The sequence below is a fragment of the Salvelinus sp. IW2-2015 genome, unplaced genomic scaffold (assembly GCF_002910315.2).
Source record: "Salvelinus sp. IW2-2015 unplaced genomic scaffold, ASM291031v2 Un_scaffold1113, whole genome shotgun sequence".
Lineage (NCBI taxonomy): Eukaryota > Metazoa > Chordata > Actinopteri > Salmoniformes > Salmonidae > Salvelinus > Salvelinus sp. IW2-2015.
The window spans coordinates 119,856-190,635 of NW_019942732.1; the positions used below are offsets into that span (position 1 = coordinate 119,856).

At 42.6% G+C, this 70,780-nt stretch overlaps 1 protein-coding gene across 1 annotated transcript; it reads right to left on the minus strand.

Moving 5' to 3' along the window:
* Positions 1-6,201: 6,201 nt before the first annotated feature.
* Positions 6,202-34,563, minus strand: LOC112069752 (disks large-associated protein 4). The gene is made up of 10 exons (XM_024137120.2): positions 33,324-34,563; positions 32,774-33,015; positions 31,405-31,570; positions 29,184-29,400; positions 12,789-13,222; positions 12,567-12,658; positions 10,698-11,137; positions 9,801-9,892; positions 9,168-9,311; positions 6,202-9,053 (listed from the first exon to the last, which is right to left on the minus strand). The coding sequence occupies exons 1-10, from the start codon at positions 34,521-34,523 to the stop codon at positions 8,829-8,831; spliced, it is 3,252 nt and encodes a 1,083-aa protein (XP_023992888.1). The 5' UTR covers positions 34,524-34,563; the 3' UTR covers positions 6,202-8,828.
* Positions 34,564-70,780: the final 36,217 nt, after the last annotated feature.

The window sequence follows — 70,780 nt, forward strand, 5'->3', positions numbered from 1 at the left end:
TTCCTCCACTCGTTACCTGTATTAATGGCACCTGTTTGAACTTGTTATCAGTATAAAAGACACCTGTCCACAACCTCAACAGTCACACTCCAAACTCCACTTTGGCCAAGACCAAAGAGCTGTCAAAGGACACCAGAAACAAAATTGTAGACCTGCACCATGCTGGGAAGACTGAATCTGCAATAGTTAAGCAGCTTGGTTTGAAGAAATCAACTGTGGGAGCAATTATTAGGAAATGGAAGACATACAAGACCACTGATAATCTCCCTCGATCTGGGGCTCCACGCAAGATCTCACCCCGTGGGGTCAAAATGATCACAAGAACGGTGAGCAAAAATCCCAGAACCACACGGGGGGACCTAGTGAATGACCTGCAGAGAGCTGGGACCAAAGTAAAAAAGCCTACCATCAGTAACACACTATGCCGCCAGGGACTCAAATCCTGCAGTGCCAGACGTGTCCCCCTGCTTAAGCCAGTACATGTCCAGGCCCGTCTGAAGTTTGCTAGAGACCATTTGGATGATCCGAAGAAGATTGGAGAATGTCATATGGTCAGATGAAACCAAAATAGAACTTTTTGGTAAAAACTCAACTCGTCGTGTTTGGAGGACAAAGAATGCTGAGTTGCATCCAAAGAACACCATACCTACTGTGAAGCATGGGGGTGGAAACATCATGCTTTGGGGCTGTTTTTCTGCAAAGGGACCAGAACGACTGATCCGTGTAAAGGAAAGAATGAATGGCATTGAAGATGAAACATGGCTGGGTCTTTCAGCATGACAATGATCCCAAACACACCGCCCGGCAACGAAGGAGTGGCTTCGTAAGAAGCATTTCAAGGTCCTGGAGTGGCCTAGCCAGTCTCCAGATCTCAACCCCATAGAAAATCTTTGGAGGAGTTGAAAGTCCGTGTTGCCCAGAACAGCCCCAAAACATTACATTACATTTTAGTCATTTAGCAGACGCTCTTATCCAGAGCGACTTACAGTAGAGTGCATACATTTTATTACATTTTTACATACTGAGACAAGGATATCCCTACCGGCCAAGAGCAGACGCTCTTATCCAGAGCGACTTACAGTAGAGTGCATACATTTTATTACATTTTACTTTACTGAGACAAGGATATCCCTACCGGCCAAACCCTCCCTACCGGCGAAACCCTCCCTAACCGGACGACGCTATGCCAATTGTGCGTCGCCCCACGGATCTCCCGGTTGCGGCCGGCTGCGACAGAGCCTGGCGCAAACCCAGCCTGGGCGCGAACCCAGAGACTCTGGTGGCGCAGCTAGCACTGCGATGCAGTGCCCTAGACCACTGCGCCACCCGGGAAACTAAACATCACTGCTCTAGAGGAGATCTGCATGGAGGAATGGGCCAAAATACCAGCAACAGTGTGTGAAAACCTTGTGAAGACTTACAGAAAACGTTTGACCTCTGTCATTGCCAACAAAGGTATATAACAAAGTATTGAGAAACTTTTGTTTATTGACCAAATACTTATTTTCCACCATAATTTGCAAATAAATTCATAAAAAATCCTACAATGTGATTTTCTGGATTTTTTGTCTCATTTTGTCTGTCATAGTTGAAGTGTACCTATGATGAAAATTACAGGCCTCTCATCTTTTTAAGTGGGAGAACTTGCACAATTGGTGGCTGACTAAATACTTTTTTGCCCCACTGTATATAATTGATCAAATTTAGATTGTGTCAGTCATCTACACATACAGTTGAAGTCGGAAGTTTACACACCTTAGCCAAATACATTTAAACTCAGTTTTCACAATTCCTGACATTTAATCCTAGTAAAAAATTCCCTGTCTTAGGTCAGTTAGGATCAGAGGAGCCTCTTAAAGAAGAAGTTACAGGTCTGTGAGAGCCAGAAATCTTGCTTGTTTGTAGGTGACCAAATACTTATTTTCCACCATAATTTGCAAATAAATTCATTAAAAATCCTACAATGTGATTTTCTGGATMTRRTTTTCTCATTTTGTCTGTCATAGTTGAAYTGTACCTATGATGAAAATTACAGGCCTCTCTCATCTTTTTAAGTGGGAGAACTTGCACAATTGGTGGCTGACTAAATATTTTTTTGCCCCACTGTATTCAGGCTGTCGCACAACAAAATGTGGAAAAAGTCAAGGGGTGTGAATACTTTCTGATGGCCTTGTATTTCACCTCCACGTCATCAAATTTTCTAGGTCATTAAAAGCTCTAATTTGTGAACGTCTCTGTGGTCATATAGCTGTCATAGATGGTCCCTAATTTAGAGAATCTCTGATGCTATAAATGCTTTTGCGTTTACCAAAGGCAGTGTTTTTCGTAATTGCTGTCCAACCAATTTAAAAGTGCACATTCACTTCCATAACATTTTTTTCTAGGCTACCAGCATGTTAGATAAACATGCACAATAATACAGGATACCCTTACAACAATTCACTGCCGTTAAATGCAGTAAAACTGCAGTACAGTGAAATAATGGTTGTTTAATTAATAGTATCTGGTTGCTTGCTGTGTGTTGGCTTGTAATGGTAATCTTTTGTGTTAGCTAATTGCACTGTTTATTGTGCTGCAGATTGTTATTCTGTTGCACTGAATGCTGTTTTGGTGTTCTTTTATGACTAACTCATTTTGTTTTCACAATTGAGCAAATAACACATATGTCAATCTGTTTTATTTCAATCTCCTACTACAATCCACCAAGATATACAAAACCCTCTTTTTCATCGGTTTTATTTCCATCAATAATTTGTACAAAATTATATTTTCCCTTAAAGTGGCAATCATCAGTTGCTACATCCATTTTTGGACTTATAAATGAATGATATGTACCCATTGATTCTTGAAAAATATAACTTAGAAATGTCTCATGAAATTAGTTCAACTGTCTTTCCCCATCAGAACCCAAAATATAAGCTTGTCTCTAATGTTCGTAAACATAAAATGTAAACAAACACTATATAGCCTCAAAACATGGTTAAAACTATAATAATTTCATTCATAGATCTGTCTATGAATTTGAAAGAGGTTACATTTCTCCAGCCCCATTCCTCAGCTTTTTACCGAATTAGGGGTTGGGGCGACCGCTTTGTTATTGTTTCTACTGCTGATTGCCACTTTAAAGCAATTAACATATTGCATGCAGTAATTGTATTTTAATTTCAGTAGCTAAATAAGGAGGTAGGCATATCAGTTACAGCTAAAACTTTGATTTGAATCTGTGCTTCATGCGTAGCAATATGTCTCTGCCCACAGGCAGCCTGCTTGCTGAAGCACATCATCAACATTCCATATGGCAGTTGGGACAGAGTGCCCAGTAGGCTACACAACAACACAGCTGGAAAACAACTACAGTTTTATTGGTAGTCCCTGTTCCCTTGCATTCTTGTTTTACTTTTGTAAGTAAAACGGTGGTTTGTTGGGTAGAAGAACGTCAAGAAAATATTTGCTTGCTAGCTAACGTTAGCAAATTTAGCTGGCTAATTTAAGATAGCTAATGTTAGCTCTCTGGCTAATCCTAATTTTTACCTGTTGTAGCCGTTAGTTGTAGCTTGCTTGCTAACGTTTTGATATCTATTTAGTTAATGACAGTAAGTGTGTGAGATATGATCACAATAACTTTAGAAAACATTGTCATGCTAGCTGTGTGTGTGAATGTGTATATGTGTTCTGTGTGAGAGAGATGATCACAATGTAGAGAGAGAGAGAGAGATTTGGTGCATGTGACAAATACAATTGGATTTGATCGTTAACTTTTTTCCCCCAAGAGACATGCTATTCACTGCCCATGATTGCATGATCTTACACTCTTACAAAAAAGGTGCTATGTAGAACCTAAAAGGGTTAATTGGCTGTCCCCATAAGAGAACCCTTTTGGTTCCAGGTAGAACTCTTTTGGGTTCGATGTAGAATCAAAAAGGTCTCTTCTATGGGAACATCTGAAGAACTTTTTTGGAAAGCTTATTTCTAAGTATGTAGTGTAAGTAGATCCAATTGAAATAGCGTCGCTTCTAATAATATACGTTTGTAAAGCAAAGAAAATCCTATTTAATTATCATTTTTTCCCAGGTGCAAAACCCTTTTGTCCTGATTCAACAGGCACTTCCCTTGGTGAGTCATGTAAAGTTCCTACCATTTCTCTCTTGCTCATTCTACATGTCGGTCACTCAAACACGTGCGCCGTTGTAGAGAAGAGGAAGCGATTTGCCAATTACACCCATTTCTAACAATGTTTGTTACAGGAATGGTTATATGGCCTCTATTTAGAAATAAGCCTTAACGCCCTGTTTTATGTCACACATTCATTTATTCGTATATCTAAAATTGGTGTTGTGCGCTAACGTCATGTTGGAAAATGTTCTACTTAATTACTTGTTGTAGAAAGATGATGCCACCTTCAAGTGCTATCTGAGTTATCGGAAGCCCCTAGTTCCCAGTGGGAAATTTCATTCGATTGACCCTCCAAGTTAGAATTACAAGTGACAAAACTCTAAGAAAATGTTGTTACCCGAGTTGTCATTTCACCACTGACATTTTGCCTTTTCAACCAAAAGATTACAACAAATATTTTTTTAAATAAATACAACCTTAACAATATGGATAATGTAGCTATTCCGACCATATTCTTAAGGTTTATTGGTTGAAGAAATGTTCCTACTTCAAAAGCACTTGAACACAATCATGTGGGACTTACTACTTCCCAGTTTCCTATTTCCCACGAGTATGTGAAGCCGTATCAGAATCAACCAATAGGAAGCTCTACCAAATAACTTACGTTAAGTTTTGGGAGAATCTCAATTGCACACTCCTCGCGTCCTCTCTCCTTGTCTCCTTCTCAACACCTATTGGAGAAGGTCAGAGGGGAGGAACCTCTGGCTTTCGTATCCAATGGGGTTTGAGAAGGTGGCAAGGAGAAAGGACTCCAGGAGAATGCAATTGAGATTCTCGCTTTATCTCGGAGGTCCTGAATTTCCGACATGACTTGAACGCGGCATTGGTTTGTTTGTCTGAGGTCAATAGGCCTACCATCTAGATGTCAGTAGGGGGTGCTCTATGATACATTTTGCTTCTCTGCATTTACACACTGACAATTCATATCCACATATTTTAATGGTAATCACAATTCTTTATTCTTTCAAAAGAAACAACCCTCACAGTGTCTAACTAGTATACCATATGAACAACCCCTTATCAATAGAATAGAATGTGCTTGATTTGTAAATAATGACCAGTAGTATCTAAATGGTCCTCTTTATCTAATTTATTTATGTATGTTTCACTATTTGCATCTCTCAAAGAGGAGTTGGTTAATGGGGATAGTGTAATCACCAGTGACAAGTCTAAGGAGGTATAGCTACAGTCAGGTAAATGAGATTATAAGGTGCGTCTGTCCATAGAAAAGTTAATCTATGTAGAATAGATGATATAGTAGGGAATTTTGATAGTCTCCCATCATCACCCTGAAAGAGATTCAAGGGAAAATGTTATTGACGTTAAGGATACAATCAAGATCATCAGTTCTAACAATCCAAGCCAGATGACTGAAGAGTTTTGCATCGTCCATTCTCAACAGGATATATGCCATCAGGGGTTGGCCCTTCTGTGTCCATTATAGCCCTTTATATCTCAAGTATACAAACTACCTGACGATCCCTGATCAGGCCATGTTCTCTTGAAGTAGTGTGGGACTAAAGGGTTTGATCCTTCCAGGCTCCTGATTTGAAAGGAATCTAATCTAGAAACAAGATCTACATTCTGGAGCCTATGCTGTGCCAGTGCATTGCAAAGATCTGTCTTTAACACATTTCACTGTAACGATTAAAGATAGTTGATAAAATGAAATCTTAGTCTGATTTCCCTCCACTTATATCTTCAATCGATATGGTGAAATGTTAAAGATCTTTGCAATTGACTAAGACCAATTCACCAACCCTGAATGACACGAGACAGAATATAGCCATCTCCACCCCCTGACAGAAAACAGATTGTGATTGGTACTGTGATCTCAATAGGATCTTTGCATGACTCTGAGCTATGAGGATGGCCATTCAAAGAGATATGGTTCATGCATTTCGGGTATAACAAATAGCCAACTATTGTTGACGACAGCGATCATCTGTAATATTAACATCTGAGCTAATATTACATATAGAAATGAGTATAATAGAACAGTATAATGATGGTGACAAGGAAATGTACTGTAACAAAGGGATGTTTAATGATTTCTTTGGACAATGAAATGTACATGTCCGTAGTTTCCCAGTTCTAATTCTCTCTATTCTTTGACATTATGAGCTAAAAATACAAAACTGACTGTGGATCAGATCAGCACATTGGGGGCAGCCATGTGACAAAGGTGTTGACCATATTGGGGGGAGAGCCAGCTCTTCAAGGGGACAAGTAGTACTGAGATCCTGATTTTGCAGATGATCCATTTCTAAATTCCAAATCAATCCCTCACATAGGTTTATGCATAACGTCACATTACCTTTGATCAGAGGTTATTTGCTTCAGTTAGACTGGGTGGAATTTCTTGCACCATATTGCTTTATTTATTTTGATTTAACTAGGCAAGTCAGTTAAGAACAAATTCTTATTTACAATGACGGCCTACAACCTGTCCAATAGTTTCAGATCTACAGGAGTACCTTGGTTAGGGGCTTGATTTGGAATTCAGAGAATGAGTGGAACGTTAAGATTCATTTGTGAAAATTAACTTTCATGTTACGAGAAATGCAAAGCTGAAAGCTCATTTACATACATGTTATAGTCCTGCGATAGTGGGAATAAGCCTGTTTTTCAGTGATGCTGAAATGTTTCTCTTGAAAAGGCATTTAATTCCACACCATCTCAGTACAATGGTCAATCCTGTGCAGCACCATCAACTCTCCAAACCCAGAAAAATACCAATAACCATTGTGGCACAGGTCAAACATAAATTCATAACAGGTCACATGAAATGTCTCATACAAAATAAAATGCTTAAAAAGAATGTACCCTAGTCCCTGAATCTCCTCAATGTGCATTTTTCTGTATACAGGAATGAAATGTCAAGCTGCCAGACACTAATATGACTACAATAATTCAGCTGGAGCATAGTCTGAAACACGTCAACAAAACAGGAATAGTACTTGACTAGACACCAATACTTTGATTCACACCTTTTGAATGCACAGATGGGTGATACTTTTCATTCTTTTGGATCATTATTCATTTCAGACAGTTTGAGTTAAGGCTTTGACCAATCAAGTAGTGGTTATTAATGGGGTATGATGACCAAAGTGCTGTTATGGTTTTGACTGTTTGTGTTAAGTGACTGAGCGCTCACCCTGAGAAAACTCAGCCCAGTCAGAAAACAACCCCTAGTCTAAGAATTAGACTGGAGGAAGCAGTATCGTGGAAGCTCCTCACAGCACATTGCATGACTAGGTACACTCATTACATATCGTTTGGCTATTACCTATCGCTTCAGATCTGGGAAAAAATGAACATTTAGAGGCTAGGGGTTGTTTTTTTTGACTGGACATCAGAATCATTTTTACGTTGCCATCTCAAATGTCCCATTTTACTTACACTAGTTGTCTCCCGAAACCACTTGCAGAGCTCTGGCCTATGCAGGTGAAAATAAATCAGTCTTTGTAATCAGGGAAGACAGGGAGCTTATAGTCGATTCCCTTTCTGATTCAAATTGGAGCGATTCTGCCTGGAGTCCTTGTAAAGGAGGTTGAGTGGGAAACTGGGAATGTAATAGAGATACACATGGTCCCCTGCACCAAATAAGTAGCCAGAATAAACAGGGAAACAGAAGGGCGCTGACTTGATCTGGAGTAAGTTGGAGTGGAAGGTGCAGTCATCAAGTTATTTTCAATGTATTTTACATTCCTACTGTAGCACACATCAACTGGCCATAGTAATCTCTCTTCTTCCCTAAAAGGGCATATAAGACTTAAAACATGAGTCTGCACAGACACTGACAGACAGCACAGTGTGTGTTTGTGAGTGAGAGTTAATGATTGCATCATGTGCAAATATCATCATGACAGTACATGTACCTGTTCTATAAAAAAATAACTTAGTACTGAACACTGGACCTTGTCTAACAATCTGATAAAGAACATTTAAAAAAAAGACCCATCCTACTAATAACCAGAGTGTGAGATAGATCTAATGCTACGGTCTTCCTCTGGTCTTCTGACTGTGTTCTACCTCTGTACACGACAACCCCATCATCTCATATAGATTTAATTCCATACACAGTAAAGCCTACCGTCCACAACCAATGCAGTGGCAGCCTAATACAAAGTGAGAAGAGGAAGACTGTGTGTGGACCGGGAGTGAGTACACCTGTGTGTATCCTGAGTGTGGTGGTACGTAGCTCGTAAACGAGAGAGCCCAGCCCAGCTCGCAGACTCAGAAGCAGTGAGGGGGTGAGAAGAAAGTAAACTTCTGGGATACCAAGATTCTTCAGCTCACAAGGAATAAGGATGTCCTTTTATCCAAGATACTTGCACATTTAAGACAGTCTTGATATATTTTAGGAGAAAACAATACTTAATATAATATTAATAGTACTAAATGTCTGTTCAGGTCTCTGTCTCCATGGCAGCCAGGAAGGAAAAAGTTTTGCATTGTTCTGCATTTTTTGCGGTCCTGTGCTCTCCTCCTATCGGACGCTGCGCTGAAATTAGGGGACCGACCTCTCCGCACCTGGGTGTTTCTCTACTGTGTTTGAGGCTGTTCCTTCATGGGGAGCAAGGTGTGTGTGTGTTCACTGGTGTGTGTGTGTGTGTGGGGGGGGGGAGCAGGGTGCCAATTGTGGTACATTCTCAGAGGCGTGTCTGGGCCTCGGGGACGTAGATCTCAATGCTGTCTGAGCTTTCCGTGGCAGAGTTCTGTCGTACGGACGCCGCACGTTTAGCCGCCATCAGGCGTTTCCTGGCCTCCTGCCGCTGCTTGTCCACCGCTGAATCTATGCTCCGGTCCTTCCCAGGGCTCAGCTTGGGCTTGGATGTCTTCTTTGGCACAACGGGGGGTGCAGGCTTCTTCTCTTCCTGATGATGAGAGAGAGACTAGGATGAAGAGATGTTGCAAAGCAAACCCATTAAGAATATCTGTTAGGATGTAAACAGGGTCTATTGAGGTGATATGTGGTGTGATTCCAATACCTTCTTCTCCGGCAGCTGCCAGTTGTTTGCCTTGAGTTGCCAGAGCTCATCAAACTTGACACTGATGTCCTCCACAGAGAGCTGCAGTAGGTCCCAGAACCCTGCCAGGTCCTGAGCTGTGGGCTGAGGGTTGGCATTCACATCCTAACAGACAGCAAGAAGGACAGCGCAGGTTTAAAATGTGAAGGGCTGATTGGCTTGTCTAGACACAGTGACATTACATAACAGGAGGAGAAAAGTACCGCTTGTGTAGTGTGGCTAGATGGTATCTGTACTTTCCATAATTATTGTATGTGCGTATCATTTGTAAAAATATATATTTTGAGTACAAGGAAAATGGTATGGTGTCTTGCAAGCACATGTGGGCTAGGCACCAGTAGGTGTATGACAAATAAATAATATAAAATGAATCATAACATTATTCACTTTCAGGAAGATTTAGCACCAATGAGTCATTTGTTACAGAAATGGGTGTTGCCTCATTGCCTAGCAGAAAAATGCCTCCCTCTGGTATGCATGTATTTTGACACCAGGGGGAACTCTTAAAATCAACCTCTGCATGCCAAGACACTCAAAACAGCATATTGAAATGTGCCAGATCAACAGGGATTTTGAAGGGTTAGTGCCACTCACAAGGTTCTCGTCACAGAGTCCTCTGAACTGCTGGAACTTCTGGGCTATGAGGAGTTGGGCACTGCCCACTGCACTGCGGACTGTGCCCATCACTACACAGATAACAGCCAGTCAGCCATCACAACCTCAACAACATGCAGGTAGTTAAACATTATTCAAATGGGCAGACACCAATATTTAGTGAATTCATCTAGTTTGAGGATAATGAAAATGCTGTTAAAATGGTATGGTTATGTGACCTTCATTTGACATGAATCCGGGTCCTCAGCTACCATTTTCATTCCAGTGTGGAATTTACATTGCTAGTGACACACTTCATCCTTTTTTAAAGGACCTTATACACTGTTAAACTTCAGTCTTAACATTTGCATAATAAAGTAAGTCTATACAGTACAGGTCCAGTGAGAAAAGAGCTGATGAACAATCTGATGTGGGAGTCAATCGTGTTCATTACACAATCATTAAATCCCTGCAATACAGGTGGAGGAATATTATCTGTCTGCCTGAGACAGATCATAGGAAGATCAAAGAGATTAAATGTCTACAGTAGCTCTAGAATGCTGAAGGGAAGCTCCGATCCACTAGATAATGAGCAGCGTTAGCTGCTAACCATTAGCATGTCTTGCCCTGGCATCTCCAATCGCTAACAGCAGTTGATAAGGACTGTCTTGTCTTAGGGTTTCAGAGACGAGGACATATTTTCAATGCCAAATCCACTGATAGATTCTCTCTAATTTCCTTTAGTCAAATACTGCTATTGAACTGATTTGGTCTACTGTATACAGTGCGTATGATTGCCTGTCTCGTACTCTCCGAAAGCCCCTGTATTCCTATCAGAGTGAGTATAGTATGTCTCGTATACATTTAGCTAGAGTGAGTATGCTGTGTGTCTCGTACCCTCCTCTGAGATGTTCTTGTCTTTGGTCTCCTGCTCCATCTGTTGACACCAGCCTTCCATGCGTGCCGTCTCAGCCTGTAGAAGTTTGAGAAACCAGTTGCCGTCCCGGAGGCAGGTGCTGGGTGCGGCCGCATCTCCCTGGGCATTGCCGTTTCCACTCACCAAGCTAGGGTCCGGAGGGGGCAGGAAGGTGGGATCCAAGGTCGGGTCCAGGCTCTCTGGGAGGGAGGCGGATGCTCTAGCCGGGAAAGAGGGATGTTTAGGGGGCTGCCGCACCACCGCACACTCCTTACCGTTGGAAGCAGCGGGGTCGGGGTCTAGCAGCTGGCTGTTGCAGTGGACTGTACTGTTGTTTTCTGAGGTAGGGGCGTCTTGTTTAGAGTCTTGAGGCTCTGTCTCTGTCTCCTGTCTGGAAGCCATGCTGCTGGCCCGGCTGAGTCTGGACGGACACACACGGATTAGTATTGGTGCAGGTCGGAGATCATTCACTGTGGATGTAGAAAAGGTCGACCTTGGGGCCTGACGACCAACACATCACTGCGCCACCTCTGTCCGCACGGTGTTCCAGAGAATACTGGAACACCGAGGGCTTGATTCTACTAGATCTGTACTAGCCGACATTGGCATAGTGGTTGTTTTGCCGGTGTCTGAGGTGGAACTATATTTCTATGTAGCCTACACTTTCTGATTCTGAACTTCTTACTGGGCGTGGCTCCGTGACAATGATCACAAGAGCAGCTGCTTGTCAATTTGACAGCTCCAATGCAGTTACACCTCCGACAACGCCAGAACATCAGCCATGCAGGTGCCGGCTATCGCCTGTTAATGCTTGATGTCATTGAATCTAGGTCTCAGTCACACACGCACACAATTTAACAGGCTGTTCCTCTGTATCCCAAATAAATAGACCAGGGACAGTTATGAAGCCAATACCTAGGTCAGACTTCCTCTCCCAATGACAGGCATACACAGTAAGCCATCATTATGAAGTGGAGTTTGACTGACAGGTATAGGACATGAGGGGCGGCAGGTAGCCTAGTGGTTAGAGCGTTGGGCCAGTAACCGAAAGGTTGCTGGATCGAATCCCCGAGCGGACAAGGTAAAAATCTGTTGTTCTGCCCCTGAACAAGGCAGTTAACCCACTGTTCCCCGGTAGGCCGTCATTGTAAATATGAATTTGGTCTTAACTGACTTGCCTAGTTAAATAAATTAAATAAAAATGAGAGGAGCTGAAAGCACATTGCCCGTCTCTTTGCCTTTCCAGTAAATGCAGAAACGGCAAGACGTGCGAGAGATGGATGAGGGCAGAGAGAGAGTGATCGAGAGAAGACAAGAAAAGGCAGATGAATTACAGCTTTAAGGGATAGGGAGAAGAACAGCCAAGTCCAACCAATTACATTTATATGTAGTAGACACTCTTATCCAGAGCGATTATGGGGAATTACTCTGCACTAGGCTGTTTAAATGGCCAGTTCTTCACAGCCCTCTGCCTCCTCCACTGTGGCCAAAATAGGAAAAACAGGCCATCAATCAGAAAGAGAGACGCTACACTAATGCTGCCAGCGCTAGCTCGCTAAGTGACCTTGGCAACTGCCTGGAGAAAAGGGAGGGATGGCAGGAGGAAGGAATGGAGGAAACAGGGATTACAAAGGGTGTGGATGGATGGATAAGTAATGGCTGATACAGCAGGAGATGCAAACACAAATGTGTAGCGGCTAAATTTAGAGATTGTGCGGGAAATGTAACTGAAAAAAGTAAAGGTCTCCAATTTGAAAATGATAAATGACTATTACCTAAGTGGCTCTTAACAGCTGATTGAGATAATAGCTAAACAGCAACAATCTTGTGTTGATAAGGATTTGACTTACGGCCTGCCGTTCTCCACCTGCACTCCAATAGACTGGAACTTGGTCGAGGGAGGCGGTTGATCCTCTCTCTGGATTGGCTGAACGCAATCCACCTACAAGTCAACCATTACAATGAATGAGTCATTCTACACATCCTCTGTGTAGCAGCACATTACAGTAAGTCAGACATTCAAACTGAACACCCAGGTCTTGCCAATTTAGAAAATTGATTCCTGGGCTCACCTGGATGCCGATAGATGAGAGCTTCCTTTTGGTGGGAACAGGCTCTGGTAGGGTCAGGGACTGGTCTGGGGTGAGGCTGGAGCCTGGGTTTAGAGTGTCATTCTGGGGCTGGACCTGGGGCAAAGACTGGGTGGTGGAGGAGGGTGGTGGGTGGGAGTCCCTCGGGGCAGGGACAGGGGCGGCGACGGGGGCCGGGGGCTTTGAGCCCTTGGCCAGGCTGCCTGTACGCAGGCTGCAGAGGCTGCCGGAAGAGTTGCTGCTGCGTCCTGATTGGCTGTTGGCCTCGCTGCGGTAGTCCTGTTGGTCCAGGTATGTGTCCTGGGCCGACTCAGTGCTGCTCTGCACCGTCACAGAGATGTAGGGCTTGGAGGTGGTGCGCGGAGGGACCGGCGGGGGAGCCTTCTTACAGGAGCTGCTTACACACGTCGGCAGTGCTGGGAAGAGAGAAGGGACAGAAAGACCATTATGTGAAACCTGAACCAGGACAAAGCAGGAAGTTCCAGTAGCGCCAACTGAGCCACCACACCAGCTGCATGGAGCTGTAAAAGAAAGAAGTCCTGAGTAGAGGGTTATCGCTGAAGTCAAACCACTGCAAAAAGAGCAGCAAGCTCAAAAGGTTAAAAAAAGTCCACATTTTCCTAAACATATTTTCCTATGCCTAACACACCCACTCCTCCATGTTTCCTGTCATCCTGCTTTTTCAGTTCCATTGACATCCCTTACCTGCATAGCTAGCTACCAAATAATGTTAATTATCATGCGACTATAGACGGGGTGGTTGTTTAGCAACAAAACCGACAATTGCGCAACTATGGGGCAAAACAGACGGGGGTGGCTTAGGATTGTTGACTACTTGTAAACCATATTTTTTCTCAAAATGTTTATTGAAAACAAATACATTTGAACAATGAGAATTTAGGGCTGGGCGGTAAACTATTTTACTACACTGAACAAAAAGTAGAACGCAACATGTAACAATTTAAGATTTTACTGAAAAATCWGTCAATTGAAATAAATTCATTTGGCCTTAAATCTATGGATTTCACATTACTGCACAGGGGTGCAGCCATAGGTGGGCCTGTGAGGGCATAGGCCCACCCACTTGGGAGCAAAGCCCACCCACTGGGGAGCCAGGCCCAGCCAAATCAGAATGAGTTTTCCCCCCCACAGACAGAAACACTTCTCAGCACCACGCCCCCTCCTTCTGACGAGCCCACAGGTGAAGAAGCCGGATGTGGATGTCCAGGGATGGCATGGTTACGCGTGGTCTGCGGTTGTGAGGCCGGTTGGACGAATGGCCAAATTCTCTAAAATGACATTGGAGGTGGCCTATGGTACTGAATTGAATATTAGATTCTCTGGAAACCGTGCTGGTTGGTATTCCTAATTGCACACTCCCTCAAAGACCTGAGACATCTCTGGCATTGTGTTGCGTGATAAACCTTTCAGGGATGTAAACAAATTAGCTTTTTGTGTGAATGGAACATTTCTGGGATTTTTTATTTCAGCTCATGAAAGATGGGACCAACACTTTACATGTTGCGTTTATATTTTTGTTCGGTGTAAAAACACTGGTATTGATGCAAGGACCGGTTTGGGTTTTTACTTTACCTTCTATAAATGGTATTTGAATATTTGTTCATGTGACACACCGTCTGTAACGTCCATTTTTATAGTTTACTCCATTACTTGAGTCATCCCTCTCTGCTCTCTCGCATTATGCTGCTTTCCACAGACCTAGCCCCACCACTAAAGGAGCGCATTTGCTCGACCACGAGACACTTGCGTTCAGTCTGCATGGTCAATGCAGCACATGCAACAATGTTGATGACTCCGATGCAGTTTCCACTTCTTAATATAAATCCACAAGCGTTCTACTATTAGTTTGTGTTTCTTACATCTGCAAAGAGCTAGTTTCTTTTCTTAGCAAGTTGTGGCTAAGTTGTGTTAGCCGCTAATGCTAATCGCTAGCTGGCTAATAAATGTAGTCAGGATAATGTAACTAGCTATACAGCCTGATAACAGTGATAGTGTAGGACTAAATTAGCATGTTATTTGTGCAACAGCATCTTTCAAATCAAAATAGGAATAGGCGAAGCATGAATATGTTAGCTACATGAAGTAGACAACGCCTCGATCACACTTAGTGTCATTGCGCAAAATGGTACGCAGCATTATCTGGATGTATGTGCATTAAAATAACATAAAATTGATCAGAAATACACAGTGTAGACATTGTTAATGTTGTAAATGACTATTGTAGCTGGAAACGGCAGATTTTTTATGGAATATCTACATAGGCGTACAGAGGCCCATTATCAGCAACCATCACTCCTGTGCTCCAATGGCACATTGTGTTAGCAAATCCAAGTGTATCATTTTAAAAGGCTAATTGATCCTTAGAAAACCCTTTTGCAATTATGTTAGCACAGCTGAAAACTGTTGTCCTGATTAAAGAAGCAATAAAACTGACCTTTAGACTAGTTGAGTATCTGGAGCATCAGCATTTGTGGGTTTGATTACAGGCTCAAAATGGGCAGAAACAAAGACCTTTCTTCTGAAACTCATCAGTCTATTCAATATTAACAATGTCTACACATTTGATGTTATTTTAAATTGACAAAAAATGTGCTTTTCTTTAAAAAACAAGGACATTTCTAAGTGACCCCAAACCTTTGCATAGATGATTACAGAGTAGCAGCGGTGTAAAAGAGAGGGGGGTAGCCATTTGATTAGGTGTTCAGGAGTCTTATGGCTTGTGGGTAGAAGAAGCCTCTTGGATCTACACTTGGCGCTCCGGTACCGCTTGCCGTGAGGTAGCAGAGAGAACAGTCCATGACGGGTGGTTGAAGTCTTTGACAATTTTTAGGGCCTTCCTCTGACACCGCTTGGTATAGAGGTCCTAGATGGCAGGAAGCTTGGCGCAGTGCACGCTGACCAAGTCGCTAGGTGTACCGTGTTTCCTCCGACACATTGGTGCGGCTGGCTTCCGGGTTGGATATGCGTTGTGTCAAGAAGCAGTGCGGCTAGGTTGGGTTGTGTTTCGGAGGACGCATGGCTCTCGACCTTCGCCTCTCCCGAGTCCGTACGGGAGTTGCAGCGATGAGACAAGTCAGTAGACACTACCAATTGGATACCACGAAATTGGGAGAAAAAGWTACGGACATCCTCTTTTTCTTCTTTTTACGGGCGGACATCCTGGACATCTTCATTTCTTATTATACCTCAGTGGTTATCACCATTGTGTGACAACCACACGCTAGCAGTTACTGTTTTCTTACTGAAACCATAATGTAAATTACACTGTTATTCAATACAACATTTATTGGCTATATATTTCTGCAAAATGGCATGCGCTGATGACTGAAAACATTTGCCACACTGGTTTTAGTCACACTTGTTCTAATTTAGCTAGCTTACAATCTCATCATGAATGCAAGCCCATGGCCTGAATGATAGATTGCTTTTTGCAGCTGGGCTATACGGAAGAGTGGCCATTGCTTAAAGAAAGAAATAAGTAAACACGTTTGGTGTTCGCCAAAAGGCATGTGGGAGACTCCCCAAACATATGGAAAAAGGTACTCTGGTTAGATGAGATTAAAATGTAGCTTTTTGGCCATCAAGGAAAATGCTATGTCTGGCACAAACCCAACACCTTTCATCACCCCGAGAACACCATCCCCACCGTGAAGCATGGTGGTGGCAGCATCATGCTGTGGGGATGTTTTTCATTGGCAGGTACTTGGAAACTATTCAGAATTGAAGGATGGCACTAAATACAGGGACATTCTTGAGGGAAACCTGTTTCAGTCTTCCAGAGATTTGAGACTGGGACGGAGGATCACCTTCCAGCGGGACAATGACCCCAAGCACACTGCTAAAGAAACACTCGAGTGGTTTAAGGGGAAACATTTAAATGTCTTGGAATGGCCTAGTCAAAGCCCGAACCTCAATCCAATTGAGAATGTGGTATGACTTAAAGATTGCTGTACACCAGCAGGAACACATCCAACTTGAAGGAGCTGGAGCAGTTTTGCCTTGAAGAAGGGGGAAAAATCCCAGTGGCTAGATGTGCAAAGCTTATAGGGACATACCCCAAGAGACTTGTAGCTGTAATTGCTGCAAAAGATGGCTTGTGTTTACTTATTTTAATTCCAGGTTGTAAGGCAACAAAATGCTAGCGCGGGTGAATACTTTCGCAAGGCACTGTACTTAGCTGGCTAGCTATTTAAARAGCTGCCGATTAATTATGGCCGATTTCAAGTTTTCATAATCGATAATCAGCATTTTTGGACACCGATTATGGACGATTACATTACAATCCACGAGGAAACTGCGTGGCAGGCTGACCACCTGTTACGCGAGTGCAGCAAGGAGCCAAGGTAAGTTGCTAGCTAGCATTAAACTTACCGTATAAAAAAACAACCAATCTTCACATAATCACTAGTTAACTACACATGGTTGATGATATTACTAGGTTAACTAGCTTGTCCTGCATTGCATATAAATTAACAGCCACCGCATTGTTTATCATCAAATCACAGCCTACTTCAACTTCGCCAAACGGGTGATGATTTAACAAAAGCGCATTGCTGAAAAAAGCACAATCTTTGCACAAATGTACCTAACCATAAACATCAATGCCTTTCTTAAAATCAATACACATGAGTATATATTTTTAAACATGCATATTTAGTTAAGAAATTCATGTTAGCAGGCAATATTAACTAGGGAAATTGTGTCACTTCTCTTGCGTTCAGTGCAAGCAGAGTCAGGGTATATCCAACAGTTTGGGCCGCCTGGCTCGTTGTGAACTAATTTGCCAGAATTTTACATAATTATGACATAACATTGAAGGTTGTGCAATGTAACAGCAATATTTAGACTTAGGGATGCCACCCCTTCGATAAAATACGGAACGGTTCCGTATTTCACTGAAAGAATAAACATTTTGTTTTCTAAATGATAGTTTCCGGATTTGACCATATTAATTACCCTTGGCTTGAATTTCTGTGTTTATTATATTATAATTAAGTCTATGATTTGATATAGCAGACTGACTGAGCGGTGGTAGGCAGCAGCAGGCTCATAAGCATTCATTCAAACAGTACTTTCCTGCGTTTGCCAGCAGCTCTTAGCAATGCTTGATCACAGCGCTGTTTTTGACTTCAAGCCTATCAACTCCTGAGATTAGGCTGGCAATACTATTAGCCTATTAGAACAGCCAATAGTCAAAGCCGTATGAAATAAAATTGGTATAAAGAAATAGTTGACGCGTCATAATTCCTATAATAACTACAAACTAAAACTTTTTAACTGGGAATATTGAAGAACTGGGAATATTGAAGAACTGGGAATATTGAACCACCAGCTTTCATATGTTCTGGGTAAGGAACTTAAACGTTAGCTTTTTTACATGGCACATATTGCACTTCTCCTTTTTTCTCCAACACTGTTTTGCATTATTTAAACCAAATTGAGCATGTTTCATTATTTATTTGAGACTAAATAGATTTATTTATGTATTATATTAAGTTAAAATAAAAGTGTTCATTGTTCATTCAGTATTGTGTTAATTGTCATTATTACAAATATATATACAGTTGAAGTCAGAAGTTTACATACCTTAGCCAAATACATTTAAACTTAGTTTCACAATTCCTGACATTTAATCCTAGTAAAAATTCCCTGTCTTAGTTCAGTTAGGATCACCACTATATTTTAAGAATGTGAAATGTCAAAATAATAGTAGAGAATTATTTATTTCAGCTTTTATTTTTTTCATCACATTCCCAGTGGGTTAGAAGTTTACATACACTCAATTAGCATTTGGTAGCATTGCCTTTAAACTGTTTAACTTGGGTCAAACGTTACAGGTAGCCTTTCACAAGCTTCCCACAATAAATTGGGTAAATTTTGGGCCATTCCTCCTGACAGAGCTGGTGTAACTGAGTCAGGTTTGTAGGGCTCCTTTCTTGCACACACTTTTTCAGTTCTGCCCACAAATTTTCTATAGGATTGATGTCAGGGCTTTGTGATGGCCACTCCAATACCTTGACTTTGTTGTCCTTAAGCCATTTTGTCACAACTTTGGAAGTATGCTTGGGGTCATTGTCCATTTGGAAGACCCATTTGCGACCAAGCTTTACCTTCCTGACTGATGTCTTGAGATGTTGCTTCAATATATCTACATAATAATCCTCCTTCATGATGTTTTTTTATGTGCACCAGTCCGTCCTGCAGCAGAGCACCCCCACAACATGATGCTGTCAGACCCGTGCTTCACGGTTGAGATGGTGTTCTTCGGGCTTGCAAGCCTCCCCCTTTTTCCTCCAAACATAACAATGGTCATTATGGCCAAACAGTTCTATATTTGTTTCATCAGACCAGAGGACATTTCTCCAAAAAGTACGATCTTTGTCCCCATGTGCAGTTGCAAACCAGTCTGGCTTTTTTGGGCGGTTTTGGAGCAGTGGCTTCTTCCTTGCTGAGCGGCCTTTCAGGTTATGTCGATATAGAACTCGTTTTACTGTGGATGTAGATACTTTTGTACCTGTTTCCTCCACCATCTTCACAAGGTCCTTTGCTGTTGTTCTGGGATTGATTTGCACTACTCGCACCAAAGTACGTTCATCTCTAGGAGACAGAACGCGTCTCCTTCCTGAGCGGTATGACAGCTGCGTGGTCCCATGGTGTTAATACTTGCGTAGTATTGTTTGTACAGTTGAACGTGGTACCTTCAGGCATTTGGAAATTGGATGAACCAGACTTGTGGAAGTCTACAATTTATTTTCTGAGGTCTTGTCTGATTTCTTTTGAAGTTAAGCAAAGAGGCACTGAGTTTGAAGGTAGGCCTTGAAATACATCCACAAGTACATCTCCAATTGACTCAAATGATGTCAATTAGCCTATCAGAATCTTCTAAAGCCATGACATATTTTTCTGTAATTTTCCAAGCTGTTTAAAGGCACAGTCAACTTAGTGTATGTAAACCTCTGACCCACTGGAATTGTGATACAGTGAATTCTAAGTGAAATAATCTGTCTGTAAACAATTGTTGGAAAAATTACTTGTGTCATGCACAAAGTAGATGTCCTAACCAATTTGCAAAAACTACAGTTTGTTAACAAGACATTTGTGGAGTGGTTGAAAAACGAGTTTTAATGACTCCAACCTAGGTGTATGTAAACTTCCGACTTCAACTGTATAATTTTTTTAAATTTCATCAACAACAAAAAACACAAAAAAAGACAATTAATCGTTATCGGCTTTTTTGGTCTTGCAAAAAAATCGGTATCGGTGTTGAAAAATCKTAATCGGTCGACCTCTAGTCCAGTTACCACATTCATCAAATCATATGGGCTCCAAGTCTACTCCCACACATGACTACACACACACAGTCACAGGCTGAATGAAAAAAAAGTTGGTATCACTATTTCCGGTAACTGTAGGGAATAACCTACATACTTGACTACTACAAGGGCTCCTGAGTGGTACAGCAGTCTAAGGCACTGCATTTCAGTGCTAGAGGCGTCACTACAGACCGAGGTTCGATTCCAGGCTGTATCACAACCAGCCGTGATTGGGAGTGCCATAGGGAGGCGCACAATTGGCCCAGCGTTGTCCGGGTTAGGGTTTGGCTGGGGTAGACAGTTACTATTAATAAGAATTTGTTCTTAACCGACTTGCCTAGTTACATAAAGGTTAACAAAAATAATTAAACAAGGGCAGGGTAATTACATGGGTTTGCCTCAGCCTGTTTCACAGTCGATTCACTGTTACGAAGGGAAACGCCTGTCCTATATAGGCTAATGTTGGTGTGACCAAACTTCCTTCAAAATCCTTTGTTTAAATCAACAGGGTAGTGTAGACATGAGATCAGTCATCAACAAACGCCAGGCTGCTCCATTTAATCCATCATTAAAATGTCACCAATGCACACCAACAGGGCTGTGGAACCCAGGGGCCACAGAGAGAAATGCTGTCTCACACATTGCTGTAAGAGCAGCAACAGCCTCGGCTCTGGGCCCAGCGCCAGCCGAGGACAAAGGGACATTTACTCCCTGAGAACGAGACACATTCCTCAAATGCCCAGCATAGACACACAAGACTAAATGAGTGAATTAATGTAACGTGTTCCGTGTTGTCACGTTCTAAGTACCACAAGCCTCTTGATACCCATGTCTATGAGGCTAGCGTGGACCATACACAGTACACACAAACATGTATAATGCCCAGACTGACAGAGAGCCTACTCCCTCAAACAAATGTCATAGAAAAAAAGTAATATTCCATCAGTAACACTAATGACAGAAATAAGCACTCACTAAAGCTGTAGCACTACATATTATTCATACTGTTGGCAGAAATGCTCTCTGTCCAGTCTTGCTGTGATTTGTACTACACTGCCCTGCCCTCTTCTACTCCATGATCATGGGCTGCCCGCCCAGAGGTGATTATGGGGTAGATAAACTAAGCTGCCTTGAACCTCTGCTCCTGTGGGGTCAGTGCCAACCAGCTATGCTACTACTCAACCACTGGTTCCACAGATAATGCCAGCCCTAAGTATCTGATACTAGTAGGGAAAAACATGTACCCTGTTCACCTCCAAAAACACTGAGCACTTGGATATCTGATAACATGAGTAGTGAATGCGTCGGTGAATCACACCTTTACTTTGCATTCAGGGTCATACCTGTCTTGCCCGAGCTATGTTCATACACAAGGCATGAGTTAATTACAGAACTGGAATTTGATCAGCACTAAAGTTGTTTTACAGTCAGTGTTGTTGATTATAACTGATGGGGAGCGGTCTATCATGCACTGATCAAAGGGAAAGGTGTTAGGAGAATAGGCAAAAGGCTGTTTCTATGTGGGGCTCATGGGGTTTCTCCTGCTCGGAAAGCACTTAACATCCATAACAGCACTGTCAACATGTTGGTGATCATCACAAGTTGGTGATTTTAGTTAACCTAAATTGGATTTCTTGTTAAAGGCATTGCAGTTAACGCTCCAGGAAATACTAGCTCTACCAGCACGTGTGAGAGACGTATCTGATATCCAGTAACGGACCAGCAGACAGTTAAAATAAGACCACATAAATGACACTGACGTGACCCGGTCTCATTTCACCCTCTGTACTCATCGTTTGTACCCGCAGATTTAAAATCAGTTCTGTTCTCTGTAGGGCTGACCCCATTTAGTCGACCGATCGATTGTTTGGTCGATAGGCTTTTGGTCGACCAAGATTTCTTTAGTCTAGCAATAGCAAGACACCATAAAACAACTGTCTGATTCACGCCTGTCTGAGTGGACTAATCCATTGTGGAGGCTGTGGGAATGGCACAGTCCATCACTGAGATGTGCTACTGAAATTCTATATGGTTATATTATGTCAGAACAACGGTGCAACATGAATAAAAATGCAATTTCTTCCTCATTGGATAGTGGTCGCTATCCGCGGTTCTGAAACACATCAGTGCGGTGTTGAATTGCCGCCTTTTCCTAGACCATGTTGCTATGTGCATAATAGCAAAGTTAATCYGCATAATGGTGTTGAGAACAATGCGGCGGAGGCAGCAGCAGAATGAGATGGGGGAAAAAACAGCCCTTGCCTTGTCTAAGAAAAGTGAGAGGAAACCAACTTAATTAGGTCTCTCGTTTTAGAATTAATTTGTTGTTTACACTGTTCCAAATTGTCCGAAAAATTATAACCCCCCTTTTTCTTGATCTCATTATCATAATTATAAGTTATGTCTTTATCAGTAGTAGGCTTAGTATAGCAGCCTTGTATAACCACCATCGAGCTGTAAGCCTAAGCGCGCATCCTGTTTAGTCTTAATACCATAACTAATTTAGGACTATATTTCAATACTTATGTAGGCTACTGTGTCAATCAATCATTTATTCAAGTCACCACACAGCATAGGAGTCATTCATGATTTAAAACGCAATCAAGCATTTTAGTTTTAAAATAAAGCGTACCTTGAATAATTAGCATAAACAATAAAACCGTTCCATTTTGGAAATTGCATTCACCAATGAATGTGACAGTTCTTAGTCTTTGCTGTAATAAAGGCTTAACAAAACATTACAACACTCTCTGGTACACTTATCATTTATTTAGTGTTGTATACATTATCCTTACCTTTTTCTTGATCTCAAGTATTTTCCGCAACTAGTCAAATTTATTTCACACATCTGACTTCCCCTTTACCTCCTGAGCAGCCAGTAAACATTCCCATTTCGAGTTTGTCATGTCCTCTGCATCCATTTTGCTGTTATTGTGTTCAGAGTTCAGAATTTATTGACGTGATTATGATATGCTATAGGGCAGGCCCTATTGGTCACGTGCATGCGATGCATACGTGTCACGTAAAGAGAGCAAGGGTTGAGGGAATAGGGAATGTTTTTCCTAAACAAATGAGGGATTTTGATAACAGAACTTTTCGGGTCAGAAATGGCTGTAATTATGTTGCAGCTTCAGCAACACGGACAGCGCGATAAACATGTTCTGTGGTGGTCGCTGCAGCAGGGAGGAGAGAGACAACGGGTGCAAGTCAGTGTCACTGTCATTTTTTTTTAACACAGCGCAATAAGTCTAAGCCAGTCCGGCACAATCAAATCAATTGCAATCCGACTGCCTCTAGTCATTTGTGTCTTAATTATTTCATCAAACAGTGTGCTTAAACCATTAGACAAGCTCAGTGCATATGGTTGATTTGATTAAAACACATAGGATGTGTCTATATATGGAAAAATACACATTTGAACATTTCTACCAATCGATTAGTCGAAAGAACAGACGACTGACTCTTGGTCAACCAATAATTGTTGTCGGGGACAGCCCGACAGCAGTTCTCTGCTCTCTTGGGATGTCAAGTGTCTGGAGATTGCTGTGGGATTTTGACAGTTTAATTATGGTTGGGCTTATTTTTGTGCACTCCTCATCCTGCCAGTTGAGATGTGTGTTAATTACGCAAACTAGCCTCAGCGGGGAGAGATGAGACAGTGCTGATTTTGTTGTTTTCCCAACCTTGAGGGAACACAGTTCTAAACGCTGCAGATAGAAAAAGCAGCATGTATGTTCTTTCTCTGAACATTCTACAACATGTCTGCCATTGCAACCCATTGAATGGGAGCTTGGTGGTCTGGTGACTCCAGAGCTGATTCCTGCATTCCTTCCTGTCTGCAACACTAAACATCCATGCCCCCACTGTGTGTTGGACTAGTGCTGCCTGGGAAACCTTTAATAGGTGCTCCTGTGAGTGTTCCCAATCTGCACAAGGCACGGCCGGGGGTTGGATTAGCCCCAGATTAACAGCATTATAGTGGCAGGGTGACATGCAGACTGGCTGTCTGCTGGAGAACTAGGCTGGTTGCCCAAACCCAGAGGGGACGGAAAGGGCTGATGAGAGAAAACGGCAGACAAGCTGGACAGGGACTACTACAGCAAGGCAAATCCTTCTACAATGCCAGACAGACCAGACACTCTTTTGCTCATGCAAGCACGSACACACTTCATCAAACCCCTTTCAACCCCTTGTAATCTTGTGTTCAACACATATCGTAGGATTGGGCGACCCTCTTTTTAGAGCAGTGTGTGGTGACCAGCTACACAAGCGATACACCGTCCCGCTTCCTCAGACTGAGCCCTTGAGATTGAATTATGACACCATGGATGCAGGAAATCCTCCTTGTGACCCAATTCTGACAGATTGGTCACTTCAATTGGACAGGGACTCAGATTCAGCCAAACCTAATAGGAGGGGCTTGCAGACTCCCTGGCCGGGATTGCATCATTGTGCTGCTTTAATAAATTTTTCTTTAGCACAACCCACCAATGAGTCATTTTACTACTCATACTACTTTATCCTTTAGGTTGATCTGAAATGTACCATATTTCAGGCAACAAAAGTGACTCCTCAAACCACCCACTGACTCACCAATGAGTATGTCTATAGTCAGTGTGGGTGTATAGCCAGAGCATGCAACTCAATGTCTGTGTATTCGTGTGCTAAGCATGTGTTATCTGAAGCCTATGAATGAATGGCCATCTGATCCCAGCCCTACAACAACTTTCAGGCTAAAACTTTGAGTCAGGGATTCTACGCTGGTCCCTGGTACACAGAGCACTGATCAAATCCCCTCTGAAAAGGCCCAGCTGTCTAACTGCAAAGCACTTCAGTGAGAAGCTGCTCAATTATTGATTGTATATGCAGTACTCTCCAATCAGACTATAAAAGGCCTTTGACTATAAGGCAATAAAAAGGCAAGCGACAGGGGATTGCTACTGAAATAGTTACTGGCCTTCAACTGACTTCTAAGCAAGATAAACTCCTACGAACATCAGTTGACCCGAGTGATAAATTCATAACAGTATGTTTTGAAATAGTATAGTTTGCAATCCATACTTGCTTAATTTCTGTTTGGCTCACAAATCGTCAGCTATCCATTTGCTCTTTGACCATAGCAGTAAAACCAAACAAATGATTATTAAAGCATTTGGCAYGGAGGTAGCTAGATCCTTGGCAAGGATGTGGTCTTACTACTTAACTTACCACACGCACACCTTTTAACGTGCAACTAAGACGAAGCAGAATAAACAATAACACATGAATGCCAAAATGGTTTAACAAGTGTTTTAGCTAACTTGGCTGGATGATCTAGCAACGGGATCTAACGTTAGCTGGATCATATGATCATCAATGTCATGGTGGGAAAATGTATGACATGGAACTAGTCATTGAATTTGACCAGTCTCACTTCAAACTCACCAAAATAGGAATCTAGTTAACTGGTTTGCTAATTTGATAATTCAACCAGTGGTTGACAGCGTTGATTGCTAACGTTAGCTAGTTACCCGCTCTATCACGATGGCGTGCTGGCAGCTAGCTGGTTAACAATACGGTTGCTTTCACAGGCATCGCTAACATTGGCTAGCTAAACGAGCTAAAGAACAATACAAATGCATTGCTGCTAGCTAGCTAATTTTCGCCACAAACTGTCACCTGCTAATAATAATAACTCACGTATTAGCGTGACAAATGACTGCTAGTAATGTTAGCAGTGGAATGAAACAAGCATCTGTACGACTCGTGCGATGTAGCTGCCTAGCTACCATTACTAGCAAGCTGGCTAGTTACGTGGTTACCAGAATCAGGGCGATTCATCATCCACGTTAACCAGCTAGGGAACGTTAGCTAGCTAGGCTTAAAACTAGCTAACGACGTTTAATACCAATCGGTTCAAAACTCTGTGCAGGCAGGAGTACTTTATAAAATACTGAATCTTACTTTGATAAAGGTGAGTCAATAAATCCGTATTTTCTGTTCATTCATTCATGGTTGTTTTAATAGTGAGAGAGGCATACGCTACCGTGGCATTTGATTGTTCACAACGTACTTTCCTTAAAGAAAGGAATCGAAATGGACACGCCCTTGATGATGGGGCTTGGAGTCCACTTTTCAAGACAGACACACCATTGGATGTTGATGGTCATCAATCTTAGCGTAGACGAACAGGATTGGTTCAGCTAAGTGCGTCACGTTTTCCCGACGTTTTGGTATACGATAGAGGATTTCTAAACGCCCATTGGATAATATCTCTGTCTGTTTTTGTGGGTACGTTTTCCCCCGCCCTGGTAGCGTACGTTCCCGCCTCTAAATATACATTTTAATATATTTTTCGCACAGGCAAGCTTTTATTGCCCATGGACCCCCTCCCATGGACCCCAATCATACTTTAACAAAAAAACTAATTTTCACATCTTGTCTTATCATCAGGGGAATGAAAAACTGCCCAGCATTCATAACCAATTGGGAAGATGGTATATTTACCACATATGACTGGGAAAAATCCACTTGAACGTCCCTATGCACACACACTGGAGTCTACCCACACATTCACACTGACACCCCAACACACGCACACAATACGTCCATACACACATGCATGCTGACGCCAAACACACAACACTGCTACTGTCTATTATCGATCATGTTGCCTAGTCACTTTACCCCGGCCCTACTATATGTAGACAGCTACCTCAATTACTAGTACTCCCAGTATATAGCCATATTACTTTTACTCGTTATTGTTATTCGTTATTCTTTGTGTATTTATTCCTTGTGTCACCATTTCTATGTTTATTTTTGTATGTTTCTTTCTTATCTTTATCTTTGACACTGCGTCGTTGGGGAAAAAACCTGTAAGAAAGCATTTCACTGTTAGTCTACACTTGTTATTTACGGAAATGGTATTTCCAACTGGTAATTACTAGTGGAAAACTCATCTATAATCCCTGAGCTCTGAATTCTCCCACATGCTGACCTCTGATGTCACTTACTAAGGAAATGACCTCAACAACAGCATTTAACAACAACAACAGCATTTAACAACAACAAAACATTATTTATAAAAAGCAATCTATATATTAATATGTTTTTTTATTACTATAATTTGTTTACAGGCATAATATCTGTACTTTTAGTTTATGGTTGAAGCAGATTGTGGGCCATTGGCCAATCGGCGTTTCTCAATGAGTTCAAAGCATGTAAATGAATGCATGCATTCAACTGATATTTACGACTTCACAACTGATAATTGCCACCGTCACACCTGGTTATGAATGCAGCAATATCCAGGGCAGTCAGACTGCATTTAGGCTGCACAATTCTGATKTTTTCCCCACTAATTTGTCTTTTGAATAATCACATCAGATATTTTGGCTGCCTGTGTAAAAATATCAGAATTTGTCTGCCTGTGCAGCCATAGACAGGTAGACCAATTCTGATCTTTTTTTCACTAATTGGTCTTTTGACCAATCGGTTCTGTGAAAAAGATGTGATTGGTCAAAAGACCAACTAGTGGAAAAAAGATCAGAATTGGGCTGGCTGTGTGAACGCAGCCTCAGTGTTGCATTCAACTTAGGTAAGACAACCACATTTCACACAGTCATTGCAAGTAAAACTTTCCTCAATAAAGCAGCTATCAGCAAAATCAGTGCTTGTAAGAAAATACAATTGTGTCAGAGTGCAAGATACAGTATGTTTGATGGAACATGTTACTTCGATTGGCTGAAAACTATGAGTCAAATTATACACTATGGTCTAATGTTCAGATTGACACTTTTGAATTTTCATATTGGGCTATACCTAAGTCTGTACCCAAAAAATTTAATGGAAACAGCAATAGTCTCTAACATGTCAATTATGGGGTGCCCTGCCCTTGTAAAGGCCTTGTTTCAGCATCTGTTTCAAATACCCAAGATGATTCAGCAAGAGAGCACAAAGCAGGCCTAGCTAGACCAACTTCACTGACCCTAAGCCCACTACAGTCTGCCCTGAGGCAAAGTTCATCTGGGCAAGCGTCACTGTTGTGCTGCAAAGAGACTGCATTCACATGGCACATTGGTTTCCATACTGCTCAGACTCTACCCCTATAAACTTTTCACCCCCTGTAAGCTCTGTCTGAGTGCCCTTTTCATAGGCCTTGATGTGGTAACAGACATCAAAGGCCCTGAGCTGAGCCACATAAATACATCAGATTCAGGAATGTAAACAGAGATTGTTTGGAGGAAACAATTGCAATGAAAAGTAGACCTTGATGCGTTTTTATTCATACTCAACACATGATTGTCGTGCTTTGGGCTTCATGTTTTTGAGGGATCAAATAATGTTTTGATCTGTTCTTATGTTCACAGGCTCCAGCAGTCGACAGACCACTATCTAAGACCACCCACAGCTGCAATGGATGAATTGCTTCATGTCATGTAAGTAATTCCTCTAAAATGTTGAAATGGCTTGATATGGAGTGATCATTTGATAAGGATGGCTAGAGAGGAGAAATGTTGTGCTTATGCATGGAAGACAGCAGCAGCGCCAGTACGTGTGTAGTGTGTAGTGTATACCTTATGTGTGTGTGACCCAGGTGTTCAAACTCACCATGATCACCAGACATCATATCTCCCCTGCTCACTGTTGTGTAATGGGTATGGATGAATTAGCTGGCACCAGTCCAGTCTTGCTGCATCACCTCCCTCTACAATGTCTACTTTCACACTGGGCTGGTAGGCCATTCAGTGCCACCAGCCAGAGACCGAATCTGTCTCACCCTGTTTGTGTGTAAGTGCATGCGTTACTGAGTACATACCCTTTACAACGGAAGAAGTACAGTCCCTCACATCCTTCATTTTAATTTCCCTTCTGCTGGATTTGAAAATATACATCAATGCATGTGGGAATCTTACATCATAGTCCTTATCTTGCAGATACTAAATTATTTGTGAATTGAGCCCAGGGCCCATCCCCCTCATACGCCCAGGGCCCAGCCCACCTCCTTCCTGAGCCCAGGGCCCAGCCCATCCCCCCATCCTAAGCATTACAGTACACTCACTGGGGCTGGAGGTGTAGGTGCAGCCGGTGGTGGTGGTTGGAGGTGAATCAGAGTCCACTGAGGCGGTGTCCTCATCCTGGGAGCAGCCGGCCTGGATAGCCCGCAGGTAGCTGTGGCTGCGGGAGCGAAAGCACGTCGGTGTGGGCAGGTTCAGAGCCTCCACCGCCTGGGACTCCCCCTCGCAGTACAGCGAGCGCCCGCAGCCCTGCCCACACACCTGAAAGAACACGTGCAGGTTGACACGTTGGGGGCGGGGACTTAGGCGACTGCTAGCCCGCCACCGCCTGTGAGGCGAAAGCAGTGCAAGTCTCGGGTGGCAGGGCATGCTTCTGGAGTAAGGTAGTGGTGTATGGTAGGAGAGTGGGAACGATCCTGTTTCCCTCAGCTCACAAGAGCCCAATCAAAAGGACTGTTAGATTTACCAAAGAAACTCATGCACTGATTAAGGACAGTATCACTATCTCCAGAGGAAAATGGGTACAGGAGTTATCATGCACAGTCAAAATTGTACTTAATGAAACAGATTGATCAAAAGTAAGCTACTTCAATAACCATGTTGAAGATATCTCATTATATCAATATTCTGTTTGAGCTTTGTGTTCACTGATAGAATCTGTGTACTCACTGTATTGTATCTGTGAAATACCACATAGAATGTTTAATCAGTGATGACAAGCCAGCGGCGTCAGATTTCCCTTTCCTCATCCCTGGAGCTAATGCAATCACTGTGACTGAGGAATCAACAGCCTCCCACTACAAGCTGTCCACTCTCTCCACATCATAGTCGTAGTGGTTGTGGTGGTGTCTGATTTTGCTCAGCTCAGCGACGCTATTGATCTACAGGACTTGTTTATTGGTGTAGCACATTTACAGGCTCTGGCGTTGACAACATGACACTTTTCCACAACAGCAGATTCACCAGCAGAAATATATCATAATACAACTGTATAGGCTGGACAGGAAGTAGGTATTGTAGAGAGACCGACCAGCTGAGTCAACTTCACCTGTCCACCCTGCGATAAGAGCTTGTTTCACTGTTCAAACAGTGCCAGAGTGGAGGAGGAGGAACAATGATAGCCTATTACGCCCCAGACTTCTATACCAGGCTGCTGTGATGTTCAAGGTTTTAATGATGTTGGTAGCAGGTAGAGTCCCTGTTTGTTCGTCCTGCTTTTCATTGCAGTGTGAGGAGGATGCTGGTGCCAGAGTTGGCACATGGTCATCATTGTATCCCCCAAGAAAGAAAGGAGATGTAACAGGGATGCTCAGTATTCAAAATACATTTTTAAACTTCATTCAAATCAAATGATGAAACTTCACACCATTTCATGATATTTACAAATTTTTCCTTGGTTGATGCTTATCTGTTATTTGATCCATTAGAATCTTGCAATACTTAGCACGCAAGCTGATATTGTCTGTACTCCTTTTTATACCCAATGAAAAGCCTTGATGGAAAGGCATCGATGTGTTACAACCTCTCCTGTATTAGATTTTATGCACAGTTACCGCCATGAACAACAATGCAGATCCTTTGAAGCCTCTTCTCCTGCTAAGGCAGCCATTGTAATCCATCAGATATCAATCCTGATAAAACACTGCAGTTCATTCATAAAAAAACTTGCTTTTATCCCAAAGAGAGATTTTCTTGTCATCTCCCAAATTCAATTAATGAAATATGATTTGATAATAACAAAAGATTCCTGTAAGAGATAGAGGGTAATTTAACTGCTGTCATCTGTAATATGATGCTATTTTAACTCCATGAGCATATGTGGCGTCGGGTCTTCCATCTGAAAGGAGCCTGGTGGTCTTGATAAAAACCTAGGCTCATGTCTAAAAATTACTTTCAAACATCATTCCTATTCCTGTCTCTTCTGGCTTACTGAATGTTTAACCAACCAGCATCTCACCACACACATCATCTGAAATATTCTATCCCTACCTGCAGTCACAGACAGAGGATTCTGCTGGCTCTGCAATGCACCATGCTGTCAACATCCTATTCATTTCTGGTTGTTGTTTCAGGCTTGAAGCTTGTCCACACTGAAGGTCTTTGCACTGACTGAGGGCATTCTTTATGAATAATTCATTTTATTCAGTAGTACCTACATCTGTCACACTTCTGTTGTATGGGGTATTATTCCCACACACACTGACAGGCCTGTTTTAGACCCTGATGAAGAGTGTCCTGAGTAATAGAGAGAGTGGACTTACATACCTGCCCACTGCTCATCATGCCCCTGCCCAGGGTAGAGTAGCTCTGGTGGAAGTCTTTGCCATCGTCCCAGTGCCGCATGGCCATCGGGGGCTCTCCTGGGCTCACCAAGCAGTCCAGGTTGTCCAGGCTCCGATTGGTAGAGAGCTCTCTCAGGGAGGGGAGACAGCTACAGGGAAAGGGGGGAGAATTAGCTGCTGAAATTACCCCTCAACAGTATGGAAAATACTTGGATGAAGGGTGGGGAGGAAACGTGACGTCTTGGGTTGATGAGAACCGCTGGTGCTGGAGCATCAATTTTCAGTGGATGCTTTGAACCTTCCCCAAACCTCTTGTGATTTTGTGAGATTAAATACCAGTGAGATGAGAGGATATTGGGGTGTAGCTGGGTATCAAAATGACAGCACAGAGGAAACATTGAGTCGTCAGTAAACATCAAAACAAAAGGGAGCAAATTTGAGTTATTTTTTTGCTTTGTAATCATTAATGGAATCTGCTGAGACGGAGAGATTGTTTCCTCTGTTCTGACTTGTCTCTCAAGAAGGCACCTGTTAGTGGGAATGTGTGTGCCGGGGTGAGGGTGGAAGGGGTTTGTATGGGGGATCAGTGGCTTATAATGAGAGACATGACTGGATTGGCTGTGCCTGGGATACTAACACACCACTCGGAGCACTTGGTAATATATGCGGCGTGGGAAGGGGCACGACACAAAGCACTGGGGTGGTTAGAGAGAAGCGGCAGCAGCGGTGGGCATGTGTGAGTGGAGGGCCGTGCTGCCCCCCTCCATAAGACACTGACCTGGCCAAATGCTGCATTGAGCATGCACTCTGTAGCGGAGACCACAGTACCCCATTATCCTTCAGCATGAGAGCGTAACAGCGAGGCCTGCCGGTTTGGGTGGTGGGGAACATGACAAAAAAATTCACCTTTTTGACCTCAAATGGAAACTTTTGGTTACCTGTTGCTGGTAGGTAATTACCTTTTCCTATAAATGAACATCCCCTAAGAACATGTTAAGCTGATATGTACTCCTAATGAACAATGTTGCAGCCGGCAGGTTTTACCTTGCATATACTGTAGAAACTGTTCCACATCAGTGTCAGGATTCTGCCCCCTGCTGTCCATTTGTGGTGGCCACTTTAATTGAATTGTATTGTTATATTCAACTCTCTTTTAGAGCAGGCAGGTTTCCATGCAGGGTGTCTGTAGCTACTTCTCTATAAAATACGTTCCCTCGGACATCCCATGTTATCTGTTCTGTCATGACATAGATTGATAAGGAGAAACAAACCCCTCAGCCGAGACATATCTAAACAGTATTAACTACAGTATGATCTACATGCATATTTCCTCCTGAGGCTGTTTCACTCACTTGTGCAGAGGTGGTGGAGGCTGCTGCTCGCTCAGGGACTGATGGGTGGCCTTCAAGTAGCTCTGGCGGCGGGCAGCTGTTTTGGGTGAGGGTTTGGGGCTTCCCTCAGACTCCTCGCTGTCCTGGTCCACGTCCCCCATGGCCTTGACGTAGCTGCCACTACGCATCCTCCGGCAGGGGATCTCCAGACCCCCGGGCCGCCCCCGGCCCCCCAGCGTAGCACTCCAGTCCCCCAGGGGAATCTACAGACAGCATGAGGCCACAATGAGTCACCAAACCTTCAACTCCACTTTATCACACAGTCTTTTAACTAGCTTAATGAGAGAGACCTTGAATGGGTCATTTCATGTGAATGTACTGTGTGTGTATTTGAAATGAAAGTATTTAAATAATGGGATTATAGACTGTAAATGTCAAGATGCTGCTGCAGTAGTTAGAAAGGGATTCAAATGAATTAGGTTTTAAAACAAATCTCCTAATTTCAGGGAACATTAAAGCTGTGAGGGGAATTAGGGGGTGCAGTGAATGCTATTGCCTGCATAATACTCACTTGGCCTCCTACCTGGAGGTACTGACAGGTCAGGTCCTGGTGACACGACTTGGTTTTGAGCAGCGTCCTGTTGACTGTGGCTGAACCCTTCTGGAGCACCTGCCTGGCCTGGCTGAGGGTCAGTGTGGACCAGGAGCCTCTCTTCACCAGGGTGCTCTCCCTGCCTCCTCCTCCCACCAGCTCCCCTCCCCTGGTCCCTGCCAGCGCTTGCGGGTAGGCCAGGTACTTCAGGTCGCTGCTGCTCTTGGAGGCCTTGAGTGTGTGAGCAGAGATGGTGTTGTAGCCATGTGGGAGGTGCCTGGGAGGGGCCTGGCTGTCCGACACCGCCCTGCCTAACGTCATCATGCTGAGTGGGTTACGGTAGCCCATGGCGATAGTGCCAGCTTTGGTGGTGGTGTCACTCTCCAGGGCATTGTCTGAGCTCCAGAGTCCCAGTGCATTCTGCCTGCTAGGTTGCTGCTTCAGCGTCTCAGTCTTAGCCCTGTCTTTACTCTTACTCCTGCGGGTCTGCCTGGTCCCCTCCTCACCTCCACCTGTGGTGCTGTTCATGTTGCCCTTGACCACCGAGCCCTCCAGGGATTGGGACTTGTTGAAGAGCTTCTGGACAGAGTGCATAATGTGACGGATGCGTCCGGGACTCTCGCTGCGCTGCTTGGCCACCCTGCCCCGGTGGAACTGGAGGGTACTGAAGCCATCCCTTTGCAGAGGTAGGTGCTTCTCCAGCTGGTCCAACAGGTTAGATGGCAGCCGGTTCATCTTGGCCGCTGCTGCAGAGGAGATGGTAACTGATCCACTGGTGATCATGGGAGCCCCTCTAAGACCCAGGCCCATGGACATGGAGGTGGACAGGGTGCCCGCCCGGCTGCCCACAGGCCCACCCCCGGCAGGGACCATGTAGCCCTGGGAGTAGTCCGGGGAGTAGTCAGCCTGCTCTTGTTGGGAGGTGAAGTGGAGGCGGGGGAAGGTGCTGCTGTTGGATATCTGGTTGAGGGGCAGCAGGCACTCCGAAGGCAGGGATTGGGGGTTGGGGCCCTGGTAGAGTTGGTGGGGGTCCAGGGTGCCGTAGTGGTTCATGGTGGGGCTCAGAAGGAAGGGGCCGTGGGCGTCAGAGGTCAAGGGGTACAGTGGCTTCTTTGGGGCCCCCGATGGCTCACAGGAGTCCGACAGGTGACGGCTGCGATTGGGTCCTAACCCTTTCATGGTTGTCACAGCGCAGGTCTGCTGCTGCCCTTAGAACATGTCTCCAGCTGGGGCGCGTTTACAGCCCTGGAGGGCTCATCCTGGAACAGAGAGGAATAGGATATCTTTTAGAATATACAGTATGAGAAAGAGGACGTTAACGTAAGAGTTAGTGGGCTGATAAGAGTTGTATTGCTTCTCATTAAAATTGATTAAATTGAGATGTTTTGTCACTGGCCTACACACAAAACCCCCATAATGTCAAAGTGGAATTATGTCTTTTATGTCTTTGAATGATTATAATTTTTTTTACAAATTAATACAAAATGAAAAGTTGAAATGTGTTGAGTCAATAAGTATTTAACCCCATTTTTATGGCAAGCCTCAGGAGTAGAACTGTGCTTAACAAGTCACATAAGTTGCATGGACTGTCTGTGTGCAATAATAGTGTTTAACATGATTTTTGAATGACTACCTCATCTCTGTACCTCCATAAAATACAATTATCTATAAGGTAAGAAAAACTGGTTCAGTGTGCTTTCCACCAAACAATAACCTAAAACACACGACCAAATATACACTGGAGTTGGTTACCAAGAAGACAGTGAAGGTTCCTGAGTGGCCGAGTTACAATTTTGACTTAATAATGCTTTAAAATATATGGCGAAACCTCAAAATGGTTGTCTAGCAATGATCAACAACCAATTTGACAGAGCTTTAAGAACAGAGCTTTGAAAAGAATAATGGCAAATGTTGCACAATCCAGGTGTGGAAAGCTCATAAAGACTTACCCAGGAATACTCACAGCTGTAATTGCTGCCAAAGGTGATTCTAACTTGTATAGGGAAGGTTCCTCAGAGGAGGCAGGCGAGGACCATAGTGAAACATTAATTGTATCTATTTTTAGATAAAACTATACTAAATGTATTCACGTCACCAAATAATTGTTTAAAACACTTCATTTGCAATGAAGGTCTACAGTAGCATCAGCAGCTAGTTTCCATCTTCCTCTGGGCACATTGACTCGTGGATCTCATCCCCTTCCATAGACTTACAGAGTAATTATGGCAACTTCTGGAGGATGTCCTCCAACCTATCAGAGGTATTGCAGCATGAACTGATATGTTGTCCACCCAATCAAAGGAACAGAAAATGAATCTCGTACTGAAAGCATAAGCTACAGCTAGCTAGCACTGCAGTGCATAAAATGAGGTGAGTAGTTAACTCAAAGAGAGAGAGACAATAGTTGAACAGTTTTGAACAAATTCATTTCTTCAAAAATGAAGGAGATGCGAGAGAGCGAGCTAGCTATATTCAAATCAAATCAATCAAGTTTATTTTATATAGCCCTTCGTACATCAGCTAATATCTCGAAGTGCTGTACAGAAACCCAGCCTAAAACCCCAAACAGCAAGCAATGCAGGTGTAGAAGCACATATTCCAATAAACATTTTTTTTGTTTCACTTACTTAGCTAGCAAATGCAGCTAGCTAGCTAGTTTAGACTATTCAAACACCCGGCTCAAACAGAGGGTTTGGCTTGGAAAGGTTATTTCGCCTGGTCACTGACTGCTGATATGTTGTGCACTGAAGTCCACAAGTGAAGGGAAAAGGTAAGATGCAAGAAGGAATTATACAACAATCTGGCTGCTATGAAAGTGAACTGTTTGCGTGTGATCAGGGGTGTATTCATTCCGCTGATTCTGTTGAAAAACATAAACATAACGGAATTTGTCCAATAGAAACTCTCCTTTGCAACTGTTGGACTAATGATTACACCCTAGATGAGCTAGATGCAGGCAAGATTGTGCAAGGTGGTATTGAATGTGTCAATGTCGGTCACCTTGATTACTCAAATTTCTCTCGACCTGTGCACGCACCTACGTTGTAAACTTTCATTCATAGGCTAGGTTACAGCAACCTTATGTTGGGTATAGGGAAAATTTGAGTATCATGTAGTAGGTAGCCTAAACCTATCACTGTTATGGAATAATTGAAAAATGGATGTAAAAAATGTATCACTAGCCACTTTAAACAATGCCACTTAATATAATGTTTACATACCCTACATTACTCATCTCCTATGTATATACTCTACTCGATACCATCTACTGCATCTTGCCTATGCCGTTCTGTACCATCACTCATTCATATATCTTTATGTACATATTCTTCATCCCTTTACACTTGTGTGTATAAGGTAGTTGTTGTGAAATTGTTAGGTTAGATTACTCGTTGGTTATTACTGCATTGTCGGAACTAGAAGCACAAGCATTTCGCTACATTCGCATTAACATCTGCTAACCATGTGTATGTGACAAATAAAATTTGATTTGATTTGTTACATTGAGCTGGGTGAATGGAATATGAATGACAGTCATCCAATATGCTGTAATTGAAATAAGGCCATGCTCATAAAACATTTTTTGTCCTCCCTCATCTTAAACGGCTCTGACCGCCACTGGTGTTGACTCAGGGGAATGAATACTTATCTAATAAAGATATATTAGTGCTTTATTTTTCAATATATCTTTTACAAATGATAGAATATTTCTTCCACTTTGACAGTAGTTTTGTGTAGATCGTTGAAAAAACAAACAATTAAATCCATCTTAATTCCACCTTGTAACACAACAAAATGTGGAAAAATTCAAGGAGTGTGAATACTTTCTGAAGGCACTGTAAGCAAATGAACATAGAGTTGGAGCTCATTAACTATTTTCAATGTGTCCTTAGATCTTTTAAGTACTGTTGTGAAGCACTAACTAAAAATACATTGTGTGTCACACAGCACTTCTACAACGATGTTATTGATATAGCTAGACCAAACTGCACTGCAAAAGACAGAGGAGTTGCCCTCTACCAGCAGATGAAGGGGACCATAACTTATCTTCTCCTGTAACACACATCACCATGTCAGCACGGTTTTCCAACTAACCACCAGGGGGAGCTACAGAACAGACCAACGGCATACAGGCTAGGCCAGAGATTTGAACGCATCAGTGCTTCCCAACTGAGCTCAGGGTGTAGAATTATTTAGTACACACTGGTATATGCTCTGCTCATCAAAATGACATGATTCTCTTTATATGACTAAATGAAGTGAGAAATGTAAATTGACCATCTGTGCTTAATCTTGTATGTCTTTTAAAGGTCACTGCATATTAAAGCACAAAATGACTGTCTGACTGAACTTTAAAGGCTATTAACTTATGATTTTATTAAGGTTATTTAGCAATGCAAATATAAACTGTGCATTTTACTGCAGAGAGTGCAACCCTGTCTTCCACTGTGTAGGCTGTCTGCCCAGATGTACTGGGTTTGGTGCATAGGCCTCTGCTGCCACAATCACCTTGTACTAATTTAAGGTAAACTACAAGTAGAATCAGAGACTCACAGAGGTTAACATGGGGAATAGAACAAACACCGACATAAGGCAGACACAGGTTGTCACCCCAATGAAGTACTTCAAAGCTATTACAGTGTCTCAAACGGGGACGAACAGAGGAGCAGATGTGATATTCTGTATCCTGACCTCAGTCATCTCTCCTGGCTGTCGTAACCTGACCATATACAGAGGTGATAGTATAGCGCTCAGGGAATCAGGGATTAGTGTAAAGCAGAGCTGATGGATCCTCTCTCTCTGCTGGTTGGCTGTTGTGACATCACCTTTCTGAGACAAGAGACAGGGGGTCCTAAAGCGCTGATGAATGATGGCCGTATTCTCCTGCCATGGAATTGTATGTCAATACGGATAGCGGTTTCCACAGCAACAGTCAGTCTAGACAAGTCTGTCTGTTTATTGGTTCTCTCTTCCTGATGCCTCTGACGTCACAGATCTACCTGGCAAAAAGGCTCTGGCATAATGACTCACGTGCATGCAGCTGGAAGCCTAAATCATGCTGAGGAAATTGATGATGGAACTGTTTTGTGGGCACAGGAAAACTAGTTGTAGCCTGAGTTTTTGGTGTCATTTTTTTCTAGTATCTCAGATTAACCTGCTCATTCTTAAAGATCTGTAAACATGACATTAAAAAGTATACAAATACCATATTTATGTGAGATTAATGCTTATCAAGCAAGCTGCTGCGTAGAGGAGTAGTAACCCACTGGGTACAGACATCAATTCAACGTCTATTCCAAGTTAGTCCAGCGTAATTTCATTGAAATTATGTGGAAACGTTGATTCAACCAGTGTGTGCCCAGTGGGAATTGTGTCATTGAACACAGCTTCACTGCACGGTCATTCAGCATCTCCCTCTGACAGCACAGTTGGAAATCCTGCCTGGGAGTTGAGCATGTAGCGCTCACATTTAATTACCACAACATTAGTTTGGGGTTTGTTTCCTTTATCTAACCTCATACACCCACTCTGCTGTAGGAGAGCTCTCACTTATCTCAGTCTGTCTCTTTGCTGAAGCAGAACAACGCCTAGACAAATACAGCCGGCTTCACCGCAATATACTGTAGGCTGCTGTAATTCATCTGCCTTAGCCACGCGGACGCACAGGCACATACACACACGTGTACAAACACACACGTTCACAAACACACACACACACACACGTGTACACACATGTGTACACACACACACACACGTGTACACACACACACACACACGTGTACACACACACACACACACACACACACACACACACACACGTGTACACACACACACACACACACACACACACACACACACACACACACACACACACACACACACACACACACACACACACACACACACACACACACACACACACACACACACACACACACACACAACACACACACACACACACACACACACACACACACACATGTACACACACACACACACACACACACACACAGTGTGAATGCATGTGTAGACCCACACAAGCATGTGCACGCACGCACACACACATCACACACTCTAGGCTCTATGTAAAAGTGGTGCGAAGTGCTGCAGCCCCGTGCATCTCCGTCAGGGTCAGGCTGGCTGTGTATGGAACCTGGACCACAGGCGCAGATAATTAAGTAGACGGAAGATCCCCCTGGGCTCAGGCTGCTTTAAATGCCCATCACCAGTTCTCACACACAGTGGAAGCACAGGCTTAGCGTAAGTGTCATGGGAGCTGTGGCCTGTCTGCAACGGTAAAAGAGATGTAACACTTCCCTGAGTGACAGGACTCTGGGTCTATTTCAGCAGAAGCTGTTCACCTGTGTGTGTGTATGTGTGTTGTGTGTGTGTGTGTGTGTGTGTGTGTGTGTGTGTGTGTGTGTGTGTGTGTGTGTGTGTGTGTGTGTGTGTGTGTGTGTGTGTGTGTGTGCGCGCATACGTAAACATGTATATTTGTTGGTGTACTACGAGAACTGCTTGTGTATGAGGAGGAAAATGATTGGTAGAGGGAGAATCACTATTCAGTTGGTATACAGCCCTATGTAGCCCTATTCATTGGTGCGGTTTCCAATGATGAGTAGAGCACAGAGACAGCACCAAGCCTAATCAGCAACCTTCAACCCACACCTGGCTGACATTTACTTTCGTTAGTGAACCCCCAGTGTCAGCCACTGTTTCTACCATTCTACCCTGAGAGAACATCACACTTCTGCTTATGTCTACCTTCTATGGTGCTATGACAAGAGTTTGAACATGACAAGAGTTTGAACATGACAAGAGTTTGAACATGACAAGAGTTTGAACATGACAAGAGTTTGAACTAAGCTTCTACATGCTGTAGAACTATGCGGCATCAGTGGATACACCTGAGAATGTAATATTTTCTCTTGGTGTATAACATGGAGTCGATGGATTGTGTAATGGTTCATTTATGGTTGTTTGGAGACTGAAATTCAGCCGGTTTGTGAACTACTAGTGTGTGGTGTAAGCCACAAATTGATAGGATGTACTATAGAAAAGCGTTCAGACATGATATTACTGCTGTGCAGTGTGCTCCCACATCATCTACAGAGACATATGAAATCAAAGAGACAGAGATCTCTTTTTATTCACATTCCTGCATATAGCCTAGCACTGTTTGAAGTTCGACATTGACTCAACGTCCTCGATAATTATTTAACCAGGTCAAAGTGACAGTTCAATCAGAGGGGCCTTTGATAGTCTGCCCACCACCATCTCTGACAGAATCACGTTGCACACATGAAAAGGTAGGAAACCTGTCACTGATCAGGATATTCATTATTATTATTTACTCTTTGATGAAAAATGATAATCTGGTAGAAATGTAGTCCATAGGAATTAATATGGATTCCAACATTGCAATTTTGGAGTCTACCGATTACGAGGCAGAGGCACACAAGATTTTAAATGATTTCCTTTGTCCAAAAGATTCTAACTCTGACCACTGAATTTCAAGTGACTTTAGTCCTTCAGCAGGCTGAGAACAGTGTGACTGTTACTAATCATAGACAGACAGCGCATGGAGGAGATTATTTTAAGAAAAGGCCACACGCACACATTGACACACGCATTGACACATACACACACACAAACACTGTCTTTTCAATTCAAGCTTTGCAGCACACAACATATATTCTGTAAAGGCTTAGTTTGGAAGCACATTTTTTGTCGACTGCCTCTCTGCGTGGCCTTAAAGAGCTTGCATCACACTGAGTTCATTTGGCGCAAATAAGATGAGAGAGCGGGAACAGGTTGGCGAAAAACAAACTTAGCGTAGGACATCTTTGATGAAGCGTCTGATCTGAGGACTACAAAAGAGTCAGAGTGGGTTTATTCTTCCAGCAGCAGAGCAGCCTGCTTAGTTTAGCTCTGTAAAACAGGCACACTAACTAGGCCTATTAGCGAGACGCTAATAAAAAGGTAGGTGCTGAACAACAGAACCAGTTCTTCAGGGTTAGCAGACTGCTAACTGGCCATTGGACTGGTTTTGACTGTGTGGAGACTCTGCTCTCCTTGGAGTTCTTATTGGGTCCTTACAACTCGTGACAGACTAAAAGGATCATGGGATTTTTATCTTATTAATCATTCTGAAGATTTAATCTTGATCTGGTTTTCAAGTTTTATTCAAGTTCATACAGTACACAGGTCAATCTACACAAATCCTTTCAAAGCAGTATATTTGTCTAAAGGGAACTTTATTTTTCAGACCTGAACCTGTCAGCCAGTGGAGACTGGCCACCCAGCCAAACCCCACTGTGCTGTGCCACTAACCAGGCCTTTAATGAATTTGCTCAGTGGCAGTGCACTTCCCTTTCAGCCTTTGGTGAGGACAGAGGTATTGATCCAGCAACAGCTCCTTGTTCAGAGGTGAATATACAGCTGCCTGCTGGGCATCGGCTTTAGAAAACACTCCCAAAATAATCACCTCCCTTTCTCTTTCCTTCTCTCACTCTTATCCGCTCCCTCTCACTCAGACCTTGGCTTCAAGTTTGTATATAAATCACCCAAATGCTTTGGAATTGTGTCACGTGTGGTCTAATGGATTGTGATTGTGTGGTCGAATTGTTGTTTATGTCGAGTGAATCAGTAAATTTATTGTAAGGCGATTCCTGGCCAAGGTTTGGGTCTCAAAGATAGCAAATCAGAACGATTAACACATTCACACATTAATATATTAACACATTCACATTTCACTTCAAAATCGATAATCCTTCCAAAATGAACTAAGCCCCTATTCACACAGGATTGACACTTTACATATGAGCACACACGCCGTTAGTCCCATTGTTAGGCAAGTAGCTCCCAGTCACTTGTTTCTGTAAAAACGTTGTCACAACTGCCTCCTTTTGTTAGAGCCAGTCCCAGCTGTATGCCCTGGGATTGGCAGAGACCCAGATAAGGCTGAGGATGACAGGGCTAATAAGAGGCGAACCATTAGCATTGTGTTCTTTATTCAAGAGCCCCATTTCTAGCTCAGATATGATTATGGTTAGAAAAGGACGAATCTGAGACTGAAGTTGTAAACAAGCAAGATTTGACTATCTTCCACAGAGTCTGCATTATTTGATACAAGAAAATAAATAAGCTAGTCTCTTTTCGTTTGTGTGTCACTGAATGGGCCATGGGGAGGGTCGCTGGCTGCTGCTGGTGATGGAAATGGCACATAAKGACACTGAGTTATATAACAACATCCTGTTTCCACCCTCAGGAAGCATTGTGTCCTAAACAAGCATTGTGTTGTGTTTCACTGACATCTTAACCACCACTGAGAGAGAGAGCAATATACAGGTTGAAGTGACTAATCGAAAATAAAAAGGGTTACAAAGTTGACGCAGTCTGGCTCTGACAAGGTGATTGTAGTGAGAGCTTTGTGTCACGTTCCTGACCTTATTTTCCTTTGTTTAGTCTTGTTTAGGACGTGAGCTGGGTGGGCATTCTATGTTATGTGTTTCTATGTTGGGTTCATTCAACTAGCCTGATATGGTTCTCAATCAGGGGCAGGTGTTTTACGTTTCCTCTGATTGAGAACCATATTAAGGTAGGDTGTTCTCACTGTTTGTTTGTTGGTGATTGTTGCTGTGTCTGTGTTTGTTCGCCACACGGTACTGTTTCGTTTCGTTCGTTCCTGTTCGTGCATTCATGTTTTATGTTCTCAAGTTCAGGTCTGTTCACGTCGTTTTGTGGTTTATCAAGTGTTTTCCGTCTTCGTTTACATAATAAAAAAGTATGTATTCAAACCACGCTGCATTTTGGTCCGATCCTGACGAGCGTTACACTTCGTTGTATGACAGCCTAATGCTGCATGCCTGCCATACCCAGCATAGCACTTCATTGCCCATACATTTATTTGTATTTATTTTATTTTATTTCACCTTGATTTATCCAGGTAGGCTAGTTGAGAACAAGTTCTAATTTGCAACTGCGACCTGGCCAAGATAAAGCAAAGCAGTTCGACACACAACAACACAGAGTTACACATGGAATAAACAAACATACAATCAATAATACAGTAGAAAAATCTATATAAGCAATGCGCAAATGAGGTAGGATAAGAGAGGTAAGGCAATAAATAGGCTATGGTGGCAAATTAATTACAATATAGCAATTAAACACTGGAATGGTAGGATGTGCAGAAAAGAATGTGCAAGTTGAGATCCTGGGGTCAAAAGGAGCAGATATATATAAATACAGTATGGGGATGAGGTAGATTGGATGAGGTATTTACAGATGAGCTATGTACAGGTGCAGTGATCTGTGAGCTGCTCTGACAGCTGATGCTTAAAGCTAGTGAGGGAGGTAAGAGTCTCCAGCTTCAGAGATTTTTGCAGTCATTCCAGTCATTGGCGGCAGAGAACTGGAAGGAGAGGCGGCCAAAGGAAGAATTGCTTTGGGGATGACCAGTGGAATATACCTGCTGGAGCGGTGCTACGGGTGTATATGTTGACCAGTGGGCTGAGATAAGGCAGGGCTTTACCTAGCAGAGACATGTAGATGACCTGGAGCCAGTGGGTTTGGCGCCGAGTATGAAGCGAGGGCCAGCCAACGAGAGCATACAGGTCGCAGTGGTGGGTAGTATATGGGGCTTTGGTGACAAAAACAGATGGCACTGTGATAGACTGCATCCAATTTGTTGAGTAGAGTGTTGGAGGCTATTTTGTAAATGACATCGCCGAAGTCGAGGATCGGTAGGATGGTCAGTTTTACGAGGGTATGTTTGGCAGCATGAGTGAAGGATGCTTTGTTGCGAAATAAGGAATCCGATTCTAGATTTAATTTTGGATTGGAGATGTTTAATGTGAGTCTGGAAGAGAGTTTACAGTCTAACCAGACACCTAGTTATTTGTAGTTGTCCACATATTCTAGGTCAGAACCGTCCAGAGTAGTGATGCTGGACAGGCGGGCAGGGTGCGGGCAGCGAACGGTTGAAGAGCATGTATTTAGTTTTATTTGCAGAGCAGTTGGAGGCCACAGATGGAGAGTTGTATGGCATTGAAGCTCGTTTGGAGGTTAGTTAACACAGTGTCCAAAGAAGGGCCAGAGGTATACAGAATGGTGTCGTCTGCATAGAGGTGGATCAAATAATCACCGCAGCAGAGAGCATTGACGTATACAGAGAAGAGCCTCAGCCCGAGAATTGAACCCTGTGGCACCCCCAATGATACTGCCAGAGGTCCGGATACCAGGCCTCCGATTTGACATACTGAACTCTATCGGAGATGTAGTTGGTGAACCAAGCGAGGCAATCATTTGAGAACCCAAGGCTGTTGAGTCTGCCAATAAGAATGTTGTGATTGACAGAGTCGAAAGCCTTAGCCAGGGTCGATGAATACGGCTGCACAGTAATGTCTCTTATCGATGGCGGTTATGATACGTTTAGGACCTTGAGCATGGCTGAGGTACACCCATGACCAGCTCTGAAACCAGATTGCATAGCGGAGAAGGTACGGTGAGATTCGAAATGGTTGGTAATCTGTTTGTTAACTTGGCTTTCAAAGATCTAAGAAAGGCAGAGTAGAATAGATATAGGTCTGTAACAGTTTGGGTCTAGAGTGTCTCCCCCTTTGAAGAGGGGGATGACCGCGGCAGCTTTCCAATCTATGTGAATCTCTGACGATACGAAAAGAGAGGTGGATACAGGCTAGTAATAGGGGTTGCAATAATTTCAGCAGATCATTTTAGAAAGAGAGGGTCCAGATTGTCTAGCCCAGCTGATTTGTAGGGGTCCAGATTTTGCAGCTCTTTCAGAACATCAGCTATCTGGATTTGGGTGAAGGAGAAGTGGGGGAGGTTTGGGCGAGTTGCTGTGGGGAGCGCAGGGCTGTTGACCGGGGTAGGGGTAGCCAGGTGGAAAGCATGGCTAGCCGTAGAAAAATGCTTATTGAAATTCTCGGTATTGACAGTGTTTCCTACCCTCAGTGCAGTGGGCAGCTGGGAGGAGGTGCTCTTATTCTCCATGGACTTTACAGTGTCCCAGAAKTTTTTTGAGTTTGTACTACAGGATGCAAATTTCTGTTTGAAAAAGCTAGCCTTAGCTTTCCTAACTGCCTGTGTATATTGGTTCCTAACTTCCCTGAAAAGTTGCATATCACGGGGGCTATCGAACGCCACAGGATGTTTTTGTGCTGGTCAAGGGCAGACAGGTCTGGAGTGAACCAAGGGCTATATCTATTCCTAGTTCTACATTTTTTTGAATGGAGCATGCTTATTTAAGATGGTACATACAACATAGCCTAATGGAAAATTCTATAAATATAATGATTTCCCCTGTAAGGCTTGTAGATCAGAACATTAACCATATGGTACAGATGTTCCATGAAGACAATGGTGGTTAATGTATTGTATAAAGTGAGTGTTAAAAGGTTTCAGGGCCCATTTTGATTGGGCATCATGGATAGCTAGAGAGGTAGTTAGAGAATGACAGAAGGTCTGGTTTAAAGATAGCCAGCCAGGGCAAACTACTCATGGGTATGTGTTATAGCAAGCACTACAGCCATTCAACCCTGGCTTTGAGTTGCCTGCACAGGATCTGTTGGGACTCTGTGGTGGCACGCACGTCTCTATCCAGGGCCAACGGCTCTCATTGTTATAGCTTGGGAGACGTTCTAAAATGCTAAGCCCTGTTGAAATATTCAGAGCGAGTAACATTTGGTGTTTATAGGACACCCATCAACGCTTTGCCCATTAAAGCAATCCCCATGCAGCTCTCCCCTCTCCTTCATTTAGCACTGCAGGCACTGAAGTATAATTAGGGGAAAGGCTGAAAGTTCTCCCTTGGCAATTTACTTACAAAATCCTCAAGTATTCTGGTTCTGGCTTCTTTTTCATTACTGTTTTAATTCTGTAATGTCTCATTCCAGCTTCTGAACATTGCCTGACAACAAAGATCCAATCTTGAGATTGCATTTGCACATACTGTACTACTGCATGAATTTGGCTAACATCTGTAGGACTCTGACGGGAAAAAAGAAAAGCGGACCAGAATGAGATGGGAATCTTTGAGGCTTGAGGACAGGCCGAGTACAGAGGCTTCACATTACAACCATATGAATGCCATGCAGGGACAAAGATTGTAGAAGTCACAATCAATCACCCGAGATCAAAGTTTACAGTACTAACAGATATATTTGATCTGTCATGGTGTGGACCAACAGCAGAGCAGACAAGGCAACAATGACTAAGAGTGTAAAGTTGAAAGAAAACCAGAGCTTTGAACAAGGAACACCACTTTGTGGCTAAATTACTTTGACACCGTAATGGTCTCAAGACACAACGAGACTCACATTGTTGAATGAAAAAGCCACAAGCATTAACCCATGGAGTCATATGCTGCTGTGGTGTGGGAAGCATGTTAAGCAACACTGCTAAGTGTCTTCAGCTCAGAAACAATAGCCTTACGGTGATGCCTGCCTGGCCTGTGTGCCCAGGGGAGCTATTCAATGCTATTGGCTAGTAGCTGGCAAGGCAAATCCTCCTCCAGCATCCATTTAAAATGCCGTCAGAGCTTTGGAGTTTAAGAGTCCCTGGGGCTGGAGCTTACAGTGAAGAAACGGTTCATTTGCCTCTGGAAGTAGAAGAAAAGGGAGGATGAGAAAGGACAGGACATAGAACAGTACACAGAGGAAGCAAAGGGCAAAGCAAAAATGTTTTCTCTAACGATAGGTTTGGTTTGAGAGTTAATCAGGGTTCAACTTAATCTGCTGTTGTCTAACTCTGGCACCATGCCCTGCCACAACAATGCCTTATCCCTCTGCATCCCTAACCCATTTTGCCAAACAATTTAGGGTACTTCTTCGCTGGCCTGATTTTAAATTTGTCCATTTGATTGTGATGCTATTCCCGTCTTATCTCGTCCAATTCTGACCGTTCTCTCTGGATTAGATTTCCTCCAAGTTGGAAGAAAGCAATGACCTTCAGTTCAGTAATCAGATGGCCCACCACACACGCACGGCACCGCAAACACACAAATCCCAATCAACCTGGTTCATTGTCCCTATTCTATCCCTCTGTCTCATTAGCAAGGTGAATATGACCATTGGCACACCATTTACTTATTAGACTGAAATAGGATAATTAGCTCTCAGGTCCAAGCCCAACCAATAAGCACCTCTATGCTATTGCTAATTAAAGGCTTTCCATCCTGAGGGAGCTCTGTACAGCGTAATAACCGAGCTCTCTCTGTCAAGGGTCTCATATTAAGTGGATTTCCCAGCAGTAGCAGCAGTAGCAGCCTGACTAGCCCTCTGTAAATCCCAGAGGAACACAGATCAGGGACGGCCACACAGCATCTGTCCCATCACAGTCCAATTGGCCCGGGTAGCAGAAACCAGATGAAAATAATATGGCGTTTTGCTTCCCCCTTGTGTAAATAGATTATAGTCTCATATGTGTATCCAGGCAGGGAGTGGGCAGGGACCACTCTGACAGAACAGTCCATCAGTAGAAGCTGGTCAGACAGAGGGGCAGCATCAACAGGGTGGTGTGGTGGTTGTCTTGCCTGTCTGTGTGTTCAGTCTAAGCCTCTTGTTGTGACAGGACCTTGAAGACGCTCTGAGAAGATTACACACCGAAGGAATACACATACATAACAAGCTGCAATCTAATCAATCTGAGCATGAACTGTATATTTCAGTATTTGTAACATGATATATAATACCAAATTACATTGCAGCACATACGGTGTCTGTAATTGACCAATTTCATTTCCTGTCTGTAATGAACAGATTACTTGCTGCTGCTTAGTGACAATGAAACAAAAGCTGCATGGCAAAGTGCACAGGCACATCACTGTATACCAAAGCAGGGGGACCAGAATGTTTCAACACCTGATTTTAACAGTCTGTTAGTAGAAATTGTACACAGCTGGTGAAACACGAGTGGTGTGAGCTCACAGCAGACTTGAGTGTAAATAAAGCTCAGAGATTTAGATCAATGATGGAGCTGGAGCAGGCAGGGATGAAAAGAGCAGCTGGGCTGAAAGGAAGAGAATAGCCTTTAGAGGCCACCAGAAGCCTTTCTATACAGAACATGATGCAGTGAAAAGGACTGGTAACTGGCAGCACTTTGCTGGGTTTCAGAGCCTGGGTTGAGAGATTGTTGTAACCCAGCATATATGACAGAACTGGTGTCCCATGGTTTTCGATCCTAGCTGAGGGAAGATGTTTTGAGTTGGCGATGCTGTATGCGTACAGTTGAGCAGACACATTTTCAGGATTTTCACACATGGGGGACATTTTCTAGCAAGGTGTAGATTTTTTGTTGTTGTGCCTTTTTATAAACACATTTCATGCATTCTATGTAATGTACGTGATGGAAGACAGCACAAATCCTTGCAGGCTACTGTGCAACACGCTATTTGGGTAGGATGCAATTTCGAAACTTAATTATTTTGTTCTTATTTATAATAATTTGTTTTATTATATTATTGTTATTATTGTATATCATTGTTATTATTGTAGGACTAAACCAGTAGCCTATGCAAAATAACTGATGCAAAACGTGTTTTGTTTCATTCTGTTAAGATATTTTCATTGGTTAAATTAAGTTGGATCTGTCTTTTAAATTGTGTGTTCTGTATTTAGTAAGGTTATACTGTAGGTAGGCCTGTTGTTAAATAAACATAAAGAGCCTATTGCTGTCTTTTGTTGGTTGTGGTAGGCACTTTCTTGGTAATAGCTGCAATATAGCCTGTTCAAAACTTTTGTGAAGGTTTACTTTAAACCAATTTGTGTTTTGTTTCATTCTGTTGAGCTATTTTCTTTGGCCAACTGTAATGTTGTGTTTGCTGTGACATAATAAACAATTTCTTGACTTTGATATTATCTTAATAAAGTTTAGAAACGTTTGTGAAGGTTTGGTATGGTTTGGCTATTAGTCTATTATACTGTAGGCCTATGATATGAAGACAGTACGCACCGGTGCACCAACTGATTCCGACAGTTGAACTTGAGGTGAGTAAGAATGTTTCAGGCCTATCAGAGTTACTCCTACAATCAAACAATATAATGCTTATCTTTATAAAATATATTTGGATCGAAAATTAACAAATTAGCCTCGATCTGTATGCCTATATCTGAACAGGAGACACAGTAGCCCACCTGACAAGGATAAATAAATGCATGTTAGTGTCATAGCATCCAACCGGTAAATCTCTCTCTGTCTCTGGGGCTAGGCCTAAGCTTCTCTTCCTTCTATATTACGTTTTTTAAAGGTGCTACACATTCTGACTTTAGCTGTGTTATCAAGTGGAAATAACACATTTTCTGGATGCTAAAATTCTACACTTCGCTCAATTTCAGTTTGTGATAAAACATGCACTGAATAGTGTAGGAAATCATTATACCATCTGAATTGCTGTGAAATATATTTTCAATAACAAAAAAAGCTGTTTGAAGCTTTTTTGGGGTTTTGGTCAATGCAGAATGGTAACCACCAACTGGTAAATTTCTCAAATGTCCGATAAATAAAAAAAATCCTGATCACTTGTCCAGTGCAGGGTTTCCGTTAGACGCGAATAGCTGGCTTTTGGCCAAATAAAAATAAAATTGATAAATAAAATTGGCACCAGCCAATTGTCAGGGAGAAGAAAAAAAATCCCATTACGAAATAATTATTTTTAACCTATTCATTGGTCATACCAGTCAATGTAAAGATTTGACCGGGAATGCGGTCTATGGGTTAATTTGCATAATTGAGTGGAATTAAATTGGTGCGTGTGTACAGTACCAGTCAAAGTTTGGACACACCTACTCATTCAAGGGTTTTTCATAATTGTTTACTATTTTCTACATTGTAGAATAGTAATGAAGACCTCAAAACTATGGAATGACACATATGGAATCATGTAGTAACAAAAAATTTAAATAAATCAAAATATGTTTTAGATTCTTCAAAGTAGCCACCCTTTGCCTTTGACAGCTTTGCACACACTTGACATTCTCTCAACCAACTTCACCTGTGGTCCAACTCATCCCAAACCATCTCAATTGAGTTGAGGTCAGGTGATTGTGGAGGCCAGGTCATCTGATGCAGCACTCCATCACTCTCCTTCTTGGTCAAATAGCCCTTACACAGCCTGGAGGCGTGTTGGGTAATTGTCCTGTTGAAAAACAAATGATAGTCCCACTAATCCCAAACCAGATGGGATGGCGATTCACTGCAGAATGCTGTGGTAGCCATGCTGGTTAAGTGTGCCTTGAATTGAAAATAAATCAGACAGTGTCACCAGCAAAGCACCTCCACATCTCCTCCTCCATGCTTCACGGTGCGAACTACGCATGCGGAGATCATCCGTTCACCTACTCTGCATCTCACAAAGAGAGCGGTTAGAACCAAAAATCTAAAATTTGGACTCATCAGACCGAATCAGACCGAATGAATTTGGACTCATGTTACACATTCGACCATGAAGGCCTAATTCACGCAGTCTCCTCTGAACAGTTGATGTTGAGATGTGTCTTACTTGAACTCTGTGAGTTGCAATCTGAGGTGCAGTTAATTGCCGATTTCTGAGGCTGGTAACTCTAATGTACTTAGAAATGTACTTTTACCAAGGCACACCTGTTAATTGAAATGCATTCCAGGTGATTATCTCATGAAGCTGGTTGAGAGAATGCCAAAAGTGTGCAAAGCAATCATCAAGGCAAAGGGTGGTTACTTTGAAGAAATCTCAAATATAAAATATTTTTTGATTTGTTTAAAACCTCTTACGGCTGAGATCGGCTGAGATCCCGTTAACGGGATCGACTTGACAAGAGCCAGTGAAAGTGCAGGGCGCCAAATTCAAACAGAAATCTCATAATTAAAAGTCTTCAAACATACAAGTATTATACACCATTTTAAAGATAAACTTGTTGTTAATCCCACCACAGTGTCCGATTTCAAAAAGGCTTTACAACAAAAGCATACCATGCGATTATGTTAGGTCAGCACCTAGTCACAGAAAAACACAGCCATTTTTCCAGCCAAAGAGAGGGGTCACAAAAAGCAGAAATAGAGATAAAATGAATCACTAACCTTTGATGATCTTCATCAGAWGACACTCATAGGACTTCATGTTACACAATACATGTAGGTTTTGTTCGATAAAGTTCATATTTATATCCAAAAATCTTCAGTTTAACATTGGCGCGTTATGTTCAGTAATGTTTGCATCCAAACATCCGGTGATTTTGCAGAGAGCCATCAATTTACAGAAATACTCATATAAACATGATAAAAGATACAAGTGTTATACATGGATTTTAGATAAACTTCTCCTTAATGCAACCGCTGTGTTAGATTTTAAAAATCTTTACGGAAAAAGCACACATGCAATAATCCTGAGTACGGCGCTCAGACACAAAAACAAGCCATAACGGTACCCGCCATGTTGTGGAGTCAACAGAAGTCAGAATAGCATTATAATATTCACTTACCTTTGATGATCTTCATCAGGAATGCACTCCCAGGATCCCAGTTCCACAAATAATGTTTGTTTGTTTGATAAAGTCCATAATTATGCCCAAATACCTCCTTTTTGTTCGTGCATTTAGTTTAAAAATCACAAATTCATGACGCGCAGGCCAGGCGAAAGTCAAAAAATTCCATTACAGTTCGTAGAAACATGTCAAACGATGTATAGAATCAAATCTTTAGGATGTTTTTAACATAAATCTTCAATAATGTTTCAACCGGAGAATTCTTTGTCTTTAGAGCGAAAAGGAACGCAGCTACCTCTCAAGGGGGGAGCGCTGAGTGAGCTCTTGCACTCTGCCAGACACCTGGTTGAAAACAGCTCTCATTCCTCATCCTTCACAGTAGAAGCCTGAAACAAGGTTCTAAAGACTGTTGACATCTAATGGAAGCCTTAGGAACTGCAATATGACCCATAGACACTGTATATTGGATAGCAAACCTACAAACCTCAGTTTTTCACTTCCTGGTTGGATTTTTTTCTCAGAATTTGCCTGCCATATGAGTTCTGTTATACTCACAGACATCATTCAAACAGTTTTAGAAACTTCAGAGTGTTTTCTATCCAAATCTACTAATAATATGCATATATTAGCTTTGGGCCTGAGTAGCAGGCAGTTTTTTCTGGGCACCTTATTCATCCAAGCTACTCAATACTGCCCCCAGCCATAAGAAGTTAACACTTTTTTGGTAACTACATGATTCTTATGTGTTATTTCATAGTTTTGATGTCTTCACTATTATTCAAGAATATAGAAAATAGTAAAAATAAAGAAAACCCTGCAAAAGGTGTGTCCAAACATTTGACTGGTTTGTGTGTGTGTGTGTGTGTGTGTGTGTGTGTGTGTGTGTGTGTGTGTGTGTGTGTGTGTGTGTGTGTGTGTGTGTGTGTGTGTGTGTGTGTGTGTGTGGGTGTGTGTGTGTGTGTGGTGGTGTGTGTGTGTGTGTGTGTGTGTGTGTGTGTGTGTGTGTGTGTATACACGTGCATGCATGCATGCAGTACCAGTCAAAAGTTTGACTGGTACTTTTTGCAACAAGCTCTTCTATATTTCACAACTGTAAGTGTTTGTGATAACTTATCCACAGACATTTTTTAGAGGCTATTGATCCTTTGTGGCTAAATTATGCTCTCTGGTACAGTAAATTGAATAATTTTATTTGTCTGTTCAGACTGGAGTAATATAAATAATTTTGGCATCCCTACTTCATGTGGCTATGACTACAGTATGACAACTTCTTACTCTCGTTAGATATAAGAAGAGACATGCAGACATGCAGCACCAGCAGTGAGCAGAGGCTGCCTTCAAACATAATCCTTACCACTAGTAATTCCCACACACACAATTAACATGCTTTGCTCTACTGTACCAAAGCATTCCCTAATAATATAGCAGCTTGACTCCTCTTCTATCCCCATTAAAGTCACAATGTGCCTACCAACATAGCGCACTTAGGGTACAGTAGATGATTTGCATCATTTTTCACAAAAGGCGGACCTCTGTAAATAAACGGCAAACAACAATTCAATCTACCAATACTGTGTGATGTTTAATGTTGAGGCATCTGAAACACTTAGCAAACCTTTTAAATGACCTGAAACAGCCCTATTATAGTTAAGCTCTGTCAAAATGTAATGAATAATAAAGTTGATATCTATCTCCCACTGAGGTCTCCCTTGCACTTGAGAGAGCATTAGTCACTTGTGGAACTAAGAGTCACTATGGTGCTACTGGCTGCTAATGACAACTTCTGTTCTCTCCAACAGACACTGTAGGAACTCTGACGTGACCTCAGAGGGGAACGTGTACTTTGTCCTCCTTCCGTCTGGCCAGCCAGACTTTCGAGGAACGCAGCTCAGAGAGAGAGAGAGAAAGAGAGGCAGTCCCTGTGGGGCTGTACGTTACACTGTAGTTACACACATCGCAAAGTTAAGTCGGTCCCAGAGACGCTTATATGACTTGTCATCCTGACTGCAACGGTAAGCTACAGAGACATTATACAGTAGCTAGGTAGACTACACACACTGGCAGGGAACTGCTGTTATAGCATAGAGCTGACTTCAAAAGAGTGGCAACATCACAAAGCAGAATTTCTTATGCTGCTAATGACTACAGTAAGAATACTGGTAATGGGAAGGAAGGAATTATTTTAGATGTGAACTACATGTGTATTACATTCAATGATTTTCTTTAAAATTGACTTCCTTTCCTCAATCTGACATGGCCATATTGCCCTTTGGGGCAGAGAGAGCACCATATTTTCAGCCTACTGTATCTAATTGGTGAAATATAACGAGGAAACTGCCATGACTGCTGATATATGAGGGGGAAATTACATTGACTTCTGTACGGTAGACAGTGATGTCAAAAACGATTTCATTTTATGGCACAATAATCAGTAACACAACTCTGAATGGCCACGAATAACTGCTCGTGGTTCTACGAAAGGAAATGTAAGATATTTTCAAGGTTTTATAGTGTCGAGTATTCTTTCTTTTCAAACCCGGACACTTTAGTACAACAGCTGTGTAGAGCATCTCTCTCTGTCTACCCCCCTCTCTCGCTCGCCCAAAGAGCAAGCACTATCACTGTACCATCTATTTTAGACAAAGAACACCATGTGATTGCTCACCATGACCAGTCATCCCAAAACATGTCTTAGAAAAGGTCACAGAGTAAACTGTCACATCAGCTCTTCAACATTGCATCATTCCATCATACACACTGATCACCTCTTACCCAAGCTAACATATCATTATACTGAAGTCCCTTAAGGCTTAGGCCTTGTCAATCAGTACTAACTGCCATAATGTTAGTACTATTCCATCTCTTGTTTAATGAGAATTTTTTTTTGAGGCACCTGCTGACATGAGACTGACAGCTCCCATTCATTTCAACTCCATGGCGAACATAAACCCTTTGTCCTTGAGTGACACTAATACGATACTTTGTTCTACATATTCATTCTACTGTCATTGAGCGTCTATTGTGCAGATTGACAGGGTGAAGCAAGGCACATTAATTTAATAAATTCAATGTCAATTGTTATCCAAACCCAGCCACTTCATAACGATGTGATTGTGTTAGTGTAACAAAGCCACAATACTTTATCACAACAAATACATCTCTTGGCTCACTTCGCTTTGATATTATCACACAACAATATAAACATGTTTTTTCAAATCCCAAACCAGCACACTGTATTATTGTTTTCCTCAAAACCACATTTGATTGGTTCTGCAAAAGATCCATCTTTCAGCCTGATATAGAAACATAATTATTCACAAAGTGTAATGTGAATCAGCACTTTGAATAAGTAAAGTGGGACTAATTGACAGAAGGAACTACAGTAAATGTCTAACTCCATCCTCGGATAACGAAGTGAAGGGAAGAGGAGATGGACAGACCGGATGAGTACAACAGAACCCTCTATGATGAATGTGGAGCATACAGCATTTCCCAGAGTACCCTCTGCTAGAAAAGGACACTAATTTACCAGATTGATGGGGCGCTTTATTGCCTGCCACCCCTTCTGTCTCCTCTCTTTCCCCATCTCTTTCTCTCTGCCTGTCTCTTCTCTCTCTCCCATGAGGTAAGGCTTGTGATTGCTTTCAAATGCACGGTTGGCCCTGCACCCATCCCCCTCATGCTCAGACACAGGCACTGAGCCTTGCTCATCAGCAAGCAAACCATCTAAAGATGGGACATGCACACCACTGCTAGGGGCAGTTAGACATTTCAAATATAATTGAAAAAAACAGCAATGAACGGGGTTCACAGGATGACAAAGGATGCAAGATCAGTTGGATAACAAAGCAAGCACTCTATCATGTAGGAACTATCTTCCTTTATGTGGAATCAGTGAAAGCATTACCATGTTTATCTCTGAAATACCACAAAGATGACGCAAGTGAATTTCAGTCTAGTGCTGTAGGTTTGTTATCTTTGAATGCAGCAGGTATTGTAATCGTTCTTAAAGTCATTACTTGATGTATTGAGTTAATATACCAATTATAGTGTCAATTTAACTAACTGTTTATGTTAAGATTTGTGAAATATTTTTTGCTGTATTTTCACTATTTCATATTGGTCATCTGCATAGATTTAAATTAGCATTCATTTGCATGAGACAAAGTCTGCTTGATCAATAATTATTGCTCTAGTATCCTATTGTGCTACTGGTGCCACCAACTGGTCTGGTGCAGCCATCTACAGTTGCAGTGACTTCATATGCAAACAGCTTCTAAGGACATATTCATAAGGTTTACATACCAAATTTCATGGTCCCATGTCCATCGGTTCAGTTCTTCTAGCCCTGGAGTGATATGGTGCCATCTAGTGCTGTAGCGTGGCCAACATTGAATCCAGCAAATAATCATTCTCAAATTCATTGAGTCTATATACCAAATCTTGAGTCAATCTGACTTATGGTTCATGAGAAGAAGATTTCTAAAAGGTCCCGAACAGTCTTTCTGATTCAGAAGTAAAATAGCCTTTTGAGTGACTAAAATATCACCCATAATATTTTGGGGGGATAGAAATGCATAAAGAAATGTACTTTTTCTCTCATGGCTAACTACCAGGAAGTTTGAAAAGACAGGCTGAGTAGGCAGGGAGCTTATATTCATGAGCTCGCCTTGACTGACAGCTCTTTTGAAATGCCAATGTCAAGAAACTTGGATGCAGTGAGCAGTGTTGCAGTAAAATCATCTCAAGCTAATTTGGTGATACACAAAGCAACTCAAACAACATTGAAATTGCATCACTAGCCAAGTTTCCATCCGATTGGTAACAGATTTTTATGTAAATACTCTAGAATCTACATAAAGAAATATGTGCATTTCCACAAAATTGTGTGTGATGACGTAGTGCACACAAAATGTACTTTTTTTTGTTTTCATGTACCAAATAAAAATGTAATGCACATAAACTGTTGCGTTAAATAGCAAATGTGCCTACTCTGGTTTTGACAAGTGCACTCTAGCCAACAGCTCGCAGATACAGTGCAGTTTACATCCCTCAAACTCAACTTTGGACCCTCGAAACCAGTTCCACTGCATTTTTCATTGTTCCAACTCTAATCAGGGACCTGGGACACCAGGTGGGTGTCATTAATTATCAGGTAGAACAGAAAACCAGCAGGCTCTGGACCTCGTAGGGTAACTGTCAAATACTCCTGATCTACATGAGATTATTATGGATAAGAGTGAAAATATTTTTATTTGTCAAACGACATCGATCATCATGTCACCAGAATAAGACCCTCGATATTTATTGGAAAGGAGCATCAAGATCACAGTGCACTTTCACCACCTTGTGAAGTTCATCAGAACTTATTTAATCTGTAGCCTAATAAACTGCATGGTTTCCACCCACCATATAATCGCGTGACTCCAAGTTTACTTCGATATGATGGTTATTATATTAATATTTGCATATAAGCGTTTCCACCGCCATTTCTCGCACAATTTATTTTACCAGCACAAAAAGATCCCACCATGTCGAACTAACAAATTATCTGTTGGTATTTATAAAATGTACTTTACTCGCATAAAAACTGTGAATGGAAACATCACGTGTGATTTTTATTTTATTTTTTATACATCTCCCGTTTGGCATGTCACTTGTGATGCGATTCACAGCAGCGACCCAACCTAAAACCCTGACAAACTTTTACAGATGCACAATCGAGAGCATCCTGTCGGGCTGTATCACCGCCTGGTACGGKAACTGCACCGCCCTCAACCACAAGGCCCTCTAGAGGGTGGGGCGGTCTGCACAACGCATCACCGGMGGCAAATTACCTGCCCTCCAYGACACKTACAGCACCCGATGTCACAGAAAGGCCAAAAATATCATCAAGGACAACAACCACCCGAGCACATGATCACCCCGCTACCATCCAGAAGGCGAGGTCAGTACAAGTGCATCAAAGCTGGGACCAAGAGACTGAAAGAAGCTGTTTATCTCAAGGCCATCAGACTGCTAAACAGTGATCACTAACTCAGAGAGGCTGCTGCCTACATTGTGAGTCAAATCACTGGCCACTTTAATAAATGGATCACTGGTCACTTTAAACAATGCCACTTTAATAATGTTAACATATCTTATACCATCTACTGCACCTTGCCTATGCCACTCGGCCATCGCTCATCCATATATTTATATGTACATATTCTTATTCCATCTCTTTAGATTTGTGTGTATTAGGTAGTTGTTGGGGAATTGTTTGATTACTTGTTAGATATTACGGCATGGTCGGAACTAGAAGCACAAGCATTTATCTACACTCGCCTTAACATATGCTAACCATCTGTATGTGACCAATTGATTTTATTAGTCACCTGGAATGCATTTCAATTAACAAGTGTGCCTTGTTTAAAGGTAATTTGTGGAATTTCTTTCCTTCTTAATGCGTTTGAGCCAATCAGTTGTGTTGTGACAAGGTAGTGGTTGTWTACAGAAGATAGCACTATTTGGTAAAAGACCAAGTCCATATTATGGCAAGAACAGCTCAAATAAGCAATGAGAAAGGACAGTCCATCATTACTTCAAGACATGAAGGTCAGTCAATTTCAAGAACTTTTAAAGTTTCTTCAAGTGCTGTCGCAAAAACCATCAAGCGTTATGATGAAACTGGCTCTTATGAGGACCGCCACAGGAAAGGAAGACCCAGAGTAACCTCTGCTGCAGAGGATAAGTTCATTAGAGTTCATTGCACCTCAGATTGCAGCCCAAATAAATGCTTCATAGAGGTCAAGTAACAGACACATCTCAACATCAACTGTTCAGAGATTGTGTGAATCAGGCCTTCATGGTTGAATTGCTGCAAAGACACCACTACTAAAGGACACCAATAAGAAGAAGAGACTTGCTTGGGCCAAGAACAGGACATTTAGACTGGTGGAAATCTGTCTGGTCAAAATTGGCATTTTTTGGTTCCAACTGCTGTGTCTTTGTGAGACACAGAGTAGGTGAACGGATTATCTCTGCATGTGTGGTTCCCACCATGAAGCATGGAGGAGGAGGTGTGATGGTGTGGGGATGCTTTGCTGGGGACACTGTCAGTGATTTTATTTATAATTCAAGGCGAACATAACCAGCATGGCTACCACAGCATTCTGCAGCGATACGCCATCACATCTGGTTTGCGCTTAGTGGGCCTGTCATTTGTTTTTCAACAGAACAATGACCCAAAACACACCTCCAGGCGGTGTAAGGGCTATTTGACCAAGAAGGAGAGTGATGGAGTGCTGCATCAGATGACCTGTCCGCCACAATCACCCAACCTCAACCCAATTGAGGTCGGGTGATTGTGGACCACAGAGTGAAGGAAAATCAGCCAACAAGTGCTCAGCATATGTGGGAACTTCTTCAAGACTCTTGGAAAATAATTCCTAATGAAGCTGGTTGAGAGAATGCCAAGACTGTGCAAAGATGTCATCAAGGCAAAGGGTGGCTACTTTGAAGAATCTCAAATATTTGTTTAACACTATTTGGTTACTATGTGATTCCATGTGTTATTTCATAGTTTTGATGTCACTATTATTCTACAATGTAGAAAATAGTAAAAATAAAGGAAAACCCGTGAATGAGTAGGTGTGTCCAAACTTCTCACTGGTACTGTATAAGTAGCTTTAAAAGTTTACACTGTAGATTAATAGTGTAAACGTTTAATTATATTTGCTGACACCCTACAGTAAAATGTTGGCACCAGTAAAGTAGCTATCTAGCTATACAAACCAAGCCCCTACGCAAACATGCCTTCTCCGATGTTGGTTACAAGGCGCTACTCACTGCCGACCCGCTCATTAGGCAGCCGCCGATAGCGACAGATTGACGAGGGAGGCATTTTTTGCGCTGAACTGACCAAGGGTGCTTCTCCAACAACACATAAAACATTACATAATTCTGCCCCAAAACAATGAAAATGTTTCTCAACCAGTGGCTTATAGGCTTTTTAGGTGAGCGCTGATGCCGCCCTGTGATAAGCAGTGCCCACTTTGTCAAAGGCAGGGGCGCAAAATATTTTGCTTGTCCATTCCCAGCGCGCATCTCCAGGGTGGTTTTGGTAAGACGCATCGCTGCGGCGCTCAACCAACGTTCCGTCAAAAAAAGTATCTAACATAAATCATGTATCAGATATAGGATATGGTAGAAAGAGTAAGCCCTACAGACTGGAGATAAAATGTATGACAATGTAATGAGACGGACATGTCTTGTTTTGCACACTTTGTACAAAATAATAAAATGCAGTACTACAGGATATTTCTTAACGTAGCTCTTTATTAGCTAGCTATAACTGGCATGTTAACGTATCGCCAACCAGGATCAAACTGACCATGACCTAACCATTTGGGTGGTCTTAACCAATCATTGCACAGTATGATATGGCGGTAAAATGCATCCAATTATAATTCAGTATGTTTACACATATGAATATTACAGGACACTTTTTACATCATGCAGGTTTCTCCGATCAAATACCGTAACCTAAACCGCGCTTAATCAAATAAAAAAAATGCGTTGTCATGTTAACAAACAAAATATTCTAAAAACAGGACAGGTCAAAGTAAAATGGACAATATGGAATGGACAATCACAACTGTTGTCCAGGTGTTTCACCCCATTGTCTTGATCAGTGGTTTAAAGTTTGTATCCGTCAATTTGACAAGCTGATCATAGCGGAAAAATAAAATACTTCTGCATTTCCCGCTGTGTAAACAAATTGCAAATAGGCTCACGATAACTCCTGATAAAGTTGGGTAGCTGATATTCAGAGCATAAATAGCTACATTGATTAGTCACAGGAATCAGGACTAATAAAGACAATGKAACGGCCTGTTTTACAAACGGTGGGCCTAGCACATGGATGGGCATTCATAAAACTCCATTGCAGACATTGTAGGCTACACCCCATTAAGCACGTTAAGCACGCATGTCTTTTGGACATCTTTTTTTTGGTCCTGTCTGGACCGGAAGTCTTTAAAAAAACGGTAGGCTTACCACATAGATGGACATTCATAAAATTATATTCCAGGCAACACTGTAGGCTACACCTCAGTAAGCACGGACAGACACGACGCCGATGCCTTTTGGACGTCTTTTTTTGGTGCAGTCCAGACCGGCCTTGATTTCCACATCCACGGACAGTGGTCCGGTCCGGACCACATCTGAACTCATCATACTTCTATGTTTGGTTCAGGTTTGGTGCGGTCTAGACCTGCCTTGATTTCAACTGACATAGATTTTTGGTCTGGCCATACTTATTTAAATTAGTTAAGAGAATAACATTGGTGTATTAAAATGAGAGTTAGGGTGATGTCACCCTATCCCCTTAATAATCCCGCATCCTGAATCCAAGTGTTTGACATGGGGTTGGGARCAGTAACTTTATTATCAAACTTTATCAATGTAGAAACAACAGTCATTTTTCATACTTTGGTCATCATATTAGTATTTCGTTTTTTAAATGTATTATTTCTTACATTGTTACCCCAGGAAATCTGAAGTCTTATTACATACAGCCGGGAATAACTATTGGATATAAGAGCAACGTCAACTTACCAACATTACGACCAGGAATACGGATCCTCTGTTTGGACCAACACCCAGGACAATGGACAATGGATCGGATCCCAGTAGGCGACCCAAAACAATGGCGCCGCAGAAGGGGCAGATGGAGCGGTCTTCTGGTCAGGCTCCGTAGATGGGCACATCGCTCCCGAGTATACTACTCGCCAACGTCCAGTCTCTTGACAACAAGGTAGACGAAATTCGAGCAAGGGTTGCCTTCCAGAGAGACATCAGAGATTGTAACATTCTCTGTTTCACGGAAACATGGCTCACTCGGGATATGTTATCAGAGTCGGTACAGCCACCCGGTTTCTTCACGCATCGCGCCGACAGAAACAAACATCTCTCTGGTAAGAAGAAGGGCGGAGGTGTATGCATTTATGATTAACGAGTCGTGGTGTGATCATAACAACATACAGGAACTCAAGTCCTTTTGTTCACCTGACCTAGAATTCCTTACAATCAAATGCTGACCTCATTATCATTCTGGATCATTGCTACTCTAACTTCCGCGATGCATACAATGCCCTCCCTCGCCCTCCTTTCGGCAAATCTGACCATGACTCCATTTTGTTGCTCCCAGCCTATAGACAGAAACTAAAACAGGAAATGCCCGTGCTCAGGTCTGTTCAATGCTGGTCTGACCAATCGGATTCCACGCTTCAAGATTGCTTCGATCACGTGGACTGGGATATGTTCCGGATAGCCTCAGACAACAACATTGATGTATACGCTGATTCGGTGAGCGAGTTTATTAGCAAGTGCATCGGTGATGTTGTACCCACGGTGACTATTAAAACCTTCCTCAACCAGAAACTGTGGATTGATGGCAGCATTCGCGCAAAAAAGCGCGAACCACTGCTTTTAATCATGGCAAGGTGACCGGAAACATGACCGAATACAAAAAGTGTAGCTATTCCCTTTGCAAGGCGATCAAACAAGCTAAGCGTCAGTATAGAGACAAATTAGAGTCGCAATTCAACGGCTCAGACACAAGACGTATGTGGCAGGGTCTGCAGTCAATCACGGATTACAAAAAGAAAACCAGCCCCGTCGCGGAATCCGACGTCTTGCTCCCAGACAAATTAAACAACTTCTTTGCTCGCTTTGAGGACAATATAGTGCCACTGACACGGCCCGCTACCAAAACATGCGGGCTCTCCTTCACCGCGGCCAACGTGAGTAAAACATTTAAACCTGTTAACCCTCACAAGGATGCCGGCCCAGACGGCAAACCTGTTAACCCTCACAAGGATGCCGGCCCATCTCTAGCCGCGTCCTCAGAGCACGCGCAGACCAGCTGGCTGGTGTGTTTACAGACATTCAATCAATCTCTATCCCAGTCTGCTGTTCCCACATGCTTCAAGAGGACCACCATTGTTCCTGTTCCCAAGAAAGCTAAGGTAACTGAGCTAAACGACTATCGCCCCGTAGCACTCACTTCCGTCATCATGAAGTGCTTTGAGAGACTAGTCAAGGATCATATCACCTCCACCTTACCTGACACCCTAGACCCACTACAATTTGTTTACTGCCCCAATAGGTCCACAGATGACGCAATCGCAATCACACTGCCCTAACCCATCTGGACAAGAGGAATAACTATGTAAGAATGCTGTTCATCGATTACAGCTCAGCATTCAACACCATAGTACCCTCCAAACTCGTCATTAAGCTCGAGACCCTGGGTCTCGACCCCCGCCCTGTGCAACTGGGTCCTGGACTTTCTGACGGGCCGCCCCCAGGTGGTGAGTGTAGGAAACAACATCTCCACCCGTTGATCCTCAACACTGGGGCCCCACAAGGGTGTGTTCTCAGCCCTCTCCGGGACTCCCTGGTCACCCATAACTGCGTGGCCATGCACGCCTCCAACTAAATCATCAAGTTTGCAGACGACACTACAGTGGTAGGTTTGATTACCAACAACGACAAGACGGCCTACAGGGAGGAGGTGAGGGCCCTCGGAGTGTGTTGTCAGGAAAATAACCTCACACTTAACGTCAACAAAACAAAGGAGATGATCGTGGACTTCAGGAAACAGCAGAGGGAGCACCCCCCTTTCCACATCAGTAGTGGAGAAGGTGGAAAGTTTTAAGTTCCTCGGCGTACACATCACAGACAAACTGAAATGGTCCACCCACACAGACAGCGTGGTGACGAAGGCGCAACAGCGCCTCTTCAACCTCAGGAGGCTGAAGAAATTTGGCATGTCACTGAAAACACTCACAAACTTTTACAGATGCACAATCGAGAGCATCCTGTCGGGCTGTATCACCACCTGGTACGGCAACTGCTCCGCCCACAACCGTAAGGCTCTCCAGAGGGTAGTGAGGTCTGCACAACGCATCACCGGGGGCAAACTACCTGCCCTCCAGTACACCTACACCACCCGATGTCACAGGAAGGCCAAAAACATCATCAAGGACAACAACCACCCGAGCCACTGCCTGTACACCCTGCTATCATTCAGAAGGCGAGGCCAGTACAGGTGCATCAAAGCTGGGACCGAGAGACTGAAAGACAGCTTCTATCTCAAGGCCATCAGACTGTTAAACAGCCATCACTAACATTGAGTGGCTGCTGCCAACATACTGACTCAATCTCTAGCCACTTTAATAATAAAAAATTGGATGTAATAAATGTATCACTAGTTACTTTAAACAATGCCACTTTATATAATGTTTACATACCCTACATTACTCATCTCATATGTATATAATGTACTCTATACCATCTACTGCATCTTTCCTATGCCGCACGGCCATCACTCATTCATATATTTTTATGAACATATTCTTATTCATTCCTTTACACTTGCGTGTATAAGGTAGTTGTTGTGAAATTGTTAGATTACTTGTTAGATATTACTGCATGGTCGGAACTAGAAGCACAAGCATTTTGCTACACTCGCATTAACATCTGCTAACCATGTGTTTGTGACCAATAAAATTTGATTTGATACACTACATGACCAAATGTATGTGGACACCTGCTCGTCGAACATCTCATTCCAAAATCATAGCCATTAATATGTTATAACAGCCTCCACTCTTCTGGGGAGGCATTCCACTAGATTGTTGCGGGGACCCCATTTAGCCAGAAGAGCATTAGTGAGGTCGTGCACTGATGTTGGGTGATTAGGCCTGGCTCGCAGACGGTGTTCCAATTCAWCCCAAAGGTATTCGATGGAGTTGAGGTCAGGGCTCTCTGCAGGCCAGTCAAGTTCTTCCACACCGATCTCGACCAAACATTTGTGTATGGACCTCGCTTTGTGCATGGGGGCATTGTCATGCTGAAACAGGAAAGGGCCTTCTTCAAACTGTTGCCACAAAGTTGGAAGCACAGAATCATCTAGAATGTCATTGTATGCTGTAGTGTTAAGATCTCCCTTCACTGGAACTAAGGGGCCCGAACCATGAGAAACAGCCCCAGACTATTATTCCTCCTCCACCAAACTTTACAGTTGGCACTATGCATTGGGGCAGGTAGTGTTCTCCTGGCTTCCGCCAAACCCAGATTCATCCGTCGGACTGCCAGAAGGTGAAGCATGATTAATCACTCCAGAGAACGCGTTTCCACTGCTCCAGAGTCCAATTGCGGCGAGCTTTACACCACTCCAGCCGGCGCTTGGCAATACGCATGGTGATCTTAGCCTTGATGGTGTGGCTGCTCTCCCGACGAATAGTTATTGTGCTGAGGTTGCTTTCAGAGGCAGTTTGGAACTCAGTAGTGAGTGTTGCAACCGAGGACAGACGATTTCCACTTCACAATAACAGAACTTACAGTTGACCGGGGCAGCTCTGGCAGGGGAGAAATTTGACTAACTGACTCATTGGAAAGGTGGCATCCTATGACCGTGCCACTTTGAAAGTCACTGAGCTCTTCAGTAAGGCCATTCTACTGCCAATGTTTGTTTATGGAGATTGCATGACTGTGTGCTGGATTTTATACACCTGTCGGCAATGAGTGTGCCTGAAATAGCAAAATGCACTCATTTGAAGGGATGTCCATATACTTTTGTATGTATATATAGTGTATCTTCTAGATATAGGACAGACACTTCAAAACCGTATTCCTTATGATTAATTTTTTTACTGTCTTTTTTTTGCCATTTATTAAGGTTTTATTCAATGTGTTTCTATGGGCTAAAGGCCGAATTCAATATTTTATCAAATACATTTTGTATATATATTTTTGTATACCTAACGGGGTCCTACAATTCTGAAAATCAAATAGCTAACTGATCCATAGTATGGCCATCTTAAAACAGTTCCATATGTTAGCTTAGACTTTTAGAGGTTAAGTGAGAATACTTATAACAATGCCAACTATAGGCTAATCGTTGCAATTTTTTTGACCAAGTTACTCATGGCCTCTAGTTTCTGTGTGCCAAACAAAAGTTACCAATCTATGCTTGAGTTATTTGACCATGTCATGAAGAAAAAATTATTGAAAGACTAACAAGGTTCCAAAGCTTCGCTGTGACATCTTCCTTGCTGAGCGGCCTTTCAGGTTATGTCGATATAGGACTCGTTTTACTGTGGATATAGATACTTTTGTACCCGTTTCCTCCAGCATCTTCACAAGGTCCTTTACTGTTGTTCTGGGATTGATTTGCACTTTCGCAGCAAAGTACGTTCATCTCTAGGAGACAGAACGCGTCTCCTTCCTGAGCGGTATGATGGCTGCGTGGTCCCATGGAGTTTATACTTGCGTACTATTGTTTGTACAGATGAACGTGGTACCTTCAGGTGTTTGGAAATTGCTCCCAAGGATGAACCAGATTTCTTTTGATTTTCCCATGATGTCAAGCAAAGAGCCACTGAGTTTGAAGGTAGGCCTTGAAATACATCCACAGGTACACCTCCAATTGACTCATTATGCCAATTGGCTTTAGAGGCTTCTGATAGGTAATGACATCATTTCTGGAATTTTCCAAGCTGTTTAAAGGCACAGTCAACTTAGTATATGTAAACTTCTGACTCACTGGAATGTGATACAGTGAAATAATCTGTCTGTGAACAATTGTTGGAAAAGTAGATGTCCTAACCGACTTGCCAAAACTATAGTTTGTTAACAAGAAAGTGTGGAGTGGTTGAAAAACGAGTTTTAATGACTCAACCTAAGTGTATGTAAACTTCCGACTTCAACTGTAAATTCATGCATACAAATGTTTTCAATTCAAACAGCCCTTTCATCAGACAGTGAGAACGCTCTCTGCAGCGAAAATCAAAACAGAGATCAGCTGAATTTTGTCACCCCATGCATAATTAAAGACCACCTTCTGGGTGTTGTGCTGCGACACCTGATCTCCACACACACCACACACACACACACAACACACACACACACACACCACACACACACACACACACACACACACACACCACACACAACACACACACCACACACACACACACACACACACACACACACACACACACACACACACAATCAAACGCTAAGCAGTGTTCACACACACGATGACTTATTCATGTGAGAACGCCACCAGCAACTGAACATACAGTAAATTGACAGTGACATATGCTTTTAATCCCCAGGAGATGTAAGTGGTGAGGGGCGAGAAAACACATGGCTGCCAGTGAGTTGGCAGTCAATGCCATGGAGCTCATTGCCTCCTTGACCTTTTGGGGGTGTCAGGGCTAAGAGTGAGAGGTGACAGACGAGTATAATGTTGACCTCATGGGCTGGGTCTCATACAGTATCCATGTAGTATAATTACATGTACTGTAATATGTAGATCTCTCTCTAGAGCACTGTACGTAGCGCAGGTTGCCTCATCAACCACTCACATATTCCCTGTATGATGCAATAATGTATGATTTGTAAGGGGTGCATACTGGCGGCAGAGAAGTCAGGCGCAGGAGAGCAAAAACTGTGTTTACCACGGCACAGTTTAATAATAAAAACCACCGGAAACTGAACAATCAATCACTAGGTACAAAACCCATCACACACCAGAATAACGTGCACAAACACTAACAATAAACAATTCCGGACAAGGACATGGGGGGGGGACAGAGGGTTAAATACACAACATGTAATGATGGAATTGAAACCAGGTGTGTGGGAAGACAAAACAAATGGAAAATGAAAAGTGGATCGATGAAGGCTAGAAGACCGSCGACGCCGACCGGCGAACGAACAAGGAGAGAAAGAAACCAACTTCGGCGGAAGGCGTGACATGATTGGGCTAGCTGCTTGTTAATGTCAGTTACTGTATTGTCATGTCTGACAGACAAAACAGAACAGACAGGAGCGTCATGCCAAATAAACAATTATATAAAGGCTGCTTTAACTTTTTTCCTCTCCCTGGTGATTAAATGTACAGCTGAAGTCGGAAGTTTACATACACTTAGGTTGGAGTCATTAAAACTAGTTTTTCAACCACTCCACAAATTTCTTGTGAACAAACTATAGTTTTGGCAAGTCGGTTAGGTCATCTACTTTGTGCATGACAAGTCATTTTTCCAACAATTGTTCACAGACAGATTATTTCACTTATAATTCACTATCACAATTCCAGTGGGTCAGAACTTTACATACACTAAGTTGACTGTGCCTTTAAACAGCTTGGAAAATTCCAGAAAATTATTTAGACGCTTCTGATATGCTAATTGACATCGTTTGAGTCAATTGGAGGTGTACCTGTGGATGTATTTCAAGGCCTACCTTCAAACTCAGTGGCTCTTTGCTTGACATCATGAGAAAATCTAAAGAAATCAGCCAAGACCTCAGAAAAACAATTGTAGACCTCCACAAGTCTGGTTCATCCTTGGGAGCAATTTCCAAATGCCTGAGTATAAAGTATAAACACCATGGGGCCATGCAGCCGTCATACCACTCAGGAAGGAGACGCGTTCTGTCTCCTAGAGATGAACGTACTTTTGTGTGAAAAGTGCAAATCAATCCCAGAACAACAGCAAAGGACCGTGTGAAGATTCTGGAGGAAACGGGTACAAAAGTATCTATATCCACAGTAAAACGAGGCCTATATCGACGTAACCGGAAAGGCCGCTCAGCAAGAAAGATGCCACTGCTTCAAAACCACCATAAAAAAAGCCAAACTACGGTTTGCAACTGCACATGGGGACAAAGATTGTACTTTTTGGAGAAATGTCCTCTGGTCTGATGAAACAAAAAGAGATCTGTTTGGCCATAATGACCATCGTTATGTTTGGAGGAAAAAGGGGGATGCTTGCAAGCTGAAGAACACCATCCCAACCGTGAAGCACGGGGGTGGCAGCATCATGTTGTGGGGGTGCTTTGCTGCAGGAGGGACTGGTGCACTTCACAAAATAGATGCATCATAAGGAGGGAAAATTATGTGGATATATTGAAGCAACACCAAGACATCAGTCAGGAAGTTAAAGCTTGGTCGCAAATGGGTCTTCCAAATGGACAATGACCCCAAGCATACTTCCAAAGTTGTGGCAAAATGGCTTAAGGACAACAAAGTCAAGGTATTGGAGTGGCCATCACAAAGACCTGACCTCATTCCTCTAGAAAATGTGTGTGAGCAGAACTGAAAAAGCGTGTGCGAGCAAGGAGGCCTACAAACCTGACTCAGTTACTCCAGCTCTGTCAGGAGGAATGGGCCAAAATTCACCCAACTTATTGTGGGAAGCTTGTGAAGGCTACCCGAAACGTTTGACCCAAGTTAAACATTTTAAAGGCAATGTTACTAAATACTAATTGAGTGTATATAAACTTCTTACCTACGGGAATGTGATGAAAGAAATAAAAGCTGAAATAAATCTCTCTCTCTACTATTATTCTGACATTTCACATTCTTAAAAAAAGTGGTGATCCTAACTGACCTAAGACAGGGAATTTTTACTAGGATTAAATGTCAGGAATTGTGAAAACTGAGTTTAAATGTATTTGGATAAAGGTATATGTAAACTTCGACTTCAACTGTATGTGAATCATCTGACACTAGGTTAGCCCTAAATTAGCCCTAGTATCCTACCGGTGAGGCTACCTTGCCAGACCTTTACGTCGACGGATGCTCCTGCTGCAGTGGGACCATTAATAGTGCGGCGATCGTCATCGATTTTTCCCTGGTAATCATAATTATCAAGTTTTAGACATACTCGGGTTTAATGCAGCATCACAAATGGCTTTCTGATTAATAGATTGCTTGCTCTCCAGGGAGGAGATCTCCTCTCTTCTCCTCCCCTCTCTATCCCGTTCTCTCCTCTCCATCTGTACTGTAGCACAGCGTCTCCCCTCTTCCATGACTTACTCGCTCTTCCTTTCCTTTACCCCCCGCCTCAAATGAATTTTCATTTCCAGAAATACTTTGAGCCCAAAAAAGAGAAGTAGCTCGAGCCGAGCCATTGACCCAGAACCATAACACCAGGCTGTAAGCAGCACAGAGAGAACAAAGAGATCCCAGCTGTCTATTGAGCAGCACCAGAGGTCAGGACCTTGGACAGTGCTCTGAATAGACTACTGCTCAATCTGAATCTGCCTTAGACTATCAATCCAGAGGACTCTACAGTCAATTAGTCCAATTATCAGCATAGCAGGAGGACTTTGGGTCTAGCATTGGCCTGGAATAAATGTGCCGCTCATCCTTTACTGTTATATCTATTTAATGGGGGTCAAAGGGTATGATCTCCTGTTAGCTCTTCACACTAAATACCTTTTTTTACAGATGGAAATAAAAGCAAAACGGTAATCTGTCTGAGCTAAATCTCATCCAAACACCTAACAAAACATAGATATCATTACCTTTAATGCCCCTGGCTTCACAAATGTGAATCTCTGACGTTCATAGAGATCAGTGTTTTATCAAATCTGTGATAATAAAATCAGTATGAAAAAGTCAGCAGTAATAAGGAAAGTTCATCCCGTCTGTGAAGCAACAAGGGAAGTACATTGTGTCCACTCAGAGTCCATTATCTATTTAAATAGATTCACTAATGCATAATAAGTATATTGATTTGGCTAATGAACTAATGGGATCCTTATACTGCACAAGAAAAGCATTCAATAATGAGGGCCACGCTACTTATGATACAACACTATGTGATAAACAACAAGCTTTCCTTGTGATGAGATTTGTGCCTGAATTGCAATATTTGTTGTAACAACAGGTAGGGGTCTGTGATAAATCCTTGCACAGCTCTTGAAATGATTGTTCACCAAATAAAATTACTGGTATGTCAAGCACCTCTTGTTGTATTTCTACAGATGTAGGATCTTAATTTGATCACCCTGTTGCAGGAGAAATGTTCTGCAATGCAGGACATATAAACGTGCAGTGTATTTGAGATTTAAAAAGACCTTTGAAGTTTGTAGTTCATCTCTCTCTGGGGG

Excerpts from the sequence above, each read along its gene's own strand:
- LOC112069752 (XM_024137120.2), bottom strand. The coding sequence starts at position 34,523 with ATGAAAGGGTTAGGACCCAATCGCAGCCGTCACCTGTCGGACTCCTGT. Across the intron at positions 9,893-10,697 it reads CAAGAACATCTCAGAGGAGG|TGATGGGCACAGTCCGCAGT; the intron begins GTACGAGACACA and ends TTATCTGTGTAG. Across the intron at positions 9,312-9,800 it reads GACTCTGTGACGAGAACCTT|GATGTGAATGCCAACCCTCA; the intron begins GTGAGTGGCACT and ends GCTGTCTGTTAG.